At 39.3% G+C, this 72089-nt stretch overlaps 1 protein-coding gene across 1 annotated transcript; it reads right to left on the reverse strand.

Annotated features, from left to right (window-relative positions):
- Window positions 1-374: 374 nt before the first annotated feature.
- On the reverse strand, window positions 375-49582 carry RMDN2 (regulator of microtubule dynamics 2). Its single transcript, XM_075043108.1, has 11 exons — window positions 49488-49582; window positions 48482-48948; window positions 40752-40947; window positions 39689-39791; window positions 37527-37587; window positions 24439-24514; window positions 22704-22781; window positions 13613-13711; window positions 11828-11881; window positions 11659-11739; window positions 375-1291 (listed from the first exon to the last, which is right to left on the reverse strand). The coding sequence occupies exons 2-11, from the start codon at window positions 48934-48936 to the stop codon at window positions 1238-1240; spliced, it is 1257 nt and encodes a 418-aa protein (XP_074899209.1). The 5' UTR covers window positions 48937-48948; window positions 49488-49582; the 3' UTR covers window positions 375-1237.
- Between the last annotated feature and the right edge of the window lie 22507 nt (window positions 49583-72089).

Genomic DNA, 72089 nt, shown 5'->3' on the forward strand with positions numbered 1-72089 from the left:
TGCTAATGTCACTGTTCCCCATCTGTCCAAAATTAAACCCCCAATTGCTAGTTCAATATATTCATGCCATATGAGTCCTCCTTGTCTTAGCCATAAACTGGTCCATGTTATCTTACACATCAAATAGGCCAAGCGAACATGCAGTTGTCCCTATCCAATTGTATTTCCTTTAACAGAAATGCTTATTTCTTCTAGATACACTCCCTGAATCTAGATTAAGGTCCTGAATTAAAAGGCAGCGAAAACTGGCCTTTATTTTTCTACAGACTTTGGTGATTTCTGGATCAGTCTGTTGGTGAACAAAATTCTTTCCCTACCTGTTACATTTTCTTGAAAACATTGCTGTCCTACACACTCAGACAGAAGTAGTAGGTCTTTAATTAGTCTATTTTTATGTACAGGTTTTGTTATATAGATGATATAAAAGGTTAGTGATGGTCACATGCTGGACCAGGTTCTCCGAAGACATGCTGATGCCATCATGCTAGGCGACTGTTCAAAGAGAAAGAGTCAGGATTCACAAACTTGGTGGAGGTCCTATAACAAATCCATTGAACATCACAGCTGTAATAGATTAATCTAAAACACTCAATTTCATTGGTCTGATTTTTAATATAGTACTTGATGTTACAAATAAAATATAACTTTAATATTTAATTTATAAAGTTTTCACATTTCTGTGTAAAACCAACAGTAGGTTTAAAGTAAAAAGAGCTTTGTGGAGGCAACAGCTTTTTTTTTAAACTTCAACAAGAGTCTAATTTTATAAGAGTAGAGAAACGTGTAAACATAAACATTCATGATTTTCTTCTGTACACATCTGTGTAAATTAGTTGATACAAATATAATTTACTATAGAAACATTGTTTTGTTTGGTTTTGCTACACACAGTTCTATGCTGGCATCACATACTAGTCGATTAATCTTTCAAAGAGTGAGATTTATGCATTTTGCATTCTAACATCCAGTATATCCATTGCCAGCAGTGGACTTCATGTTCAGAGAATCAGACTCACAGTGTTAGCAATCTAAAATTAAACTTCAGTACAAGATTATAAATAATCAAAAATGAATGCATTGTTTTCATATCATAATTGCCACAATCCAAGCCGACCAAAGTCAATGACAGTTTTCCCACTGACTTAGCTGGAATTCATCCGCAGTTCCCAGTCACTATACATTCTCATTTTAGTTTTGCAGTTTTATCACGGCGTGAAGAGTTAAAAAGTGCGTAGTATCACAGCTTCAGTGTAAGAAGTAAAGCTTCTAAGTCTTTCTGGGCCTCTTTATCCTGAAAGAAACAGACAATCATGCATCAATTTAGATAGGATAAATCCCTTAATTTGCCTAATGTGTGCCTATCCATATTTCTTTACTAACAACAGGCATAACACACAACTGTAACAGCCACAGAATGTACAAGACTGCATAGTAAGTTAATTTATCAGTGATTGCAATAATAAAGTTTGAAGTGAAAACAAGAGCCAGATGGCAGCCCTCTCTTTACAGCTCTGTTAAAGAACTTAAAATGTTAGGCACAAATAGCCTTCTCAGCAGACCAGTAAACCTTTGAGCTTAGGCCATAACTTTTATTGGTGTACTTTGCATAAAGTACTGCCTTGCCTTATACTTTACGTAAAGCTTGCAACCCGCCTGTGTGCAGTTTCTATAAAGATATTTCCATGATGTTTACTAATTATTTATTATGCAATTAAGAAGAAAACATTGGGAAATGTAATTAATGACATAGGTTAGATTATGGTTTCAGTGCATACAGCCATACCTACCTGTAATAACCACCATGGACTGACTACACCTTCGGTGTCTTCCATACTGGTGTTGGTGGGCTCTGCCTACGCTACTGGGGTCATAGCAGAGTGGAGCCAATTGGGGAGCAAGAGGCGAATAATTTGCTATGCTCAGAGCCAATACTATATTATACCTCCTAGGACAGAAGGGAAAGGCTCCTTTTAGGCCAATGTGTAAGTGCGTAGTCTGCATGGGGCTCTAAACCAAATCCAGCCCACAGACTCTTTCACAGGTAACCAGTGACATATGTTTTGGTTATTCCATATAATCTGTTTGGAAAGGGGTACATGCATATGAACATGTAACCACACTACAAAAACTCCATTATTCTACTTATTTTTGAAATGTCTCCTGGATATAATCCACTTGCTTTACTTGCCACTGCAAAACTTCTAGCTTGCAAAATGCACCCTGGTTTAAAACCACATTTCTAAAAAGTCAGCACCTCAGAGCTGCAGGCTGGTAAGGGTCCAGACACCCAATGCATGCACCCATGCATACTTAGCAGTGCAAGTGAAAAACACTTGCACATCACAAATTTTGTGCAAGTATTTCTAATGACAGAGACCAGTATTTCTTTCCCAGATAACACCACAGGCAATTCTGAAAGAAAATACTGTAGACAGACAGCAAAGTAATCACTGAATTTCAGGATCACTTCATTATCCAATTAACCAAAGAGCTGGAACAAAATACAGAGCATTTTAAAATACATTTTATGGGTGAAGAAATTCCTGCTTCTCTTTATTTTGGTTAGTTGTCCACAATGTCATGGAGGAATAGAGAAGAATATTGAGATGATAGAAACCATATGCCAGACATGTCAAACTATATTACATTATTGGTCTGGATTAAGGCATTAATACATTAGCTGGACACTTCTCTTGGAGTCACTGCCTTGGTCCCACTGGCAACAATAGGCTAAACTATCTGCCTAATCATTTATCAGAGGCCTTAAAAGGCACACACTGCACAGCCAGTAAGCTCTTGCCAAAATACTCTAACAGAAGGAAATGTCACACTGAATTGAGCACCCCTTAAACTCCACATCACTCCAGGCTGCCTGGAGCACCAGCCCGTGGCTTTCAATAAAAATGGGAAAACTCAAAATTCGTATTAATACGTTGATTCATTCAGGGAAAATACACTTTTTTCTGTACTGACTGTAGTCAACTTGTGAAAATCATTATGAACTTCATTAAAAAAAAAAAAAAGCCAGATATTGTCCCATGGTATTATGAAAATGAAAAAGGTTTCATTGTATCTGGTCCTACTCTTTTCATGCTTTTCTAAGCCAAAAATGATAAAGAGGTGGGTCTCCTAATATCTGAACGGTGTTCAGAATTTCATGGGTTGATGGGATCCTTTACTCATTTTGCAGGATACAGCATTTTAAAAATATGTCTCCAAACAGCTTTGTATAATTGTCTCTCTCCTTAGAAGCAAAAGATTATATTGGGCAATGAGCTTTATGAGTTGCAAAGGTCCCAGAAATATCAGGCAATCTTTCCTGAATCTTCCTCTGGGCTTAGGAAAAAGAATGAAGCAAACCCATGATTGTTCTAAGAACTAGCTAGAGAAGAAGCTGTGAACATACAAAGCATCCTACCTGTGGGTTGCCAGTTCTGAACAAGACTACATCAGTAAAAGCAAGAATTATTATTGTTGCAAACTAAATGGGCTGCTTTAATTGAGCCAGTGGCTTCCTGTCAACAGTAAGAACTCAGATGGCAAAAGCATCAAAAAAAAAAATCAGTAACAATGGCATTAAAAACAAAGCTGAGAATGGTCAGTGAAGGGAACTACTATGTCACCTTTGGATAAAGTCCTTCCAGACCAAGAAGCGTGTCACGCTAAAAGGAGAGAGAAGCCACAACTCTGTTCAGTGTACCAGTCTCCAGTTTTAAGGATGAAAACTTCATTAATGCCCAAAGTTTGGCTGTTAATGGGAAGACAAAGCCATAAATCTCTCATTTGGCCAACTTTCTTCCTCATTGATTTCTGGGTCTGTGGCTTTCTAAAAATTAACAATAAGGTCGACTTTTTTGTGTTTGGGGTGGGGGGTTAAGACTGGCAGGCTTTGATCTCCCTTTAGAGTGCGGCAGGGAGAGGAAGAGGTGCAAGTCGTAGGAGGAATGCAATATATTTGCATCAGTCCCATTTGTTCACCCTGAGGCTTAGTTCAGCGCTGACTGAATACACAGCCATTTTCAACCTTGCCTTTCTACTGTCAAGGCTTACATTTATGAAACACTTCTCATATAATTTTCAGAGTTGAATATGAGTTCAAACTGTTCTGCAAACTGCTACACAAAAGGTATTCAAATTACAGGGTCAGTGACTTATTTTCCCCTCTTACTATTTAGTTGCTTTTCTTTTATGTTTCATCATCCACAGGGGACATGCACAGGAAAAAAAGACCTGGGAGGCCAGGGACTGAACAAGGGAAAAGAGGGAGTTGAAAACAAGAGCAAGACGGAAGAGAGAGCTGGTGGGATAAAGGGAGTGTTGGCTTAACTGGAGGTAGTCCACATTTTGACAGTTAATTTGTGCTGAAAAATTTTACTGATAGATATATATACACACAGACATACACATGTAAATGTGCATGTGAAAATTAAATGACAATTAAAGCAGAGACAGAAAGATAATGATTTTACCTTCCATCTCTGCTAATTATTTCCTTATGCACTCTCAACCCAGGCACTGCACATGTGTGCACTTGTTGACAAAGTCCCAACTGTCAACAGAGAATGATACACCCCCATGACCACAACCAAAATGGTTACACACCAGCCAATAATGTAATTGTGTGCAACCACTGCCAAATCCCAAGCTGACAAGCATCCTGTAGGGTTTCATTGAAGTCAGCGGCACTGCACGGTATATTAAATGAGCTGGGCTGCAAGGGTGGTCCAAAGCTGTACTCTGATATGCAGTAACAGCAATGAGGTGCTGAGAGCCACCCCTGATTTTGAGTACAGCTGTATCATTCCTTTGCAGGTCCAGGAGAAATCCTGGACTGTAACAGAATAGACTCCCAAACAGGCATAAGGATCGTTAATTAGAGAGTAATAACTCTTGTGGACAATATAAATCATATAAAGCTATACGCTATCCCTTCTCAGTTTCATGATAGACTCTTACAGAGGGTGTGACTGTAGTAGGTGTTAATTTTCATACAATTGCATAATACTGTTTTTCCCCTTAGATATTTCAATAAAACAATGCAATCATCTACTTGCAACCTTCTATGTGACTGCTGTACGTCACAAGTTAGAGCATTTTATGCTTTTTCATATTTTTAGGATCTTACTCTGGGGATGAACCATGACTTCTCAAAGCTTTTAGGATCAAGGCAAGCACAGCTTTAAAATATATAGCTGACAATAATTCCACATTTCCTGATTATACTTCAAGTAGAGGGAAAAACACCCTTTCACACCCGGAAGACTGAATAAACAGTTCAGCTAGTTCGAAGACTGCTGTTGAAAAATTACAAATGGCAGAATTCAATTTAGAATAATTAAGTCACGTAAAATTTTTATACACTAGTTCTTTTCTAACTTAAAAGACAAAGTTTCACCTGTAATCTGGTTTCCTTTTACTATTGTACACAATGCGGAGCTTTTGATGTTCAAGACATTCCCCTGTTTCTGTCCAGCTGCTGCCGCCACCACGATGGGACCTACAGCCCTTCTTTCTGTGCAGTCATCACTGAAACGGCTTAAACATGATCACACCCAGTTACAAGTCCTTCAGAAAGATGCCTGTTGAGGCTTTCCTTCACCCTGTATATTGATTCTGAGACAATACGTTTCAAACTTCTGGAAGCTTGACTTCCCCTGGCCACTCTACAAAACCAGGAAACCAATTGTGAACCTCTTCATCCTGCAGTGCACCACCACCTCCATGAACACTTCTCCCACTCTGGCTGTGCAACATCAGCACACCAGCGGAAGAGATACACTCCACGCTTTGAGGAATCATCTGTTGATCAGTCTAGCTGCACTAAGAACTATGCCAAAACCATGTTACCTTTGATAGGATGGTGAAATTAATACTTTGTGATAAACTAGTCAATCATAAATATAAGCAGCTCAGTATTTATCAGGATAGACTTTATCCTTATGTATGAAACTACTGCGCTAAAAAGATAGCTTCATTTTTTGGAATCGTTTTTGGAGAGGGAGAAAGAATAAGCAGACAATGCAAACAAACCTTTTGGCAAGAACTTCAAAAACATGCAGACAACAAATCAGTCTGATCACTAAGAGAAAAACAGACTGTATTCTCTGAAGTGCAAAATAATGTAAAATACAGGATGTCTCAAATTCTTCTAGCAGCTCTTTTAAAAATGTCTCATTTTTACCAGCATTTTACAGTTTGAAATCTGATCTTTTTATAATGAGGTTTTAAAAGGCCCATTTCCTGAGCCTGAAGCACTCATATTCAGTGTAAACAGAATCACTAATTAAGGAATAGTTTTTTAAAGTATATTCAGAAGATACTTTAATTTTGGATTGGTGGTAGCTATTAGGAAATTCTTATTCAGCTCCACAAACAGTATTAGCAGGAAAACAATAGCCTAGAATTCAAAATGAACACAAATCTGAATATTTCCATTATTTTGGAATTGAAACACCATAGACTTTTGCTTGGCATTTGGAGGACAAATGTGCACAAAATCTAAAGGAACAAATATCCTCTGAAAACAATGACATTTTGTATTGACCTGATGATGTTGAGAAAAGAAAATGTTCTGTTTGATGAGAAAACAAAAACATTTTTTATAAGGTTAACCCAAATTATTCACATAGTTTTGATGGGTAGTTTTTTTCCACAAACAAGTCATAATTTGTACCCTTCACTTGAAAAGCAGAAGTAAATTACTTTTTTCTCCTCAAAATCTGTTGTGGAAAATTCAAGATATGTAAATGGTCTGTTGTAACAGGAACAACTGATGGGTGCTGAAGTTTATACTCTATCCTCTCTTCCATCCCTCTGTAACTCCCACTTTTTTCCTTACAGACAATATTAAAAATGTAAATTAATGACCAGGGAGATCAATTATGGCGATGTAAAAAAAATGTAAGAACATCTTAAGGCCATGATTTCTCTTCAGCAGCTGTATTCTTGTGTAAACATTCAGCCATTGTTCCTGCCCATTATTACATTTACTTCCTCCTCCACATGGGCTTTTCTAGAGTTTCAAATGTCACTGGGGCCAAAGGCAGAGTCTCTAACAAGTTTCTGCTTCTTGCCATTCTACACCTGTTGGAAGTGAATGGTATAATGATCAATTCTGTAATATCTAAATCTCTTTCACTTGTTAATTTCAACACTAAATTGCCTTAATTTGTAATTGCTGGGTAGGAAGGAGTGGTTTTGAAATTAAGATTTTTTTTTTTTAAATCACCAATAATTTTGTAAAATATATGCTCAGTTTCAGGGAAGTTTTTATCTGCATTTTAAGTAAGACTTTCAGCAACTCTCAGTGCAAATATATTTGCTTTGCATTCTTCCTGTTTTGCTGTCTTCAGCTCTTCCAAGACTACATTTTTTTGTAATGTAACTGCTGCTTTTTAGATTAATTTTCAAAAAATATCATAGGCACCAGAACCTTGAAATTTTAATCTCTTCCTCTGCTAGGCTGTTATCCCTTTGTGGTGAGCTTATGGGTCCTACAAGCACAGAGTTCACTCTGATGCCCATGCTTATCTCCAGATACAAGAAAAAATAATTTCTTATTATATTTTATAATTCTACATTGAGACTTTAATTTTCTACAAGTTCCAGCCTTGAAAATACCCAACAATCTTTGTTATAAACAAGAAATTAGTGTCTTATTCCCCTTACATACAAAGCGCTATGTGTTTAATCAAGCACAGACACACACCCATTCATTTTGTCTTTCTATATGCAAGACAAATGCTCATGTTTTCAAATTTAAATTACGTTTTTCTCCTCAAATTTAAAAAAGTAATTTTTTTCCAATCACAGTAGTCCACCACATCTGGTTTTGACAGCCTTTCATGTAGTCATACTCACCAAGGCTTTGAACGCACTAGAAAGTTATGAGTCTCAGTAAGGGTAATGCAACATCTACTAGATAAACAGAGCAGCTGTTATGCACTTTACAGTAACTCACAGCAGCCGTGAGCATTAGGATCTCTTTTACTGAAGGGGTGAATGTTTCCCAGGACCCTGAGGTTATCCGCCTGGACAGCAACCAGAGAAAAGCAGGACAATTTTATGTCCTGTGCACCTCCAGCAGTGAAGCACCACTCTACAGTATGACAGTATTTATGGCCAAGGAAGGACCACATGACTCATTGGAGGTTTTTGTTTAAAGTAGAGAGGATAAAGAGAAAGGTCTCTACTGTAACATCAGCTTAGTTTTCCAGATGTAATTTGCACCAAATCTCCTGTATTTCCTTTTAAAATTAAAAAAATGCATAGACTGATTAGTTAAAAATGTGCCAAACTATTTTTAAAAACTGGTATTAGGACTTACAGGAGTCATTCAATCAGAATTTGTCCCTCCTTTTATGATTTCTTTGGTATCCTTTTTTAGGTTCATAATAGGATTGAAACTGGCCATGTGATTTTTTTTTTTCCTTAACAAGAATTACCTCTGTTTGTAAGCCCCTCTACCCGTTGAATTAGAAAGATAGTCTCTAAGTGGTAGAACAGACACACAGAAGGGATATTTGGATGTGATGCAACATTCAAGACAAAGTAATCTCACTTAACTTGAAATGTTACATAAAATGAATCCTAGCCAAAGTGTCAAAGAAGTGTCCTGAGTTAGACCAGCTGAGAATTTGACCTGAGGATTAAAATAAGCTATGGGCTATTTTACTGATGCTGAGCACCTCTGGTTCCCACTGAAGTCACTGGAAACTGTGGATGCTCAGAAGCAATAAAAAGTAAACCATTGTCTACTATTATTTTTCATACTTATGCTGCAGGATGATTTGTATCATGAAATACTATACATTTCCTCAATGTGGCACCTTTCCAGCAACTTTGCTCTCTCAGCCTGCTCCTGATTTTATGCTTTTATACATATACATGTTTCTCAGTAGAAGCCAACATTTTAAAACAATAAAGGAATTCCCCTGCCTGAAGAAAGAGAGAAAACTCACATGAGAAACTATGATTACACTTGGGAATGATGGTTTTGCATGACTGTGACAACATACCATGCTGCTGACAACCTTGAGATCCTGTGCTGTGGCAAACTGAAAGAAATCCTCAGACTGCTGCTGACCGGCATTTTCTTTTTCAGACCATGAACGCCATCTTTTCCAGGGCTGTAGTCATTTCAGGCACTTTAACAGCATCTGTTTATTACTGTCTCCCCAATGTCTCTTTAGTCTTATTACAGTCTTTTCCCTCCCTTAAACTAACCTGACTAAATGTTATTCCTCTGTACGGCTCCAAGCCCTGAACCACTTCAGTTCCAACATGTTTCCCCCTAAAATCAGTAACAGTCTTTCTCTAACACAATAACCAAAACAACATGTAATATTCTAATTCAGATGGGACTTGAGGTAACAGCATCAGCAGAGTTTGTGTTCTAGATCTCCATTTTATAGTAATTCCTTTGAGCGTGCACGTGGTTTTACCTTGTGCTAACTGCCTTTTTTTTTTTTTTAAATTGAATTACACACTATTGCCCCAATGCCATATTTTCCTGGACTTTTTTTTTCCTAAACTTAACTCAAAACACATCATAAGTAAATAAGACAAAGCAGACAAATCTGTGATATCTATAGAATTAGTCAAAACAGAAGAGGACATATCATCTTGTCCTCTTCAGATGGACAAAAGATTTTGGGGGTCCATTTGCTGCTATTTCTTCTGTTCACAATCCAGTATCATTCTTATTCTCATCACCACCCTGCTTGCCAGAATACACACACATACCCTTCAGGCTGCTCCCAAATTCTAGCTCTCACCTCAGGGTCCCCCCTCCTTCTCAGGTCTGCCAGCACTTCAGAAATGTGATGGGGCATTCCATTTACCAGGGACTAAGCCCCTCCAGGTGGCCCAGGACACACTGAACTCCAGCTCACATTTAGACTGATGACACTGGACTTTAAAGGCAGGATTCACCTCTCATTAACTGCACAGTCTAGGAGTCAAGTGTCTCAGGTACACATCTTACACATACCTTCACATCTAGTCTCTCTCTGCTGTCAGGGGACAGAGAGAGGCAGGGTGGGGCACCTGGATGCATCTATCTCTTTTCACTGAGTGTAGGGGGAGCCTCAGCAACTACCTTTGGTGACCAAAATTTTGTCCAGCTATTGTTATCAAAGATGAATCCTAATCTATGCTATCTCTACACTTTTTCAAGGAGTCTTTATGAATATGTTGAATGACTTCCAGTTTACTAAACACAGTCTTCTGCCCATCAGAAGTTTCTGTGATATATGTTTGTTTGCGATTTTACCAGGTATCTTCAGAGTTCATTGCAAGATTACCTGGCCTGCAGTAAATTGAATATTTTTTGGAAAACCAAAAAATTCACTAGCACAGTCAGTGAAGATATATACAAAACAGGCTGAGTTCAAGCAATTTCAGTTGTATGCTCTCTCCCTTACACCATTGGTCCTACTTTTTATGCAAAGATGTAAGGCACCAAATAACAGGTAATTTATAGCAGTCTTTCCTATGTTCTGTAATAGGCAAGCCAAAGGTACATTTCAACAGTAAGTAAAGAATAAAGCAGAGTTAAGAGACTATTAATGTCATATCTGTATCAATACATATTTAAAGAAACATTGAACTTAAGCAATGATTGTTTAATTTATGATTGGTACATACTATAACTTGGGCCAAAAATAAAGGCCACCCAGGAGCAGCTGCTGGTGAGGCATGCAGTTGTCTTTCTTCCCAGCAGGAATACTTGACATAAACATGTTACTGCTCCACACACAGCATTTATTGTCAATCAAGTTACAGATCTATTTAATGGTCTTTTTCCTTAACTTCAAAGAATTAAATGGGATAGGGCCAATTCGTCTCTGGAATCACCTCTCTCTCTCCCTACCACATCTGCTGTGCTCAAAGGGGGTCCCTTAGGCTGACAAAGCTCAGGTTTGAACTTGTCACGCTCTGGGATGGTAAGACGTTTCCAGCCATGGGTCGGTAATTATGGAACTTGCTTCTACATGAGATCAGACAGAATGAACCTCTTGCCATGACTTGGTTTATATTTGAGAAATTACATCACTTAAAATCTCTCAAATATCTGTAGAAATTTTGCATCCATATACTAAAAATACTCTAAAGGGCCTAAAAATGAATCTAATAATCTCTTAGAATAAACTATGTTCCAGCAGATGTAACTGGAAGAACTGTGCCTCCTTAACTGCACTGTGGTTGAAGACAAAGGCAATCTTGAATAACTCATCTACCTCTGCTAACACAAACCGGAGGCTTTCAGGAGCAGAGACAGAGACTATGGGACAAAAATCCAGAATGCTTTCAACTGAGAAAAAGTAGGTTTGGGGCAAAATTTCAGCACAGCTAAAGTGACACACTCAACTGCTTATGCTTAAGATAGTGTAATGAAATGGGTTGAATTACAAAGAGTGCAATTCAATTTCTGACAGCCTCTAACACAGACAAGTCCCTGACAGTTCCCCAGACAAAGATTTTTTTAAAGCTGTTAATACAGACAACTGTAGTGAGCCAACCTAGAGTGGAAGAAAAAGGAAGGTTCCGTGTTCAGGGGAAAAAGTGAAACATTATGTTATTACTGACAGTGCAATAATGGGTGCCAAAGACAAGACAGCAGTCACAAGAGAACAAGTTATCACTCTCAATACCCACCTCATTAGTAACTGAGAGAATTGACAGTGCAGAATCACAGTACTTCAGTGCATTGTTTTTCTGGCCAAGATCTTTATAGCACTGAGAAGAAAAAACATTTTGTTTCCAATCAGACCACTGTAAGAATAGCAGAGTCTACAAATCATTATTTTTAAAAGAACTTGGTTACCTTTGCCAAATACACATAATTGCATTTGGAATATCCTGGATGCATTTCTTCTGCCTAAATAATAAAAAACAGGAAAGAAAATAGACATAAAACTTGTGTGATGAGATTTATGTGGTCTGCATAACATTTTTAGTAATGCACTAAGCTTCCTCAAACATCAGACTGAATCATCCCTACTATGTGCACCACAATCTGTTTAGCACTTCAAAAAACCCTCAAGAAAACAGGAAAACCCAAACCTCAAACCCTAAACCAGGCACATGAGGTGCTGATACTGAATACATAAAAATGCTCTGTACTGCTTGCTCTCCTCTTTCCCTAAGTGCTTTGTAAAGATATCGGATCACTTTACAGAATATCTGTTGGATTAATTCACTTACAGAGGGGGTTGGAAGACACTGCTCTCTCTGGATTATTAATATTTATTTCCTCATCAAAGAAATAAACAAGCAACCAACCATTCACACTTTGTGTAATGGGTAATGAACTGTATTCATCAACTTTATAATTATTTTTCTTTCACAGACCCATATCTTCTAGGTCTGTGTTCACCTTTCTTTTCACATTACAATCTGAAAAGTTCAGGTTCTTAAAAAAGTTCAAGATTGTCTTCCTTTTAAAACCCATCAAGGATGTAGAAGTTTGAAAGGTGAGTAAAAACCTTACCAATTATCTACTAACCAAGAAGCAGCTTTAATCAACAAACAGCTTTTGGGAGAGAAAAATTACATGAGTGAAATTTATAGTAGCTGTAATCCTTGGACCAAAGCAATCTGCTTTCACCAAAACTGTATATTGTCAAACATTTGAAAAAAAACCCCAAACAGTTGTCTTTTAGACAGTAATTTAATTTTTGTTGCAGAAGATGCCTTAAAACCACAGTTACTCTGCAGCCCACCACAAAATGCCTTGAAGCTAAACCACTTCAGTTTATTTCTACCACCTTTGGAGTTTGACATTGAAGATAAAGTCTCTTAAACTGGGAAGATGGTAATCTTTGGACCATTGTATTTCCAAAATTCAGGAGATCATTCCATCTTTAAACAGACTAAGAACACAGAAAACAAGCACTTTTGACAGTGAAGAAAACATGCTTGTTCAATTCCTTTGAGAAACTGTCTGAAAGTAATTGTAATGATGGAAGTTTATCCTTTGCATTCAGTCAAGTGAAAAACATGTCTTTTTCAGCTCCACAAGTAGAAATTATTCATATAAAAGACACTGAAAGAGAGGTTTGTTTTGTTCATGTGGTGGTTTCTCATAACTGTGCATTCAAGTAGAATGCCCAGGAACATGGACCTGTATGACAGAGCTTTCTTTTCTACTTCACTACAAAGGTAATTTCATCTCCACAAGCAAGAAAGGCTTCTACTGAAATTCAATGAAAAGAGCTTCAGATCAGAAAGAGACATATCACAATGTCAAAGTTTTCCTTGCCTATGTTAACCCTCTTGCAGAAATGGGCAAATTGCCAGTTATCACTATGGTTAATTTGTTTCAATGGCATATATAACTAATCTATATCCATCTCACATTAAATCCAATACTATTAACCACAGCAAGTCATTGAAGAATTCCCTAAAACTAAAGAAGAAGAAAGGTGCTAGCTACTCATCTCCAAACTAATTTTAAAACAGAAAAAAAAAATTTTAGTAGAATGCTCTGTGGTATTTAGGAGAGCCCTGGATTTATAGCTACTGAACACAACCTGTTGAACAGACATCTTGACAACAGTCACAGCAGCTGGTAAACAGTCACACAGGAAAACCTTTAGCTAGGACTTACCTTAAGGAAATTCTGCAATGCTTCTTCTACTGTTGAAGTTGGTGGAGTCCCAAAGAGAGCAGCAGCTACTTTCTTTTCAATCCAAGACAACTGAGCTACCTATAATAGAAAGAAAGAAAGAAAGAAAGAAAGAAAGAAAGAAAGAAAGAAAGAAAGAAAGATTTAAAAGTCTTTAGGGTTGCTTCTCAGTTTTGGAGTAAATACTGTACTGTGCCACTGTACTATGTATACAACCTATTTTGCCAAAGAACCTGTCAAGGAATATTTTATACTGTCGATTTGCCAGCTGAAAGCATAGTCTTTTGGATTTTAGATTAGAAACAGTGCTTTAAACCTGTTAAGGCTTTCATGAGACAGACAGCTTACCATGTACTTGACTACTTTTCAACATTACAAAAAGCTGTTGCTAAAGCCAAAATGTGAGTGCTTTTGGCGCTTGTAAAACAAGTTAATTTATTACACAGAAGCTGGCGACAACCACTGTTAAGAAATAGGCTTAATTTTTTACTCTTCAATTCTGACAAGTAACCCTTGCCAAAGACCTCTTCTCATTTCAGGAAGATGGGCTGCTATAAAAGGACTTTAGGGAACTGCCATATTGCCACACAATGTACATGACTTCTTCCCTTACATATACTGACACTTGACAGAAACTGCTCTGGTTACTGCCATAAGGTATTTGGCTCCATCACCTAACCTGGCAAAACACACCTCACATCTTTTATGAAGGATGGAGCTGCTAAGAAATGCAATGTGAGACTGGAGTCTGTTTAAATCAAGAAGTGAAGCCACCCTCCTTTGGAGGCTTCTACTGCATCTGTAAAGAAAAGTCAGATCTTTTTGCCTTCACATCAGTATTTGAACCACAGCACTGATGGCTCCTATCACAGTGTACAGCTGAGTTTAAAAATGGCAAAAAACAAGGTTCTGTGGTTTTCTAGCAATTTCTGGCCTGATCTATGCGGAGGCAACACAGAGAAGGGGTACACACAGGCAAAGAAAGCAAGCATGTCATCAGAGACCTGGAGGTAAAATATGAGTCACATAGGGATATGTCTTTTTCAGAGGGATCTGCAATTCAAGTAACAGAGCTGAGCCTTGAACTCAAGTCTGTCCTACTGGTGTAAAAATTAAAATGGTTTTGGATAGCTTTAGATTATTCCCGCCTCATTCCCTGGCTTCCCAATCTCTTCAGGGCTGTTGCTGCTCCCCCGCCTTCTCCAGCTAAATCCAGCAATTATTCAGTAGATGCCAGTTAATTATGGTAAAATATAAGAATCCATCCACACATAATTATCCACAGCCATAAACCAGACTGCTTCTCTTTTGAACAGACATCAAGCTCTATGTATTTCTTGTTGCAAACTCTCCTAAAAATACCATTGCAAAGAGCACAAATACAGGCCAGCACACAACAGGAAAATGCACAGGACCATGTTTTCTCATCTGGCCCCAACGACTCTAGCTACATAGGAGCAACATTGCTTGGAGACAGAAGGCGGATGCCTTCTGTCAAGTCTTGCTAGTTGTTCAGTTGGGACCAATGCCTTATTCGTTAAATGCCATCAGTAAGTCTTTCACACAAAACCACTAGAAATTATATTCCAGAGAGAAACAATATTAAGAAAATAAAGCTTTATTTCATGCTCTCTCTCTCTCTCTCAAATATCCTACTCTTGAAGGGAATAAAGTGTTTTTTACAAAAGCTCTCCAGCGATCCCAGAGTTCTTACTCTTTGAAGCAACAAGATGTCTCCCCTCTCTGCATTGCAGTGCCTTCACACTATGTTACAAACTGCAGCATGCTGGCTGAAACTTCATATTGTTGGTATGTATATAATTCCCTCACACACTTCATTTCCCTAGTTACTCTATAGTTTCTGAGACATATTCTGTGAGAGATATTAAAAGGATTTTTGCAAAAGTATTTATTTCTTCACACCAATCTACTGCTGCAGTGTTCTCTATTCTTTTGGAATAGGAAGGGGGTTTCTATATTTCTAGGTCCATCACAACAAGACAGAGGTAGCTTACAGAGGGAGGAAGAGAGGGAAAAAAATTAAGGGAATGTATATGCTTACACTGTTTTCTGCAAGACCACAGAACACCCTAGAGATACACATACACTGCACAGATATAATTACCACACATGTGTCTGCTGTTACGCAATACTGAAGAAACAATATTGCAGTTTTTCCATGTGGAGTTATAATTACCTATTGAAAACACAAGCTCTTCCTGGCAGTTGTTTTATTTTCTTACAAGATTTAATCAGAACTGATTTACTGAGGTTTTAGTCCTTATTTTGTCTGGCTTGGGTGCTGCTTTGTACTATTCAAACTTACAAAAAAGCCCAAACATATATGCACTTGGCCATTTTTATATTACAAATCCCACCAACCTAAAACAATGTTTAAAAGTTAAATACATGCATGCACAATAGTGAGTTTTCTTTAATGTGCACTGGCTCCAGCATTACACTGTGTGACTATTACACAGATAGTCTGAGAGTTCTGTAATGTTTTGAGCAGTCAGGCTTATATGCCACTGGCCTGATGAATTCATTGCAGCCGACTCTAGCCATCCATAAATTAAGTGCCTAGTTTATGTCAGTTGTCCAGGTTCCTTGCATGGTCGATACAGAGAGAAGCATCTCCATTAGGCAATTTTTATTCACCTACATTAGCCTGGGATAAACACTCCTCTCTTTCTCTTCTTTCTTTCCTTCAACTACAAAAGGAGCATAGACAGTTATACCTTGTGGATGGCTAAAGACAGATGAGGTGAATCCCATCACAACAGCTTAACCACACCCCACCTGAGTCAGTCTGCACCCCTCTATGACTGAGCTGGGACAAATGGAAAAGACCTGTTTTATGCAAGACACAAAATTGTGTCCTGCAGCAATAATGATGAACAGGAAATTATACCCTTTCCCTAAACACACACAAGCAGTCTTTAATTTGAAATAACTTTATTAGAATAAATCTTATGCCATGTTCAGTGAAATGGAAACATCATTCCTACTATACCAACTAACTTTATTAAGCATTCTCTGTGTGTGAGCAAGCACAGACAACAGGAACTCTGGTGTAGCATACTCTAGTGTAGTGCAAATTTGACTTCTACAGTCAAGGTTATTCCAAATAGTGCAAAGCGTATCTGGAGGTCTGTACAAAATCAGGTATAAAGAGACTGTAACTGTCATCAACTTCAGCGGAACCATGATTCCATTTAATGCATGTTTTAAGAATGGTATAGGACAGCAGAAAGTAACAAGAAAAACAGCTACTGCAGCAAGTAATAGCTACAACAAAAAAATTAAAGAATGAAGATTGCCCTTGCCCTACAGATGATTTCCAAATCTTAAGTGAGTTTTGGTTTTTTAGGTCTCCCAAGCCCTGACATCAGTCCTCCCACCAGCCTTAAAATTCCTAAGAGCACTGCAAGGAACACTATGTTCCCATGAAATATCAGGTTTTACTGTATTGGGTCGCTCGAGGAACATTGCTCCCCAGCTGCTATACTTGAGGAGAGCTAGTCCCACTCACTCAAGAGCAAAAAACAAGGGCCTGAGAGACCATCAGCCAACTCTTGAACTTCCCTAGGGCTGGAGGGGAGCGGGTCACCACAACAGCCTGGCCTCTGTCAAGGAGAGCAGGCCACTCTTCAGTATGCCAAAGCTAACAGAGATGGTCATCTTGAACAATCTCTCTATAGATCTGTCAAACAGCTAGCTCCCATTGATTTATTCTACCCAAATCTCTACTAGTACCAGAAATGGAAGAAAGCCACCCAGAAAGTTCATACCTTGCACGTTCCTATCAGGCCTCTTGTTCCTCTGAGGACCAAGGCAGAAAATCTGGTTCTCCCCTAAATACTGGGAAAAGGGATTTCCTAACATACCTTTCCCTTCCTTAGTCTAGGATCAGCAAAAATCACATATGAACTAAAACACTGGCTGGAGTTTGGGGTTTTTTGGTTTTGTCTTCTGTTTGTTTTTTATGAGATGCAAACACTGCCCATTTACAGCTCTTTTCAAACTCCAGGATGTTGGTACCAAGGAAACTAACCCACTTGGATTGAAAATTCAGCCAGGATTGACTTGCAGCCCTAAAGGATTTCCTCCTCTGATGTTTCCTTGCTAATAGCTCACTGAAGACAGATCACACAATTGTCTTCCATAAAGGAAAATCATGCCATTGATCCAGCTTCAGTAAAATATTAATGGCATCTACTTAAATACCCCAGAGAGTTGCTTTTTCTTTTTTATTACAACATATTAATGTAAAATTGTATTAAATAATTTTGCAATGTTTTGATTTCTGGAAGAGATTAATAACTGGACAGCAGCTTTAAAATACTGGCTTCCAACACAAATATTCTCTTTCTTGCCAGCTGAGGAACCAGGACAGTCTGCACAGGCATTTAGGCATTTATCCAACTTGAATTCCCTGGGCTTTTCACGTTCCAGTAAGGGGAGCAGACTAACAGAGCACACAGACAAAGGAACTGGGTCAATTTGTTCCCTGATGTTACCCAAACAGATACACCAGAGATGAATCCAACACATAGCATGTAACGTGCAAAAAGGAAATCCCAAGAGATCTATTTTTTAACACCCCACTAGCATTTACCAGAGGCTCCGATCCAGTTTCACAAGTATACGCTAACTGTTCTGTGCCAGCCCTGTAATGGCAAGTAGCCATAAGTCTTAACTAGATACGTACTCCATTTTAAAAGCTATACTAAACATTAAAACACTAAAAAACCTCACCAACACAAAATTACAAAGGATTATCAGATAATTGCACCCAAAACTCTAAGGAAAGAAACCAATTCCTATATACCGTGTACCACAGATCGATTCACTTCCAATAAATACTTCTTGCTGATCTGAAGAGCAAAATAGTTTTCACTTTCCCTTAACAAAAACGAAGCTGAAACTTCAAAGTTTCTAAGCACTGTACTTATTTTAAATCATATGAACCAAGCTGAGTGTATCTTTAAAACAAAACCTTCCCTAAAAGTTACGTACTTAACAAAGCCTGGTTTTGTCACAGAAGGCTGAGAAGAAAAAGTTTTGTTCATCACCAAAGACATTTTAAATGAAAACTATTTTGCTGCAGTTGTTTTTTCTTTGGAATAGTAACATCTCTTCTACATACTAAACACTGGTTTACTTTGTTTACCAGGTATTTTAAAGTATCTTCATTACAATTATATGGTAATCATGTTTTCCTAACTTTATCAATAAGACTATCCCGGAAAAAAATTACCACTACATAGAAGTTCATATAAGCTCTGGAAAAAAGAATATTAAAATAACATTTAGTAGGGTTCTGCAGTTATCCATTATTGGTGGTGTTCAATTATGTTTGCTCAATGCGTAAATAAATAGGTTTGGGTTTTTTTCCCCTTGTCACCCCTGTAAAACAAACCAAAAAACATTAGAGCTATATGTGGCTTCTTGTATACACAGCATGTGTCTCAGGCAAAATTTTGCCCATCATGACATCTATGAAATGATTGGTGACAATCTTGCCTACCTGATTGTGAGACCAGAAGTAATTTTCTAACAAAGCTGAGATGATACACACATCAGAACAGAATCTTCCTCTTTTGTATAGCTCTACCGACTTTATAATGGTAGGAGAAATAAGAAACAGCAAAAAATTGATTTTTACACAATGTGGCACACAACTGCCACTGGCTCTGCATCAGAGACAAACCCCCATTGCTGTGAGGCAGTGAAAATCCAGCTCATCCTTTTTGCTGGAAGGTGCTATGACACTTTGCATCAGCTTTGGATCTGGCCCAGAAAGAATAAATACTGAGTAAAAAACTTGGCATTGCTGTACCATTGCTCTTTGCAAAGGACTGCGTTACACTGAGGAAGGTGAGAAATGGCTGTCAGAGCCAAATTCTGGGAAAACTCCACAAATCAAATAGCTTTTACTAGTGCAGCATGCAGTCTCTGGATATAGATTTCAGCCTTCATGAAATGTTCTCCATTTGCCTCCACTATACTTTTTACCTAAAAGTCTGTTCAGCTGATTGTCATTTGTGAAAATGAATTGGAACCCTGAGTTACAACACTTGAAGCATCCCCTTTTACAGTCTCTTATGCTATACCTATTTTTTCCAGTTTATCAGGCCAAAAACCAGTGCTAGAATATAGTAATAAGATCCCCAACATTAAATGGGGAGTTAATGGGAAATGTCTGACTATACTAGGAAGACTTAAGTACCTCAGGTTTCCCCAAAGCATTACCAAAAGTAGTGTTCGATACTTTATAGGCTATCTAACTACGCTGCTTCAGTAAAAGAATACGTGACTGAAATTAGACAATTGCAGCCCTGGAAGTAACACTTGCGAAAGAACAAATATTGTGGCCAATCCTAACTTGACTCCAAAGTCAGCTAGGCTAAATGTAAAAACTAACCTTCTTTCTTCAGACATCCCTTTTCCTTCTTTAATTTCCTCACATAGGACAACACAGCCTTCCCAGCCTCAACTGCAGCTAGACTAAACAGAAAAAACAGAGGGTCTAAGAGGAGCATTATCACTCCATCTACAGGTACCAGTATAGAGAAGGAGTGATAAATGAATTTTTCAAGGACTCTATCATAATCCCTACCCTGAAGAAGTATTTGGAACCAATGCCATAGCCAACAGTCTACTTCTGGGATAATTACCACAGCATGAAACACCACAGTCTGCAGAATAGGACCAAGGAATTTGCCACATCTTCCACAGGTTCCAGTGACTATCTATATCACGTGTATGGCCAAAGTGTTTCAGCTTACTATTTTGTCATGGCAGTCACAGAAGGCAAGAATTAAAAAAAAAAAAAAAAAAAAAAAAAAAAAAAAAAAAAAAAAAGAAGAAAAAGAGAAATAGGAAATCAATCCTTATGTATTTCAGTGGCTACATCTGTTTAGGTGGATTGTTTCACTTAATAAAATGCAGGTCAGGTCATACCCTAAAGCAAATGCTTATCTGTGGCTTCAGTGTTCAGTAGGGAGGCCCTGCATAGATGTTACAAGTGTGGAACATGAGTTTGTAATGACATAGTGCAAGAAACCGCATGTATTAGTCAGGAAGTGGTGATTGTCACTAAAACGAAACAAGAGCAAAAAAGCAGTGCAATAAGAACAAAGTGAGGTATACTGAGATGACATGTTAAGTTTCCAAAAGCGATAGCTCAAGTGAGAAATAAGCCATGAAAAAGATCTGGGAGTGTTTGACATAAATGGAAGCTGCAGTCAGCTGTTGGACACAGCATGGTATAAAACTGCTTAAGGAATCGCTGGTGAGAGTGATGCTCTTCAAAGGCAGGACAGCAAGCATCCTGTAGGACAATCTTTGGCACCTCGCTTTTGCATAGCTAATGCTGATATTCAAGAATATCAGGTGACAAAAAGCAAAATGAAAAGCTCTTTGAAAAAGTTGGTGTCATTCTTTATTCAAATCAACTGAGAAAAAATGTGGTTGCTGAAAGCTCTTTGAAAGTTAAATATATGATCTGAAAAAACTGCTGATAGATTACTTTGCATTAAGTCTTGTTGCAGATAAAGACAAAGTCTGCAGTGTATCACAGCAACTCCTTCTTTCCAGTTTGCAGTCACTTTGTAGTGACTAGCACTGGAAGTAGCTGCAGGAAAAAGACAGGGCTGGAATTCACTGTGCATTAGCAGTTATTATTCTGAGAAGCCTCCCAGTGATCTTTTACAGCATAGACTATGCAAGAACATTTTCTTCTGATGAAAGATTCCTCACAGCACTAGGGATGAAGCAATAAGTATAGCCATCTGAGCCATCAAAGATGTGGGCTTAAGACAACTCTCATATTACAAGCACAAACACCATTTAAAAAAAAAAAGAAAAAAAAAACAACAAAAAACCAGCTAACCTTTTAAAACAATTATTCTAGTTTTTCATATAAGTACTTATCACTATGTCATTAACACAATATTTAAAAGCGCCTGTTGTGTTGGCATAACACAAATTGTACCTCTTGCAAAACTTTATGTTGAATTATAGATTTTTATGCCTGCATCTTTGTTGTGACATTCTCCTGGAATTTTTACCAAGCGAGTATGGTAGCCTTGCTGCCACAGACATAATCCCACAGCATATAAATGCCTTTAACTTCAGTTATAAATGGGGAATAAAGTTACCAAAAACTATGTTACTAGCCCAAGGTCACTCAGAAAGTTTGTGGCAGAATAAAGAACTACTTCACTCTCGTAAGACCCCACCTGCAGTACTACATTCAGCTCTGGGGCCAGCAATGTAAGAAAGATGTTGACTTGTTGGAGCAGGTCCAGAGGAAGGCCACAAAGATGATCGGGGGCTGGAACACCTCCCCTATGAAGACAGGCTGATAGAGTTGGCATTGTTCAGCCTGGAGAAGAGAAGGATCCAGGGAGACCTTGTAGCTAGTACCTAAAGGGGGCCTACAAGAAAGCTGGAGAGGGACTTTTTACAAGGGCGTGTAGTGATAGGACAAGGGGTAATGGCTTTACACTGAAAGAGGGTAGATTTAGATTAGATCTAAGGAAGAGATTCTTCACTGTGAGGGTGGCGAGACACTGGAGCAGGTTGCCCAGAGAAGTTGTGGATGCCTGATCCCTGGCAGTGTTCAAGGCCAGGCTGGATGGGGCTTTGAGCAACCTGGTCTAGTGGAAGGTGTCCCTGCCCATGGCAGGGGGGTTGGAACTAGATGATCTTTAAGGTCCCTTCCAACCCAAACCATTCTATGATATCAAGGCTTACAATACCAAAGGTCACCCTTCCTCCCTTCCAAATATCAATTACTTTTCATTCATACATTCAGATAGGAAATCTGAATGCAACATGAGGGACACACAAGCACAGCTTACTGAAAGTACATGACAGGAAAGGTCAGCAGTTAACATCACACACGCAGAAGTTAATTCAGGAAATGTAAATGTACTGCTTCATTTAGCTCAAAACATCTACTTCAATAAACACCTACTTTGTCTTAAGTCCCATTATTTCATTTCAAATGCATTATCATTTTTCAGTATACTCAATTCATACGTTAGATAAAAAAACAACTTACTGAATAGCACCATCTTCCATTTAGGTAATATAAAAAAGGATCTTGAGGCTTAAGTTCAATTGCTTTGTCTAGGTGCTCCTATTAGAAAGAAAATCAGTGTCACTTTAGATGTTTGTTTGGCAAGTGTGTTTACATTCTAAGTTTGCTGTTAATCATAAACAAATTCAGAAATCCTCTTCTGCTGCAATTCTTTTCTAACATCCTAAAATATTTTAACTAGCAAACCCCTTCCCCATGGAGGGAAACCATAAACAAAATTATTTAGCAACTTTACACACAATGCAAGAAGGCATACTTTATTTAGAACTTTTGTCTTAAAAAGGCAACAACTTCAATTAAATTCATTTTATTTACAGTTAGTATTAGGAAATTGTCACACACCAAATCAGTGAGAAAGCAACCACTTTCTTTGACAGATCTTCCATGCCAGCACCCAGCACTGAAGCATAGTCTCTTCCACCCTGGAATGTGACTGCCCCAATGAAATAGTACATGACACAACAAATTGTTACTATAATGTAAAATTCAGAAAATAAAATTATTCTGTTTATAGTGAAACCATAAAACCTAGAAAGCCTCTTATGATGTGCTTCTTCCAAAACAATTTTCATTACAGCTCATAAGTATCTTTATTTCACTCTTTAATTTACTAAAGAAAGCTTTTATTGTTCAACCTGAGTTTGAAGAAAAAAAGAAATATGTTATTTCTCCCCTAACTACCATTTGCCTCTCAAAATAAATTTCAATTCTAAAATTCCACCCCCCCCAATATCTTTGGTGTTCTAATTAAGCCAGTCACTAAAATATCCGAGTTATACAGATCTAAGAGCCTATTATTATTCTATCATTTTGTCCACAGACTATTCAGATAGGAGCTATGTTTTCATATTATTATTTTCCCAAATCCTTAACATTTCCAAATGATTCACACAGATTTCAGTAATTACTTCTGAAGAGCAAAACCTCCCTGAAAAGTCTACTGCTAACACTGTGGGCTCTTTTTAAAGTCCATCCTTACACAACTGCAGCACTTCTGTTATTTGTCATTTTCCCTTTGTTCCTACCTTGTCCCAGCGCTCCAGGCTTAGCTCGCTTGGCACAACTCAGATGTAATTAATGCTCTCTCATAGGAAAGCTCCGCGACGCTCAAAGCCCTAACATGGACATGATGTGATAGAGACCCATCCCAGGCATTCCCTGGGAAGTGGAACGCATCTGCTGCCTCTCACTGACACCCAGAAAGGGGGGACGCCAGCTCGGAGGGCAAGGGATGGAAAGCACCTAAGCAATGCCAAGGACAAGGAGGGGGAGAGTAGCACATGTAACACAAACTGCTAACCCTAAAAACCACGATTACCTTTGAAAGGACAGTGTTAAAACAAATATTACTTCTTAAGGGTGGCATGAAGAATTATTGCAGAACTGTGTTAGTTCATCACTTAGTATTTCATATGTTTTTATTTTCTAAACAGAATTGTCACTCCATTTTCCTCCCCCCTTTGACTACAAAATAAAACTGAAATCTTAATGCTGTTCCCAGAATCCTACCTTAGTTCTTATATTTTGTAAGCATATCATCTATTTGCATACATAAAAATAACTTTTTCACTTTAACATTGGCACCAAAATAGACCTGTGAGGCTGAATTACTGTGTTGCAAAAAATCTTAGACACTATATAAGGAAATAATTTAAAGGAATAGCTTAAAAAAACCCCAAACCCTACAAAAACATACCTTAAAGAGATAACCATTCCTGATTTTGTTTTGTACACTTTCAAACTGAGACATATAGCCACACATAATTGCAAACCTGAGAGGGGAAAAGAAAAACATACACACATACTTTTTGTGATTTAAATAAACCTTTGAATCAAATTACAAAATATTTCAATACCTAATCCACAGATTAACACCTGTTTTTCTTCCATCTTGATGGCTGGATAGAAGTTTGGCATGAGCTGTATGCATTCAGGAGCAGACAAAAAACCCAAACCAAAACAATACAATAATGAAAACAAGTTTAAGTGACACTGTTTGGGCTGTCAGTGAAATGAAAAAACAGGGATTCCTCCTCCAAAATTTCTACCATTTAGATCAGACTGCAACACTTCCAGACTTGCTCCAACATTAACAGCAGTTTAACTGGACACATTGCACTCTGCATTGCAATGCACTGGGAACATTAACACCATCAGCTGCAGTACCTCACCTGGGAAGGCAAATCCTTGGGGTGTGCTCAGCAGGAAGCTGTGCAGACCTCAAAAATCGTTCACAGTCATCTTCTACCATTCTCAAGCATCTTGGTGCATTCCCACACCTCTAGCATTCTTCTAATATCTTTAAAATTATTTTAAAACATACACACGCATTCTGCTCTAACAGAATCATTACTGCTATTACTAGCTGCCTACTGCTAAGATTATTATTATTATTATAAATTGGGGACACTGACAGTGATAAAAGAAATGTGAGATCATTTCTATTAAAAATTTGTATTGTTAAGCAGGTATAACTGAAAATATTTTCAGAGGTTCCTACCTATAAAGGTTCAGATTTTCTAAGCAATGCTGTTATCTTACTGACACTCCACCTAAACTTCTATTGCTTTTTCTTTATTACAAGTGCTATAGAACCTACTATGCATAAGCAATCTCATGCACAGATGTCAATTGTACTTTCCTTGGATGTATTTTCATTGGTATTAAGGTAACTTTGCATTTCTGTATAAAACTTACAGAACCACCAAAGATATATTTAAGCGGCATAAACTAATACAGATAATTTATCTAAATTTTTCAGAACTTTGCTTTTGTATTAAAAATTTTACAATGCAATATCAAATTAAAATAAAAATTAGTCCTAAAAGAGGGAAATCAAGTTGAAGTCCAGAGGAAAACATGAGAGTTATGCAAGAAACTTATCAAGTTAATTATAGTAACAGACCTGCAACCTGTATGGCACATACAGTTTTTAAGCATTACTAAACCTCAGCTTTCTTGAATTTCTTTATCTAATGTAATTATTCAAGCTCCAGTGAATCCTCATTGAAATGTCACTGCTAACATAACTAAAGAAATTATTTTATTGCTTACAGTTATATCTAATGGTTTTAAGTTAGAAACACTCATGCTACAGTTTGTTGAATTTTTAGTCAGTAAGTGTTCCCAGGTAAGGCATATGCGGGTCAGCATAACAACAGTAGTTGAATTTGTAAGAGCTCCAGACAGACTGTCAAACACTGTTGAGCAGGATGTATGTTGCGACCAATGTGCACTGAACAAAATCCGGCCAATGGCACCACTACTTCTGACAGTTAAAGCTGCTGGGGGAGCACATTTCATATGGGAACCAGCTGCAATTGAGGGAAAAAGCAAGGGGTGGGGGTCAGGAAAGTTCAGGTATTTAGAAAGAGGGGGAAGGTACTGAAAACTTCATTAGGCTTAAGTAACTCAGGCAACATTTCCCCTATTCCCTTCACTCATTAAGTGCTAATCAGATAAACTCAGCATACCATAGCTAAACGGATTGCTGCTACAAAAGAAAACAATGAAAAGCGAACAAGCTAATCCAGCATCTTGCAGTATTTCCCTGTCTGTGCGTGACAAGAAAGAGGGCCTTAGTTTAAACCAGTTCAAAGACAAACTTCTACTTACAGCTAAAATCTCTGGGGAGGGAAATCCCAGTAAAATTTTCAATAAACGAAAACTAAGCTAACGTAATACATTTTATTTTTTCAAGGAAAAAATAAGAATGTTTTTCATGTATTAGCGATTTTTTTTTTCTATTTTATACTTTTGAACCAGGCTAGGCAGGCAATTGGCATAAATCAATTATTTAGTTTTTAGAGTTCTATGGCCCTTTGGATATTCATTTCATTTCTAAAAAAAGGGGTTGGTTTTGGTTTGTTTTGGTTTTTTTTCCCCCCAGAAAAGAATTTTCAGGCGTTTTAAATAATTTTTAAACACTTTAAAAAAACAAAGCAAACTTCATCTTCACAGATGCAAAGGGCAGTACTAAGAAAACGATCAGAGAAAACGAGGAAGGAACTGACTAGAAATGCTTGTCATTCGATCCCGAAACCGTCTTTCCAGGTTTAGGCCCCAGCTCTCCGCAAAGCCGGCAGCCGGAGGCCGACGCGCGGCTGCCGCGGCCCCTCAGCCTCCCCTCTCCGTTGTCACCGGCCCCATCTCGTGGTGGCACCCGGACACAGCAGGCAGCCTCGGGGCCTGCGCCTTTCACAGTTCTTTTTACTTCCTCACGCGGCGGGGAATAAATACAAAAGTTATCGCACAATAATGTGCAAATATCCTATGAAACGGGTGAAACGTACGTATCTTTTGTTAGGGCAAGTGATACTGGTTTTCCTCACAACCACTGCCTGCCATACGCCCTTTGAACATCAAAATGAAAATACTGCTTACAGTACCTTCACTGAGAAAAATAAAGAGAAAATTGTACCAACTAAGTGCTGCAAGGAAGTGACTTAGCTGCTGAGCTAATGCTACTCCTGGATAATGTGAAAAACCAGCCACAGACATGTTCATCTAAATATACGTAACAATCATAACCTCAACGAGGCAGACACAGTACTTCTGTTAACATTAAAAAAATGTTATTTCCAGGTGGAAGAAAAGTTACTGAAAACAGTGTAGAAGCATACAGATTAATCATCCACAATTAATACTCCTTTTCTAAGCACAAACACAATCAAACCAACCCAGTAATAAGTCAGCACCATGTCCCTTTGCTACAAACGATGTCACTGAAACTCAGACTTGCAAGGAACTAGTTGAGAGAAATGAATGCCAAGAGCCTACGTAGCCATCACATAAAGGGGTCCAGATCAAGGTGAATTAACATTTTCCCTTCTGGTGTTCCAGAACTTCTATATGTATTCAGACAAGGTAAAACTGCAAGGGGCATACCTTACCTGCTGCAAAAGGAAGAACAGCAGGTTGACCCAGTGAGTTTTACCAAGCATGTTTGCAAGCAACCTGTATTTTAATACCAAAAACGCAAAGAGATGCCACCAACACTTAGATTCTGGCAACCACAGCTTATCCCATATGAGATGGATTTACAGAAAAGATTTAAAGTGTCAAATCAAGATTAAGCCACGTTAGGACATTGAAATACAGCAAGTTTTACCTTTTCCCTGATAAATTTCACAGGGCCAAAATCAGAAATAGCACATGTCTTCCCAGGCTTGTTCTTCCCTCTTCTATATCTCCTTCCATGTATCCCAACTCCAAAAAAACCTCTTATTTCATGTAGACTTCAGAAATGTGTGGGTACAGGGCTTACATTTAGAAGTCTAGGTCTCCCTTTTAGCAGCCTAGTACCAACAGGAAAGTTTTTCTTAATTATAATTGTTGTGACTTCGTGAACAGGAGGAGAGTTTGTGATATTTACTAATACCAAAGAATTTATTTCATCTGTTTCATACCTATTTTTCACTCCCTCCTCTTCACCCTAGACACATTTGACATGTAAGGTAGTATGAGTAAAGGCTAATGTGTGGGTAACATGAGAGGCCCAGTGAAAAGAAAGTTCATTTCCATTCCAGCTCTAAATCCGTTCTTGTGTCTCCCCATCTCCGCATGGCTCAAGAGTCCCGTGTGTCCCATCTTATTTCTCTAGCCATCAACTCCCTCACTTACATATTCTGACAGTCCTTGCAATGCAGCCAGACCCTCAAGGCTTTCTTTTCAATCTGACTTCAGTGAGATATCAATTCCTATATAGGGAGATTTTACAAATTATATTACTGTTTATGACCCCTGTTACATTACCCTTCAAGAGATCACAGCTTTGCATACTTAAAATTTTATCATTTTCCTACCATGGTATTTCACCTATAAAATTGCATCTGATGCTAAATTTCTGCGGAAAAGTAAAAGTATCAGTTAGATATCAGCTTCCTCATAGTGGTGAGGGTATGGAAGCAGTGGCTATGAATGTGAAAGACTGGCAATATACAAAGTAAAATGCGCCAAGGTGCAAAGTGAAGTGTTTAGGTGGTTTTTTTGTTCATGGGTTTTGGATTTTTTGTTTGGTCTGTTTTCTTTTTTTTTTTTTTTTTTTTTTCCTTCTTGGAATACAACTGAGTCTACATTTGTAGAAATTGGCAGAAATATATTTTTTATATTAAAAATTCACCAGAGCACTGAAGCTGAGCTCCAGGCAAACATCAGATGTGGCACACACTCGCATAGGTGATGATTGCAAAAACACAGGAAACAAACCCATACTTTGGTAAAAAAACAAACCAAAACAAAAGTAAGGATATTTAAAAATTCTGGCTTAAAAGTTTATTGTAACACATACAATATACCAAAACAAGGAAAAATGCTGCTGTTAATGCATATTCACAGAAGTTCACCAGTAGAACACGCGGATGCCATGTTCTGCATTTCTGAGGCTGTGGAACCCGCAACTGTGTTAAATTTCTGTGTTCCAGAAATTTAACTTTTGTTTCTATAACAGACTTTTTTAGTTGTTATAGCTGCAAACACAATCTTGAAGAAATTAGAAGGATATAGTCTTCACAAATGTGGAAACAGAGTGAAACAATAGCTTTCAGAGACAGCAACACAACAATTCTCCTTGACAGAAACAGGGATCACTAGATTGCCAGTATTATTTCCTCTGTGACCATTCTGGCAAAAAGCTCATAGTAAATAGTCCTTTTCACATTTCAAACCTACCTCCTTTGCACTTGTGTGAGGATGCTGCAGTGTTTCACCAGTGCACTGCTATTTCAAGAACCCTTTCCCGGGGGATGCATCATACTCTTCCTCACAGGCCGGACTACAGATCCGAGCTCAGACCTTTGCAAAGGGCTAGTGTCATGCAAGTGCCAACATCTGCTACCTCCCTTCAGCGGGGAGGGAAATGCGCACCGAGAAGAAACATCAACAGATTGAGAACTGGAGAAGGGACCACAAATGCCCTGAGGCATTGCAACATTTCTGAACTGAAATATTCCACTGACCTGTCCTATGGAAAAGAAAAAAAAAAACCAACAACAACCTCCCACTAGATTGTGATTTCTTTTTTTTTTTTTTTGCACACAAAGTGGCTTTTATCAGATCTAATCACTAACTCCAGCAACCACAGTCCTAATGCATGACCTTCCACCATTCTCTCATTTAAATGCTCTAACCAGAAATACACAAGAACCTACACACCCCTCTGATCCACTTACTGCAGAACAAGGTACACCTTTTCAGAATAGCTTCTGAATTTGTCTTTCTGTAGTTGAAATTTTAAATTATTTTTACCAACATAATTAAGTAATTTAAAGATTGTTGACTAAGATTAAGCATAATTAACAACAAAGATTGCTGTAAAACTTTTTTGGTCTCCCCATGAATCAAATATGGGGCAAATAACTACTAACCTGAAACTTTGTTATACCAAGTTTTGACTGAAATTATTTCTGCACAAGGTATCAACTCCTGAAAAATAAGACTATGATAGAAAGAGATGCTTGTAGCTTTTAAATTACCTGTCTCTTCTAAGCCTAAATAAGGGATAATTAAAGGCAGAAGGTTACAAGAATTTAGTTAGAAACATAGTATGAATTTAATTTTAAAAGTTGTTAATAGTATGATAATATCCTACAACATATTCTATAATTTTGAAGAGTTTTGTTTCACCAGAGAAATATTTTTTTTTGCCACTGCACCCTACAAATCTGACAAATTATCTGTTATAATTCTACTACTGAGAGTACGACATTCACTTTTTTGTGGGAAGTTTGTGTAAAATCCCTTTGTGTCTACATGCCACCTAACATAAAAGTTCTTCTTCCATAAGAACTACATTTTTCCTGCTTCTGCACAGCTTCCCATATTTCTGCAAAATAACCAAGTTATATGGGTTTAAGAACTTGACTTTATTATGCTGGGTAGTAATATCACTTAGTCTTAAAAGTTAATCCAGGAGAAACTTAATCCTGGTTGGGTCAAAATAGTAGTTTACTTTCTTAGAAACCATCTTCTGAGCAGTTTTTTATCCTGTTATGAGTGATTTTATCATTTTTTGTTCACGAGACACAAAAGTTTCTACATTTCTGAATACTTTGTACCTCTCAAGTAATACAAAACACCTTCTGGCTAGATACTATATACTTGTTACATATAAGCCTCTCAGTATCTTTGCAATCTCTAGACTTCCTCACTGAAATATGTTCTACCTGGGACTATCACTTCTTTCACTTTTTGTATACCAAGTACAGCAAGTCCACTCAGAAGTACAAGTCATACTAGCACATCAAAGATTCCCTAAGCATCAGTTCTAGCCCAGGCCCAAGCTTAGCACAAAATTATATGTGAACATAAGGGTCAACATTTCGACTTAGTCCTGGAATTGAATAACAAACTCTACAACAAACAAAAGCTAACACAATTTCTATGATTATATTCTTTTCCATTTTCTGGCTTACTAATACAAGTCAGGCAAAACACCAAGTAAGTGGTAATTATTCATGTCCTCAATGAAGCCAATCCATTCTCTTCCATAGTGTTGCCTCTCAGTGAGAGTCTGTCAGCTCTGGAACCTGCTGCCATGGACAACCCTGGTCTTGTGAAACTTGTTTCTGCGCTTCCCAGTAACTCACATAGAGAAGAAAAGTCTTGGGGGCAGCTGTGGTTCAGGGGGATTCTTCACTTAAAATGACTAGGTTTTCACTTGATAACTTCACTCCAATCCAAATGAGACACGTGCTATATGACTCCTATCAGCGGGTAAGTTCTATAGAGAGAGTAACCCAAACTTAACCGCAGCACTAAGTTTGTTTGTGGCAAACAAACCAAAGTTCAATGCAAAGAATGATCTTTCTAAGTAAATGTCAAGTACACTGGCCACATCTAATAACCTTTCTGCTCTTTGCAAAGCCTGTAACAAATCCTCCTCAGCAAAAAAGGAGGTGCAGGGTTCTGGGCAACAGCAGAGAAGCCTTCTGGACGTCTTCCAAATTCTTGAAGAAAAAGCAGCAATAAACCCCTCCCCCCCAACATAAAAACTCACTTGTTTTGCTAAAGAACTTAAAAGTGATTGTGTAGTTTTAAATAAAAGCACTGTTAACATTCCTCTACATTTTGTGTTTTCTGTAACTGCAAAGCTGTAAAGCGATGCCATCCGAAGCAACTACAGCACTGAATTATTCGCATAGCGCTTCCAATTAAAATCTGGACGATAAAGATGTTCCATGATCCAAGATGAGCTATGAGGATTCACAGCTATCATTTTGGAATCACTGACCCACAACAGGGTTTTGTTTGAGGCTTGGGAAGAACAAAAAGACCTGCAACTGGCTGATGCCAACTTTTGCATGCGAGTTCCTTCACAGCTTGAATAATTGACACCAGCTGAACAAAGCAACAAGTCACTTAGAATATTTACTCTGCCTCTCTTTAGGGTGGTCACACAAATAATAAAAGGTTACAGCTATGCTTTTCCTTTCCAGTGTTTCCATTTACTTCAGTATTTTAGAGGTCACCATTCAAAAAATCTGAAAGTTTTTTGATCTCACTGGCAACTACAATATTAAGTATGATCACATGTTTTAAAAAAATCTGGATTCAGATACAAAAATTATTCGCAGCTGCAAAAGTTCACTACCAAAACCAACTTATTTCAAGATACTTTGCTCAGTTCTTTCTGCATATATTTTACCAAATTTAATTTGAGGATGAATATTGGTTACTTGTCAGTATTCTGATCAGTAAGTTGACCAGTTTTTTTGATGATGTATTTTATGATAAAGTTTTATAAAAAAATATAGGTGACCTACTGAGAAGATATATGGCTTTTTTTTTGTTCTTAACTGAAGTAAATGTGAAAAGTAAGGCAAGACAGCTGAACTCTAGGCCTACATTAGCAAGAGTTTGCTCATGAGACCATTCCACTAAACTCTCCTGGTGAAGGCAAAAGATACATTCTATTTCCCAGACAACTTATGGCAATTTCACAAAATAGGAAAAACCCTGCTCTGAAAAAGGGATGTTTCTTCCAGTGTAATTCTGTCTACACTAGGGCTTTACTGGAACAGGTGTCAGTCAGGGTGTGACAGAAACATATTTATGCAGTAAACAAGAGCTTTCAAGCAGTGGGGATAAGCTTCCAAAATAAACTTTCAAATAGGTCTATAGCCCTAATCCTTGCTTGACAGGCATGGTGTACATTTCTAATGAAAAAAACTAAACCATAAAAAAGTGCCATGTTATAAAAAGTTCTAGAGAAGAATGATTAAGAGACAATATTCAAAAGCACAGCAGCAAATGACTACTTTTGATGCAGAGGAAAGGCAGGTTTTAAAGACTAATTCAGCTCCAGTGAGGTGTTCTCTATTGACCTAAAAATCCAAAAGTAATTGACCCTAAAGGTGAAAATAAGAGCACATGGCTAAGCTAGGGATATTGGATGGATACTAATGACATATATACATATATATATCAGAACTGGATGGCGTATTTAAAGAGGGATATATATCAGAAATACTAAATACAAACTGAAGGCAGTAAGGAGAGGTTCTATAAATACAGCAGAAGGAAAAGAAACATAAATGAAAGTATCAAACAATTAGCAATGAGGAAAAAAATGACAAAAGATGAAACCAACAAGGCTGAATTCAATTTCGTCTTTGCTTATATTTCCCCTACCCCCAAGGGTTAACTGTAAGTAGACACCAAGAAACAGGACCAGGAAAAGAATAGGCCTATCATTTAATCCTTACTCATTTAGTAAGCCATAATATATTAAACAGTTGAAGAGAACATTAGAAATAATGCATGAGTTAACAATATAGATAGCAGCTATACCAAACATGAGTTAAAAACTCAGTTGTGCTGATAGGAAATATCAAAACCCCTCAGAAATAAGAAAGTACAGATTAGTAAGAAATCAACCAAAACTTTCCTTAGGCAAGGTCAGAAAGCCAGCTTCCTCATCATCAGCTAGTACAGAATGAGACAACCTTACATGAAAAATGAGAAAACTGTCTAATGAGCAGATGGGCTTATCTTACCCAGGCTAAGATCATTTACCTTATGCAGCTTAAGAAAATTTTATGTTGGTGGTGAGGTGAAAAGGAAGGATTTTGGTCTGAGACAGCACTGTTTTCACACTGAGCTTGCATTCATGCTCATCTGTCTACCTAATCTCCTATTACAGTCAATGGAGACCCTATTCAATTCACAGTAGATCCCTGCTTGGACACAGGTGCCTGCTGCCACTGGAGCTGCCCTAGGGTTTCCCACCACTTCCAGCTGTCGGCCTGGAAGAGTACCAACCCTCAAAGGTCCTGCGTGATACCTCCCATGCCATGCAAATATGCTGGCATGTCAAATGGCACATGTTGCCTATTAAACATTAACTCTCCATCCCCTATAAGTGGAGGACAAGTCCCTCATTCACATGTAGACAGATAATGGAGACAGTACATCAGATGTCAATCTAGAGTTGGGTACTGCCCTTCATCTCTGACCTTAGGTAAAACTGGTATGCCATTCTTCTTTAAGTGACCACCTGCTAGTGATCCTAGTATTTTTGTATAAATATTTGTTCTATTTTTTCTTTTAAGTTTTGTTTTCTCTCTTATTATCCTTTTAAACTATGGATTACACATTACTTTCACATATTATTTCTTCATGCCTTAATTGTATTGCACTGTTTTCTGTTCACACACAGTCTTACCTATCTAAGATTTTAGGCAAAATTCTGTTTTCATATGACTTTGAGAGAACAGCTTCTGCAGGGAAGATTCCCCAAAGTCTTATTTCCTGTTCATGGGGATTAACATGTAGAATAACGTTTAGATGAACTGGATAAATTTGCATCAGCCAGACTCAGACAATCCAGATCTGACATACAGCTGACTACCACAATCTCCTGGGTAATGCAGAACATCCCAGCAGAAGGGAAAAAGGCAAACATAGCTGCTATCTACAGAAAAAAAAAAAAAAAAGGAAAGGGGAAACCAGCCTAACCTGAAAGCATCCCAGGATAAATTATTCTGTAAATGCAGAAGCATACAAAACAGTTAACGCAAGCTTGTAATGAACAAACAGTATCAAACAAAAATATTTTTCTTTTTTGACAAGATAAACAAGACTGGAATATTAGAGGAATGCAACAAATGGGATATAGCTTGACCTTAATGTGGCCTTTGACTTTGTCCTACCTGATGTTCCTCAAAATCTAACCATGGAAATATCATTTACATTAAATCACCTGTAGGTGGTTGGAGAAACAGGTTCAAGTGAACCTGAGCATCATTATAGGTGTTCCACAAAGTTTTGTGCTGGGTCCATTATCTTCCAGTAATTTCATTAATGAAGTCAATGATTTTAAAAAACCCACAAAAACTCAAAACACTTTTAAAATAAAGTTGTAATCTGGGAGGGGATGTAAGCATTTACAAACCTAAATAGCCTCAATAAACCTGAGAAATGGCTGATATCAACATGAAATCAATGAAACATGTGTAAAGTACTCTACCAAGGAAGAAAAAAGAAATGTGCAGTTACAAAACAAGTCCATCTGGTTAAGCAGCAGCATAACAGAAAAGGATCTGCTGGGACCACAGACTGAACAACAGTTGGCAGGCTAGACAAAAACATACAAATGTCTGTCTGGAGCATGGAAGTCCATTCTGCCCAGTACTCAGAGCGTCAGTTAGAGCAGCATAACCAGTGTGGGGCATCACAGTTTAAAAATTACACATCAGGTCAGAAAGACTTCAGAAAGGAAAGACAAGCAGATAAAATATTCATTAAAAAAATATTATACCAAACTATTCTGTAGCGTCCGTCTACATCACTAGAAAGCTACAGTTCAACAGTAAAACTCTCACATTCACTTGCAACCCAAATACAAAAAGGATGAAAACTGTAAACCATACAGAAATCCATTGCCTGTTACAAGAAGCAGTAGTTTACAAAACATAAGATTTTCTTCTTAAACATCTCAAATAGGCTTTCTGAGCTAACCTCTGGAACATGTCTCCTTGCACTCATAATTCTTCCCTTGCTAGATGTGCCTGCCAGTACAGGATCTCATATCTGAAGTCCAGCAGACCACCTACATCTCTCTGAACCACATGTAAGCATTTATCAGTGTAGTTTCTGCCAGTGAAGTTGTATTTATACCAGGAGATTTTGTCAATCTTGTGAGCTGGGGAGGAAGGGAAGGAGGGAGGGGCAGGACTTCCACTTGCATGTGATTTTGTGGTTGTTTATACACATAGCTGTAGCTGAGAGGGGTACACCAGCATTACCATGAAGAAGTGACCATGGCTACGGTCAGGCAAACAGCAGAAATGGCTGTGAATTGCTTTCAGAAGGTGTTCAAGCTATATGGGCTTCAAATCACCTTGCACTGAGGAGTGATGCTCAGATCATCCTCTTCTGCTAGTTTTGCTGCCACAGCAGCAACCTCCAGCTGATAGGAATTAACAAGCAGTTGGGTAAAGCCAAAAGCAAAAGCTCCAATCTTAAACTGCCATATTATAGCCACCTGGGGCCTAGGCTTCACCTTCAAGCAGGCATCATCATTACTTCCAAGGCATCATCTCTACTTCCAAGACATCAGAAAGAGCAAATACAAATCTGTGGTGGTAAAGCTTAGTCACAATTCCCACAGCACACCAGTTCTAGCACCCCATTGTTACAAAGCGGGTGTTTGGATCACTAGTTGCTATAAACAGAAGGAAAAAAAGAATCATAGAAACATGGCAACGCTCACAGGAACATGGTGTGGAACAATAACATAGCCATCTTTGAAGTTTAGAAGAGACAGAGACCAAGCCAGTGAGTGACCTAATTAAATGAAAACATCTGTGTCTAATCAAGTATCTAAACCTGATCTAGCTAACATGTACTCCCTTTATTGGGAATGGAGATATCAACTGAACCTCAGGAGAAATTCACCTCACCCTAATGCAGATGGGCAAAATGGACTCACATGAACTGCACTCCAGAAGTGGCTACTTCTTTTCAGATTGTGAAGGGAGCCTGAGATAAAAGGACTTGGTTTAGATATGTGAAAGTTACGTGAAATCCCACCCTACATGTGTGATGACAAAATTAATGAAGAACATAGAAACTAAAATGGAAAAAAATAACAATATTAGAAAAGAAATTAGAAGCTCAGTAAAATTGATTAATAAAACAGTAAGGTGAAGAAGTATCAGCTAGAACTCAGCAGAATTATCTATACCTGATAATGTTGATTTGATAAAAAATATTTACATTTGCAAAGAGTTTGTTAGTCCTGGCAAAGTCTACAAAATTAATCCAGGTGCCAAGCTTAGAGGAAAAATATATGATAAAACAAAAATTGAGAAGTTAATTGAAACTTCCATAGTCCTCTCATTGTCTATCTTAATTATTTGAATTTAGAATATTACAAGTACAAGGACAAAATACAAGGTCAAATGACATTGTTTTGTGAAGTGTTAAAAGAGAAAGTAAATGAAAAACTATGGCTTCTCTGAACAATATTATACTAGTTTAAGCATATACTCCCTTCTACATTTCATGGTACATACTGAAGTATGGTTATTGAGTTGTTTCACGTGCTATAGAAAATGCTTCACAATACTTGAAGGTAATTTTTAGCTGCGACTGATGATAATTGAGTTCCATAAAACTATAAAAAGATATTAATGAGCAATTTATGAAATTGATGTCACACTGCAGCACGACAAATGTAACTTGCTGTGGGCACTATTTAGAGCCAAAGACGCTAAAGGTTTTTTTTTTTTGTTGGATGTGATAAATACATAAAAGTTTGCAAAAATGCACTTTCTCACTTACCACTGGTGACTCTCAGCACTCTTGCCATCCAGCAGAACAGCCTTTTCAGCTTTAATCTTTCCTGTAAACAGAATACAATATATTAAAGGATTTATTGTACTCTTCCACATTTTAGGCAATTCCCAAGAAAGAACGAAGCAACCTGTTATACTCTAGCTGCAAAGAAGAGATTGCTTCCCGTTCTTGTAAACATTTAGATGGACAATGTAACATCCTGGCTGTACATTATTTACATACCCATACATACATAAATATGTGTGCATATATATATGGGTGCAATTTTAGCATTTTCTCTTAAACTACAATTCAGATGCAGCTAAATCAGGGAATGATTGGACTGGACTGGCAAAGGAGGCAGAGTTGTCTGTAAGACTGAAGACCCTTAAAAGCAGGTTAGAGAAGCACCTGTCAGAAGAACCAGCAAAGCTGTTTCCTGCCTTGGGTACAGTAATGAACTAGTTGAAGTTCCCTTCCAGCACAAAGACTTCCATTAAGTTCCACTTTTAATTGAATAAAGATGACAGTAGGTGATTTGATCAAACCCATGCTCCCAGTAAGAAGTTCAGATGAGATGTTTGCTGTTTGCAAAGTCTCAGCTGCAACCAATTAAGCCACACTGACATTTCTGTATTGGAAGTTAACTTCAAAAAAACCCAAAGAACACCATACACAGTCCTCCAACCCAGTGGAATGAAAAAACCCACAAAACTACTGCCAGCTCCCCCACAGTCTAAATCCCTCTGCACCACTTGCAAAAACTGAGATGAAAAAGGCTGCTGTCACCCACCACTTCATGAGAATGAGCCAAACTAGGCTGGTTACTCAGCATCTAAGACCCAATTTCCTTCCATCATTCTTTATCTCTCCCTGTCTTTTGCTATGCCATTATCTTTCATCAACTGAGGCTACATGTAGTCACTGGTAAAAGCAAAGAATCCAACAACTGAGTTCACTGTTGTAATTTCGTTTGTGTCACAATCCTCACTGCACCATGTGATTTCCATACAAAGAAGTCAAGTAGCTACTAAAGCAAAACCAGTATCAATTAAGTAGCTAAGACAGTGCAAGTCTTCATGAGCATGACAAAAAGATAGGGACAAAGACCTTGGACAAGCTGAGATTGGCTATGGAATATGTAATAACAGCACAAAGGTATGACATTGCCTTTAAGGATGACAAAGGGCAGCAAAAGCTGCTTTGTCAGTGATGTGGTCACTGCTGACAGAACAAAAAGTAGAAAACAGGAAAAGAGTCACAAAAGACAAAATAACCTGAACTTGGAATACACATATAAAACCTGAATTTGATGCAGGAAAAAAGGGAGAGGCAATGGAGAAACAAAGGAGAGAGAGAAGTACTCCCAGATACAGGCAAAAAGGATTATTTTAAGAACAGTGTGTTGACTGGAGGAGGGTGACACATGTAGAAAAGATGTAGGTTTCATCGTAATAAAGAGAAGAAGGCCCAAAACAAAAAGGGAAATGTAAACTGTACCTTTAGCCAATATGCATCCAGACAGTGAAAGAAAGGGCAATGCTTTTAAAAGCAACAAAGAAAAAGTGCTGTGAAGAAGAAAATCAGAAACTTGTTGAGGTGAAGCTGTCAAACAGGACACATGGGGAGAGATGCCTGGAAGCAATATCAATTGTCACACATGACTTCTGTTTCTGTTCAACAGTTTTTCCAGATTCACAAAGTTTCATCCCCACCATCACCACAAAAGAGGCTGCTGATATGCAGGAGTGCTCCTTTGCCACAGGAAAGCAGAAAAACAAACCTTGACTTTGGCTTGACATTTGTTTATTTATTCCTTTTGCTCTCCCAAAGATGTAATTAAGAAACTCTGCTTACACCATCTGTCTTTCTTCACATTCTGTATCCATCAACAAAATAAAGGATTTTAAGGCACCATCCAGACTCAACAGCCTTCAATTATGACCCACAGTACTTCTCCTTCACTGATTCTGGATCGCTCCAGTAAGGAAAGAATGGACTGAAGTTGTATACTGTGGCAGTTTATTGCACAAAACATTATTATTACAGCACAAATGCTCCCATTTATTGGATTGGAAATTCCTTGGAGTGGAAAACTTCACCAAAGTTCAAAGCATGTTTCACTACATTCAGATGGCATTCTACATAAACCTTTTTTCTCTGCTTACCGTCAGTAACGTATTTCCTCTTCTCCTCAGCATCAGTAGTCATCTCAAACAGATCTCCATAAGCACGTGCAAGCCTCCAAAGGAAGTCCACACAGTTTTCATACTGAAAGTAGAGGATAGCTGGGTAATTAAACTGATCAGAATGTGATTTAAACAGTTTCCTTTCATAATGCTTAAAGCATGTTATCAGAACATGGCATAAATCTTTGGTTGTTTTGCATCCTTCTGTACTACTTTTAGTTTATGTGAGAACCAGATGACCAATTTTTCATGACCAAAGGAGAATACAGCTTTTGGAAATACCATGGTCTGTTTAAAGAGGTTTTATTTCATAGATCAATTTTAAAGTTCTTTTACTATAAAAAATAAAAATCCAGTAAAGCACAACAGATCCCTGAATGATGTGACGTGTATTTTCTTTAGGGATGCCATAATAAGCACCATACTCACTCATAATCAGTATCCCATCTACCTTCCTGGGTATTTCAATATGTAAATGAAAATATAATCAGAACTAATGTTTGCCAAATCAGAAGAAACTGATAAACTGAATTAAGCACTGCACATCAAACCACTTTGAAATTTTATCTGGAGTTACATATGTGCACAGTAAAGTCAAAGGAAAAATTCACATGAAGTATACCAGAAAGATATAAGCAGACTACAGGCTCATAGTTTGATTTCTTGAGAACACTTGGCCTGGTTACTACTTAATTCCACAGGACTTTCTCACATAGACCATTCCAAAATCGGCAAAAGTAAGTATCATTTATGTAGAAAAAAACCCATGATCTTTCTTTGTCACATGCAAGAATGCATACATGAAACAAAGCCTCAAAGTTATTGAGACTGGATGGGATATAAAATAATAAAACTTCTATGACCACCCAACATGAATATTGACACATCTTGAAATATTTCTTTTTCACTGTATTTTAAAAATACACATGAAATTTCATCTTCCATTCCTGCATGGATTTTAACGCTTGTACTAAGGAAGTTCTCAAAAGCAGCGCAAAGCATAAGTTAATAGCAGCATAATATTAAATTTACCCATTAATACCTTGTCATCTTTCCCAAGCAGCAGTCTGAAGCCCTCCTTTTTATCATCCTCTGAACCCTTGTGCAAATTGTCCACCTGCTGTAAAAGATTAAATAACTCTTCTTCTTCTTCTGATTTCACAATGGCATTGAGTGATTTCATACATCCCTTTTCTTCCTCAGAGTCTCCTTCTGAATCAGTATGAGCTGTAAGATAACTAAAATCACAGAAAACAATAACCATATTTTCTAAAAATATTGGGAAAGCATTGCTAAATTCAAATGCAAAAATTTCAGAGCACAATTTCTTCCAGTTGTCCAACTTAAAGGAGTTTTTATTCATGGTATCAAACTTATTATTACAAAACCTTTATCTTCAAAGGGACAGCACAATCATATTCCAAACATAACATGCAAGTAATTACACTGTCCTGCTGCTTAATACTGCATTAAAAAAATGCAGATACATATTAGAAACACATGTATCCTTGTGTTTCAAATGCAGAACACTTTAAATCATTAATGTGTATGAAAGACATGCTCTGTAAACCTGAATAGGCCTCTTCAACTCTTTACTTCAATTCCCCTATTTTTTGAAATAGGAATGAGCTTACTAACTAAAACATAAGTGTTATAAGAATCACTTACACAATGTTTTGTTAAACACTGTAAGATCTAAACATAAGCAATAACAACACTGTTATTAATTCCTTTACTTATTTCTTTTGAACATTTTGAAGGTCAGAATATCTGAAACTGGCAAAGAGCTTATATTAATTCATTATGCTTAGGGCACAAGTACTAAGCACAAGGCACTCAAGGACAAAGAAATATTTACAAAAGCCATATAAATACCATGCAGAGATAAGCAGGTGGACTTACTGTCAAAGTGCTGAGCATACATTAGGGTACTCCAATTTCATATAGGAGCAGCTGAATGGCATTATTTTTAAAAAGTAGCTTTTTGCTTATATACTAAAAATGGACAGAAAAGCCTAATCTTCTGCATTTCCACTTTTGAAAATACTCTTCTGATGAGAAATAATAATGTAAAAGTATTAGCTGCTAGGTTCAGAGATTTTTTTAAACGGTAACTATAAGCAGAAAAAGCACAAAATGTACTATACACGTTAAGCAACTGAATAATCAAGGTAGGCCATGACAGTCAAAATACATAAAATCTATTTTTTTCCAGAAATATACCCAGTACAGAGCATTAGCAATATAAATGGAGGATAATAATAATGGCTTTTAACTATTCTGTTTTCAATACGTTGGTTTCGGAAGTGACCAGAACTAAAACATGAGCAGATACACTTAGAGCCTGTAAATGTACAAGTACAACTACTTATCAAGGGTACAAAAGTGCTAGATATGACGTGACAGTTTCGCTGCAAAGTTAACCCAGTAATATGGGAAAGAGGAGTCAAAAATGCATTTGGATAAAACGATACATAAATAAACCATGTGTACATGTTCAAACTGAAAAACAACATGGAGCAAAGCAGAGATGGGAAACATCATAGATTCCTACAGATTTGTTTTACATAATCTTGATGATGCAGAAGTTGGTGACACATCCTATGCTGTATCCTGCAGAGTCTTTATTTGTAAGCCACTGAACATTTATTTTGATTTTCTAAAGCATCTTTAAAAACACAGCATCTTGTTCTTCCATAGTTATTTTGAAGCGGGTACAGAGCTACACCACATATAGGCTGCGTTTGTAAGAGCACTAACTTGACCAAAAGTGCAGGGGATTTGGTGGGAGGGGGGCAATCTTTTAGCACCAATACATAATCCTATGATTTGAAGTATGGTTGGAAAGTACCTTTTCTCACATGGTTTGGATGCCCCAGCCCCCCAATTAAAAGATAAATGCACCGAGGGTTTGTGCAATTACCAGCCTAAAATAGATAATGTAAAATAGCAACAACTAGGCAGTAGGCAATTTCAAATTCCAATACAGTACTGCAACTGTAACACTCCTTAGTTACAGGAATTTGGGCACTGCATCGAATGCTACCTAAGCAGGTAGATATAAAGTAAGGAATCAGTGTTTGGAAGTCAATGTTGATGTTGCCCTCTTTATCTTTGCTGCATAAACATCTGCTAAAATTTCTATGATCACTACTGTTCCAATGTTAGAAAACAGACAAAAGTGATTATTAGAAAATGTTACTCTCCCAGCAAAAATATAAAGGCCAAGGTTGGGCTGACAGCCAAGCACTGTCACTCCAAACAAGCCCAGCAGAGATTTCCAGCAGCGCTGTATCAAACTGTCATGGCCAAACAACAAATTGAGGCCAAACATCAAATTCATATGACATCACATAAGTCATATGAGAATATTCATTGAGAGACTCAAATGGAAAAAGTGTCAAGTAGGTCACTATCTACCAGATGATGTGAACCCAGAAGGAGCTAATTATAAAATATCATGGAAGAATAATCTTTTAAGATCAGACCATACTGCGTCAAGCCTTTTCTCATCCCACCTCTCCTACAGAAACATGATCTCCAGGCCACATTTGTGCTGAGAAATAGCAGAGAGGACAGGTCATTTCTTCCCCACTCTCTCTCACCTCCACTGTCCTGGGAAATTCTCAACTACTTCCTCTATTTATCTGCTCTAAGAATCCTCAAAGAATTTAAATGTGGAGCATACCATCTTAAACCTTGATGAGAATGCCATAAAATTTCAATTTAATCATTGATTGTGTGCTTTAAAGAAGGAAAAACAATACCTATAAAACAACCTGTGGGAAATGAAAAACACAACAGTGAGTAACTTTTTTCAGTGTAAGGCAATGCCAGTAATTCCTAGGGACTGCAACAAATCATACAACCCCATACCTGCTGACATAAATGAGAAGACACTGAGCTACACTAAGGGGCAGGAGTTTCTACACAACCAACAGAGAAGAAGTGCATTCTCAAATGAAAGAAACAAAATGTTTAAAATCTTCTCCAAGTTTTGTTTGAAGTGCTTTTCATAAGAACTCCACAAGTTAAATGTCCTGATACCAAAATTTTCAAGGGAGCACAAGCAATTGCTAGTGCTTAAGATTCATCATGCTAGTTACCCCCAAGATGCACCAGCACTCTTCTAAATGTTTCCTTTCTTTCCTCAGAATAAATTCATAGTGCCTTCAGAGGGTTCTCTCTTCCTTGTCTCTTCTTTGGCTCCAGAGCTGACATTGCTGCCCCCCAGCATTTCCCACGGGAAAAGCACTAAGGTGACAGCCAAGGGCTTCATGACATTTGTGATGAGTTCTCACCTCACTAGTCATGCACCCCAGGCAGACTCCTACCTTGCCTAGAAGTCAAAAGGGTAAAATGACAGCAAGGTATATAATCATGTATAAAACATTAAATATAACTTCAACCATTTTGGCAAACTAGGCATAAAGAATGTTCTTCTGTTTTGTTTCTGATGATGTTCATTTTCTTACTAGCTCTCTGTTCAATCCTTATCATAGCTGAAATGTTTTAAGCATGAAAACATAACATGTTAAGAAGGCAATACAGACTTTTAAAAAATAAACAGCTAGGATTTTTCGTAACAACTTGGGTAAGCTGTACTTTACCAATTTGAACTGAAGCCAGTTTTATTACAAGAGAGGAAGTCCTTCCAGCTACTTAAGGACAAAATAAGGGTGTAACAGATATTATTGATATAAAACTATGATAAGAAGAGCTTGATAACCGACTTCAACAAAGCAGCTAGCAGGCTTATACATCTACTCATTCTAGAAAAGCATGTTATGAAAAGCAATACTATAAAAAAAATAATCAGTACTAACACAAACAGAAGTGGAGATTCTTTTTAACACACTTTAAAAACTCCAAGGGTCTAAGGGCTGATGACAGTAATCCAAAAGGGAAATTAACAAAAAACTGAGAAAGTCGTTATGTTCATATAACAACACTGACATCTGCAATCTTACCTGGTATATTCCTGCAAGAGGTTTTATCAGGTGATAAACAGAAAAGCAAGTATTTACATGTGATTAACACATTGACCAATATTTGAGAAAATGGAAAAACTTTAAAAATGTCTACAGTCAGTGCCGGCTTGTTTTCACCTTTATTACAAATAGATTTTTTTTAAAAGAGACAAACAGTTGTAAGAATATGAGGAGCAATGATCAACAAACAGGACCCAGTTGGATCACAAAGGACTGTTCAAAGTTCAAAGAACAAATGGAAACTGTGCTGGAGACTCACCACTCTGTGGTTAAGCTGTTCAGTAAATCCACGCACTGAGTACTGGATTAAAAAAAACCCTGAGCTGCATGGTATAAAACACCACTGTGGTATAAACTCACTTTGCTTGTTCAAAAACTGTGTTGGATTGCCTGCAAACTGTCAGACACTGGGCCTAACCAGGTATCATCTGTTCCCAACATTTCAGCTTTTAGACAGATCAAATATCATCTGTTGTCTCCCTGCCAACTTACAATCACAAGCCGACACAAACACCATCTCATCCATTCCAGCAAATTCAGTAGAAAGGTGATTGTATGTCACAGACTGATCTGGATCAAATTTGCACTGCATCACCCAGCAGAGTGCATATCCATCAGTAATGATAAGCGGCCTTCGAGGAAAAGTTTGGCAAATCAGATTCTTGGGTCGACTGAGGGTTGCACTGAAAACAAATGGGCAGCAAAAATAAATGAAGAAATGAAGAAATGATAAGTGAACTGATACTCAGAAGCAGGCAAGGGAAATGATTCTTCCTGCTGAATATTTAAACTATTTCAAGGAAAAATTATAAACAAAACATCTGTAGGAAAAAGATTTACTGCAGTGAATCTTTCTGGTGACTGATGCCAAATGTAACTTGAAAAGCTTGCATGCCAGGCCAGCTGAAGACCAGTGTCAAACATGACACTGATGTCAGTGGTTCATCACTGCTGTATCAGAGAGGAAACAGCTTTAAAATCACGAAGAGGAGGATTAGGTGACACTCTCCATCTCAGGTGATCATCTATACACAATTTATTGTATCTGTAAATGAATGAGTGCTTGTTACACATTCTCAAATGTTAAAGATTGAGGTTTTTGCTAGTAAATGATGGGAACTGAAACAAACTTAAGAACAGAATGCAGAAAAGCACAGAATAGAAACTGTAGTCTCTTCAGCGTTCAGTCATGTCCCATCCATTCAGTGTATCTTCCATTAAAGCTAGCTGTTATTATGTAAAAATAGATCTCATTTATTAAAAAGCATGTGGTATTCCTCCACTTACAGAAATATATAATTTTTGAAAGGCAAAATAGAAAGCTTTTCTTCCCAAGGTGCTGAATACCAACAGTGACATTGAGAATATGACCAGAGCAGACCAAAGCAGTGAGGACCATATCAGACTGCCAGCTTAAAATGTTTTGTGGAAAAAACAGGTAGTATTAAAAGCTTTTCTGGAAGAAGTTTACAAATCTGAAACCAATGTAGTCATCCAGCACAAGTCCATAAAACTCTTAAGATTACTTCATGTGTCAATTCCCAGCATCTACCCATTTGTCAGTTAAAACCAGAAGTGCTTAACACAAGCAAAATCCTATCTTCTAGATCATGAAAATACTACTGAGGCAGTGAAACCTGCTGCATGTACTTTAGATAGAATACAGAAAGTGAAAAAATGTTTAACCTATTACCAAGAGAAAAATTATTTCTCAAATGCACAAGCTAGCAACTGAATGCATTATTGTGTGCGGAATTCACCACAGAACAGTATAAAACAGTGTACATGGTGTTATACCTACAGCACATGAAATGGTGATGCACATTAACTGGAAAAAAAAAAAGCGTGTTATTATTGTCCCTCACGGCAATCTCCCACAGAACATGCACCACTATCATTAAAGTTACAGAAGACCTCAGAAAAAGCTATATACATTGCAACTGTATACATATTAGGATTAACAACCTATTTTCATTTGCAAAAGGAAGAAAAAAAACCCAAAAGAAAATTACTTAAATAAAATGATCTTAAATTTAAAGAAGATATGCAAAACAAGCACCAGTACAAGGTGTTAGTAGGAAAAAATCACCTCTTTTCAAAAGGGATTAAAAAATAGCATTGGAAAAGCACATACCCAAATGACTAACACTATAACCTTGAATTATCTTCCTTCCTTCTGACTGTACACAAATACTTGTCAGAGAAGGCCTCTCTTAAGGACACATTCAAAGCTTTTGCACACTATAATCACTTGTATTGGATCACATCATCAGCTTCTTCATCACACAGAACCTTAACAGACAAGTTTCCTTGGCTAGTTCTCAAACAGCAACGCATCTCTGCTGACCAGAAAATGGGATCTTCTCAAATGCTAGGTGTGGAATAACCCCTATACTGTGTTTGGAACCTGATTATTCATAAACCGGTCCTTTGGCCTTACCTACATCTCCAAATATTTTATGCATAACATAAAGGCCTCTGCAAACAAACTAATGGATAAAGCAATCTGAGAAACTAATAGAACTGAAATGCTTCTACACCATATGAAGGAGGAATGTCTTTGAATACCCCTGCCAATACTGAATACTTAAAATAAAGAACTGGTTCATAATAGAACTGACAGGTCTCAAAACATGGTATCAAAATATAAGACTTGTGAAGCATGTGGGCTGGGATGTAACACAACAAGAAATTCTGCCCACAGGAACTGAAAATAAATCTGGAGAAACTCTTAAAAAATAGAATTCCATTAATTATTGTATGCAGCATGTTGCTGTCTTCAGAATATTACAGTTAATTAATATATCTTTAAAGAAAAAAAGTGACTTTAGGCAATTTACAGACATAACGCTGCCTACACAGGTCTGTATAAGACACTGAGGAGATGGTTCAAAAAACTCAGTTGCTATAAACATGCCCTTATTAAATTGCATATGAGTACCTAATCTGATTATATCAAAACAAAGTTGCAATTACAGGACAGTAGTGTCATCACCATTTTTACATTAGTACTAGAGGGCATATTAGGTAACATATGAAAAGACAAAAATATAGTCCCTCTCCTGGACTCCAGGTACATCTGATCCTTCAGCTTGTTCCTCAACTCACACAAATAAAAGATCCCATTAACCACAATGGGACTACAAGATGAGATCAAAACTAGGAACTTTCTAGAGTCAGTACCCTAAAATCCCTCATGATTACTTTTTAAGCCACCAGAAAGTGTATACAACAGCAAACATACATAAACATGCTGCCATTTGGACATGTGTTGCATTCAGACATAGCTTTCATAGCATGTAACACCTTTAGGCAGAACGCTGTAATAAGTCATCTTTAAGGCCCATAGAAGACAATTACCATGAAAAGCACAGGAGCATTCGTGCAGCTTGAACAAACTGTCAGAGGCACAAGACTACTTTCTCACTAGAAGCACTTTTAAACTTACACCATTACTCTGAACTTTGGCTCTCATTGCATAGCTATGTAGCAATACTGCATCAGATTGTTACCAAATGCACCCTTAAAAATCTGTATTATGCTTGGCACTAAGCCAGCTTCAGCCATAGTGCAGATTCAGAGATAGTCACCCAGAGTTTCCTCTGACATAAAAATTACTAATCTGAATTTTGGGGTGTTTTTTTCCCCTGAACGTAGAGAAATATAAAATATACATAAAACATTAAAGGGCCTCCTGATTACAATACAAAGTTTCACATAGGTAATGATGTAACTTGCACTGCATGTGTACTGTAGTATATACAAAATATTATTGACTCACCCTCCTTCACTTTCCGCCTCCTCAGAGCTGGTAGTTTCTGTTGCACCAGAAGCTGTCTCAGCTTTTCTCCGCTTTGTTGCTCTGTGTGATGGGCTAACTCTCTGAACATCTCCCTTCCCTTGAAGCTCATTTCGAACAAGCTCTTCAAGCTTGGGAATAGCTTCTTTCAGAAATTTCACCTCTCTCTTCAGTTCGTCCACACTTACTAGTAAGCCATTCAATTTTTCTAGTATCTGCAGTTGCCTTCCGTGTAAAACCATTACTGCTTCTTGCTCGTTAGGAACTTCATTTTCCAAGCCCACAGAATTAAGCCTGGTACCTACATCTAGGAATGCAGGTATATGCACAGCTACACCGGGTTTTCGGATCTTACGGTACCAAAGCAGCATCAGGCTTATTCCAGCAGTCCCTGCCATTATGCCCAGTATTAGCCCTTTATTTTCAGAGGGAGACATTTCTGCACTCTCCTAAAATCGAGAGACAACAATAACAGTCGGAGTTAAAGATGTTTTTCCTACTCTACTCAAACGACTTTGCTTTTAAGTCACAAAAGTGTAAGGCTAGAATAACTGGCGCGTGCTGCAGATACAAAGTTACAATACAACTCTAGCAGATTCTGCAATAAAAGGCTTTGTGCTATGACAGCAAAACCAGGACGGTTGTGGGTTGGGGGCGGGTGGGGTGTGAGGCACGTGCGCAGGACCGCAGCCTTCCCTTTTAACCTTCTCCGCATCGCGGGATTTGTTTTAATGCCAGAAACTCATATAATCGGATTTCCCGCAACAGCAGAGCGGCGGAAACCCAGCTCTCAGGCCGTGGCACAGCCCGCGCCGCCCGGAGGGGTGTCTCGCCACCGCCTCGGCCCCACCGCGCCGAAGGGGCGCCGAAGGGCTGCCGGAGCCCCGCCGTCACCTCCCCGCGGGGGACCGCCCGTCTCGCAGCCCGCCCCTGCCCCGGCCGCCCCGGCAAGGGTCGCCGCGGGCCCGGCGCCGCCCCCGTTACGTACCGGCGGGCCGGTTCAGGAGCGGGAGCGGGAGCGAGTCCGGCCCAGGCGCGACGCCGCGCGGCCCCGCAGCTCTCCCGCCGCGGCACAGGGGGCGGGGGCGGCGGCGGGGCCGCCCCGGGGCGGCGATACCCGGATCGAGGGGGACGGGCCTCCGCCGCAACCGCCGGCCGGGCCGCCCTGGCGGCGGGCGCGGCCCTGGCCCCGGGGCGGAGGGCGCCGTGTGGCGCCATGTCGTGTCGTGTCGCCCTAGCAGCCCCGGAGCGGGCGGACCCCCGGCCTGGCCGGGACCGGGGCCTCCAGCTGTGCGTCCGGGTGGGCCGCAGCTGCGGGAATCCCGCCGCGCGGTGCCTGCTGCACCTGCTTCAGACATTGCTCGAATACGAGTATTTGCACTGCTTTAGTGGAGACCTGAAGCTGCAAAATCACGAAGAACCCCCGCCCAGTTGCCAGGAAGAGGAGCGGTCTGGCACAAAAGCCTCGTTGCAATTTTAGCTATCTAAGGGCCCAAAGCTGATTTCACCAAAGTCCATTATAGATTGCCCAAAGTCATGGAGGAACTTGGGTTTAACAGGGTGCGGGAGGTATTGCTCCTGCAGACCATCTGAGACATCACTTTTACCGGTGACGCTCACAAGACCCTTCTTTTTCCTTTATGACGCTATTTCTGGATCTGCCTCCTGTTTCTGGCCTTGAATGGAAGAAGTTCATCACAGACAACCTGCTGTGCCCATTCGTCTTCCCAAAGGCTTCTGGAGGGTGCCCGTACACAACATCCTGCCAGAACTTAAAAGCATAAAACTCATGTTCTTCTGTGTGGGGGCTCAAGGAAACCATTACAGAAACCACTGTGTCTGTGCAATGACAGAAACTGCTCTTCAAGAGTTGGAATTTTCCTCAGCCATATCACTCAGAAACAAAGGAACACAATGTAGTCCTTAAAAAACATACTAATTACCTCTAAAAAGTGAAAAAAGTGCTGTTAAAAAAAAAAAGTACCTTAAACAGGTACCAAGAACTGAAGAATTTTCAGTTTTACTGCAAATTAGCAAATGTAAATCAGTCTAATGTCTATTTATCTTCAAACAAAGACTTCCTTTAAAGTAACTACAGCTGCTAACTAATTCTCCATTAAGAACCTGAGGATGAAACTAGCCTTACGTGAGACCAAATTACAACCTGAAAGACAGAAATTTGTTAAGATGGAAAAATGAATACTACTTCAGTATTCTACAGTTTTCATGGTTACAAAAAAAGTATAATGTCTTCAAATGTTCGTAATTTGAGATACTTAAACCAAGGATGGAAATCTCTTCAATTTTATGGATAATGTCAACTTCACTAAAATAAAATTATTTTAAAGAAAAAATTTCACTATAGGTAATTGGTTTTAAGTTACATAATCCGTCAGTGTTTTAAAATGGAACAGGACTACATGAATCTCCATGCTGATGGTGTTTCAAATATTCAAGAATGGTAATAAAAATTTGTTGGAGAACCTTTATTTTTATCTTCTCTCTTCAATACCATCTGCCAAAAATCTTTCTATAAGCCAATTAAAACAGGAAAGGATTTTTAAAAGATAATTAATCGGAGGCAAACACAGCACAAAGCTCAAACAAAAGATTATGGATGCAAAAACCTAACTGAGTTTTTTCAAAGATTTTCCAAAGTGGCTGTCTCAGGCTGCAGGCCTTAGATGAGTGGGCCTGTTTTCAAAAATAATGGCCCAAAAGAACTGCCGTCTACAGCTGCCTGGGTGCATAGCAACTGTGAAAATCAGGTCACCTGTCTGGTCCCAAACTCATTATTTGCTTTTCACCTGCTTTTCACCTGGCCATTTTACCCAGGCAGAGCAGCATGGAAGCACAGAAGTTACTGCATGCATGTAGAAACCTGCCAGAACACAACAGCTTTCCAAGCTGGGGAACTAAACATGAATTAACCTACATTTGACACAAATATATATGGCCTAAATCTGACATATGTTCTAAAAAACTGAAAGGAAATAATTTTAGAAAAGTGCTGTTCTTCTGCATGGGGATTTTTTCCTAGTTCAAAAGAAACCTTGTACCTGAAGTCCTAAAAACCATGCAAGTCCAGACCACCATCTGTTATGAAATGGTTAGCCCTGTGTATTTTTAGTAATTTTAGTGTATTTTTAGCTTTACTTCCTAAGAAGACAAAGCATATGTCCCCAGGTTGTCCGTGTGCTGTCCTTCTGCCAGGCAATACCATGATACTTTCTCCACCCAGTAGCTCCTAAAACTGTAGCTTAATTTCAGCCAATTTTTCTGCCAATTTTGACAGAAGAAAGATGTCAAGGTAATGAAGTTCCAACAAGTTTCACTAAGGTCAGCCAGCTCTGGGCTGGTAAGACCCTGTGAACATCCTGTCTCCCTCCACCCCTGGCCCCAGGCAGATGTTTGGGGATGAGCTCAGCACATCAGAGCTACAACACTGACACACTTGCATAGGGCACCAGCCTTCTTACAGCACCATTTGTGTAAAACCAGGCCATGTAGTTTAACTGGTCTTTTGGGAAATCTGAACTTGGACACTATTTTTATGTCATATTAGAAAATCTAGTTTATTACTGAGCAATTGTGTTCAATGGACGAGACAACCATTATATTGTAAGTAACTGATGCATGCTGTTTTCAGCCAAGGTGTAGCTTAATTTACTGGTGGTTTTGTTTCTGTATGGAAGGCATTCGTATTTTACAATTGACATAAAATTCTTTACCTGTAATTCTTCTGTAAATTTTCTTTTGTGCTATGCTGTTCTTTCTGAAAGCCCCCCCCAACTACAGATTAATCTGCTGCTTGTAATGAATACAGAAACTTCAAATGTGTTAGTAACACTTCATACTTATTAATTCAGCAGTTGTCTTGTAAACGTAAAAGCAAACCTTGTTAATAAATCACCAGATATTGTGAAAGCTTAAATACCTTTGACCAGACTTGCAACCAGCCTGCCAGAAATCCTACTGTTCTGTCAAGTTGTATTGAATTCTCCTGAATCTTTTGCTATAAAAATAAACAAAATGATATATTACCTCAAAGCGAAGGGAAGCATTCACTGTCAGACTTATCAATATTCTCTGCTGCTCTTGCCCTGAACAATTGTCCAGTGCCCTTAATGAAAAATTAATAAATTGGAGTTAAAAGGGGATGGGTAATACCACACTGATCTTTTTTCTTCAAATAAAGATATACTGCTTAGCATAATTCCCAAAGCAGATGAGTTACTGTAACTGCTGCTGTCTTTATGTCTCTGTGTGTGCAAGTATAACTGTACCTCTGCATCTTCTCCAGTATTTTTGAATCTTTGGCCAATCTCAGTTAAATTCACCAGAGAAGTTTCTGACAAGTTTCTTTGAATTAGATGATCTTTTAGAGGAGAAAGCCCTGAATTAGTGCTCCCACTATGGGGAAGATTTTTCACCCCTTGTTGCACAACTGAGAATCCACACAGGAGAAAATCATTTTGCAAGGACAGGAAAAGCTAAAGCAGAGCTTAAGGTTTATTAGATGTGAGGGAATTGAACTACAAGATATGACCTGATAGGAAACCTGGCTTCATTAGTTCAACTGCACACACAACCATCTGTTTGTTTATTTATTGTGTTGATAGGATCTAGTGCTGGAATTTTAGCTAAGTACAAATGGGCACTGATGCCATGGCATTTAAAAAATTAAAAAAAAAAAAAAGAGATGTACAGGCTGTTCCTGCTTTTGTGTTTGTCTCGCCAGGAAGCTCAAGGACATTATAAAAGTATATTTATGCAAGCTATGTTAATTTTTTTTGTGCCACGGTACACAATTCAATTTCCTTGATGTAAGACATGAGAGTTGGCAGCCCAAAAGACTTTATGTATGTTGTGTTGACAACAATAGGAATAAATACTCAAGGCTACATTAGATGTAATTCCACAGCGCTGCCTGATTTCTCCAGAAAGAGAAATGGTCCTGGGAGTGCCTGGGTATACTTCAAAGAGGAAAAATATATGAATAGTCATAAAAAACATAGGAGCATTTTTTTATAAATGTATATTTTACATATATATGTATATATCCCTTGGGAGTCAAAACTCAGAAAGAGTTAAACTCTTTATAAATATATGTGTGTGTGTGTGTGTGTGTGTGTGTACACATGCATTCCACATGACCCAGTGTATTTTATTTAATGAGAATTGACTTTTTTTTTCAGCTTCCCTATCAATATGCTATTTCAGAGCATATTAAAGTATTTTAAAGAGTTTTAACATTTCCACCTGCAAATGGCAGAGTGCCCCTTCCTGAACTCCACAGATCAGTCCCTCCAGTAAATATTGCCTAATGCATGTCCTTAGGATGTCTGCAATTTCACATTAAAAAAACCCCTTCATTCAGGTGATGTGGTGTGTTCTTCCATCATTTCTGCCCCTGTTCCGTACTAGCACTTGTGAGCTTATCAACAATTTCCTTTCTGATTTTAACTTTCCATCTAGGCCAATAAGGCTATGTGTATATTAGCAAGCAGTGGGGACCAACAGGCGTGCATCTGTAGGCAAAACGGTGCTGAGGCCATGACATCCATGCTGTGCCCCGCATTAACTTTTGACTAGCTCCAGTCTGATTGCAGGGGCTGCATGCCCATTTGTGGCTGCAGTGCCTTGGGTGTGCTTCTGCAATGGATCTTCCCAAAGTGCAACTCGTGTCCCAAGCCTGGTCCACAGGGTGAAGCAAAGCTTGCCAAGCTGGGACAATTGGGAGATTTGCCTCAGAAGTGCACACCTAACCCAACCCAAATAATTACTCTATACATACATATTTACACTAGGAGGTTTTGATGTAGGTTACACAATTATTCAGGTAGGACAGAGTGAATACAGCACGGGAGGTCATCTCGCCCCAGCAGTTACTGTATGCTGGCAAAGGGGTTCCTCCTTCATTGTAGAAGAATTTTTCAACAATGACAACTGATAAATGCAGCAAAAAGCATGAGGAAAAGTGGTGAAACCAGGAGAGTTAAGGGGAATCAGAAAGAAACTCCTGATCAGTTACAAGATTTTTGCTACATACAATAACAAGATAGGATTTCTACTGTATTCAATGCACACACACAAATATATTCACACAAATATATTTATATACCCAGCATTTTAATTTTGCAGATTGTTTCAAGTCTCCTGATGTGCTTTTTCAGCAGGAGACAGGTCTGTGAAAATGAAATGTAAATGTAGATTTTATTATTTTAATTGTTGCTTGCACCCAGTCCTGGTGTTTAAGAAGCTTTTCCTCTGATTCTGAGCTGCAGATTCCTGAAGACTAAAAGGAAATAAACTAGGCAGCCTTTCTGAATTTTGGGGAGATGGGCTCACAAGCTTCTTGCTCATTCATAGTTCTAGTGCTGCTACCTTGTGGGAAAAAAGACTGCAGCAACTTCAACACCAAGTTAGCCCTCTTGTAAAAGAGGGTATTAAGATCAATTGTCAAGAATGGTAATGATGGCATTTTAAATGTTTCCGTGTTTTCATTGTGGTTTTGGGTTTTGGGTGTTGCCGGTATTTTTTTAAATTCAGAAATACTTCACCCAACCTGTGTTAGTGTGATTAAACCAGTAGGTTATATGGGGAATCACTATTCAGTGTAGTCCAGATTGACATTTGGGTTCTTTGACTGCCTAGAGTTTTGTACTGTGTTCTAGCAGAAGTAACAAAATCCCTCCCAGTACATTCTGGAGTATGAGCAGTACTGCGGTCTGTGAAAGCAGTGAAAATGTTTCTTCTATTGCCACTTCTTATAGACGCTATTTAAAATTACTGCACAGTTACTCAATACGTAGTTTTGAAAATCCAAATCTAAGGAACAGCTAGTAAAGCATCTCAAGCAACACTACACCATTCTCTTAAACTGGCAGATTTTTGGTCAGAGTAGTTGTTTTAGAAGCATTTTCATTGGCATGTGCTTTTATATTCGAACTGAAATACTGAGAACAGAGTAAGATTCCAGCCTTAAGAAGAAATTGTACCAACAATTGAAATATGTTTTTCTGCTTTCTTGTTTTCCAATTTTCAAATGCACATGCAAATAGAGATTTGTATGTCAACAGACACATAAAATACTTGATACACTTCTACTGAATACTGATATAATCCACTTTAGCAAGTTACTAAGCAGTTTTTCAAGATCATCCGTGTTCATAAAGGAGGTATTTTGTGTTTTACTCAATAGCCTTGGATTGGGAAAGCGGGACTTAAGCAAGCGAAACACCTAGAAAAGTCAAAGACAGAAATGACAGAGGTGGCCCCAGAGCTGGCAGAATTAAAAATAATGTCAAAGCAATTTGATTAAGTTGTTTTCATTTCAGTGGGATTGTGTCTGTCACTTTTTAAATAGAATGGGGCTGTAAAAGTTGGTTTGGTCTTACAGTTATTTCAAAGGCAAGAAAGCAATTTCCAGAAGTACTGTAATGGCAAAATACAGTATATCTTCCAGATGCAAAACAATCCTTTTTGACACTTGTATTTTTTTAAGTTAAAAATGCTTTTAAAGGACTCTATAGATCTGCATTCCTCACACAACTGAAAGTCCTACTGAGCAAGAAGTTTGAGGTAAGCATAAAATCTAGCATGACACTCTGAACAAGTCTGATACACATCAGGAGTTACTCTGAAGAGCTAACAGTGTGTGAGGCAGCAAATTATGTAGATGAGGTATCAATTTCACTACTTTGCATCAGATCCTGATTCAAAAATGCAGAAAGTATGCTAAAAATGTGCTTATTTTTTAACTTACTGCAGTGTTCTCCCAAATGAGGGTGCAAATGGAAATTGTTAACGGGCAGAATAGGAAATCTGATGTCAGGCTACTCTCTATTCATTTGTATTAGGCTGCACACTAATGTTGGGCAATAACATTTAAATCTTCCTTCATATTTTTATCAAAAACAGCATCATGCCAGTATTAAGTGTTATGATGCACTTATGCCTTTGGGCCATGGTGTTTGGAACTGCTGATGCAGGTTTGCGAGTGGGAGTTTGGAGGGCAGGGCGGGGCTGTGCAGCAATGAGCAGCACCAAGCTAGGAAGGCCAGAGCACAAGTCAGATAGCGGTTGGCTCCAAGGCGACACATGAATCAAGTGCTTCCCCATAACCAGCCTTGGTTCTCTCCATCCCTGACATCAAACTTTTTGCAGGCTAGTCTGAGGCACGCGTGGTCCACGTGATTTCCCCGAGGCCACACGCCATCCTGGGGACGACATCTGTCTCGCAACCACACCGCACCCTGCCATTTGCCACTGTCTCTTCACCCCAAACTCTGCCACCACCAAAATGTGCAACAGCCACCTCCTGCCAAGGGGTGCTGGTGCCAGAGATACAGCACAGGTATCAAGGGCAAGGCTGCTGTACGAGCACAGGCGGCAAGGCTGCTACCCACGGGCTGTGGGAGAGAGGCAGGGAGAAGGGGTACCCGTGCTAAAGCACACACTTGGCACAAAAGCAAATGGGTGCACGCTAGCCGTGGGCAGGCACAGTCTGGAAACCAGAACCATCAGAAGAGCTGGGTTAGCAAACAGCCTTGCAATGAAGTGTGAAATGCAGCAGCACTGCCTGGTTTTCAGAAGGGGTGTGACCCATGTGAGACCTCCCTGACACAGCAGGGGACAGGAGCCGGTGGCCCTCGGGTCCCTTTCTAGTTCTACGCCATATATTGTGCCATACATACCGTATGTGCTTCCAGGGCCGGAGGAGCACGGGGGCCTCCATGGTTCCCCGGGTGCCCGAGCCTCTCCCCCCGCACAGCAGGCTCTCGGAAACGCTCTGGGCCCGAGCAGGGACTCACCCTCCTCGCACTGACACGGCCGCGAGGCCGCCCAGAAGCGACACGGTGTACCGTCACCTGTGAGAAACCCCCCTCACGCCTCGCCTCGCGGGGGGCGGGGGGCGAGGACGTGGCCGCGCCGCGACGGCCCCACCGGGTGGCGCGCGAGCGCCGCCGCGCAACGGCTGTCGGGACTGGGAAAGGGGAGAGCGGCGGCAGCGGTCGCCCTCCCTCACGGAGCCCGGCGGGGCCGCCCGCGGCGAGGGGGCAGGCGGTGTCCCGCGGCCCGGGCCCTTTCCTGGAGGTTCCCCGCGGCTCCCGCCGAGGCCGGCCCGAGCAGCCCCGCTGCGCGGTGCCGTCTTGATAGAACTGCTTCGGTGCGCGGGGGGCGCCGCGGGGGCGGGGGGCTCCGTTCTTCTGAGGGCAAGAAGGGCCGGTGATGTCCCTGGAAACGAGCCTGTTTATGCTGAAGGAAAAGTTGACACACACACCTGCTTCTCGGTGTTCCTCGCTTGTCCGGGTGCATTTTGGGGGGTGAATCTAGGAGCCTGGCTTTTAAAATTTTGGCCTCAGGAGGCTGAGATATGAACAAACAGCCATGTTAGTCTTTGGTTTTCACAAGTTTTATCTAAGAAGAGGTAAGGAAGGAGAGAAGATAGATGGTCTGAGGTCCAGAAAAAGGAAAACAATGAGGGAGGAAAGAATGGTCAGTGCGAAACAAAGCTTCGTGGACAACGGCTTGCTGCCATCCAAAGCGGGTGCTTTTACACCCTCCCTTGCATTGAATCCAGTGTTCACGAGGTCGCTCAACTCACTGACTTGGCAAAAACCACTTTTTTGTTGAGTTGGTTTTCTGCCAGATTGGTGGGTTGAATCAGCTCAAGGCAAAGCCTAGTGTGAGAAAAAAGGCAGGAGCACATGGCCAAGAGCTGAAGGAAAATGGTGACTGAATTGACTCACCTCATGGAAGTGTGCCTTGAGGGTGCACCACAAATTGGGACTTTTGTAGTAGAAAGGGTGCAAGATACAAATGGAGAAAGGAAAGATAACACTTAACTGCTGGTATCTTGGACCTCTGCTGGGGGACAGTAGCAGATATCTCAGGACTAGATGACAGCAGCAGAGATCTTTGTGGTGTTTATTCTTGTTTCCAGTGTAGATCTGAATGAGAGTAAGTCTCATGGTGTGGCTCTGTGTAAGCTGACCCTTAATGAGAAAGATTCAGCTCAGAGCATTATGTCCTTCGAGTCTTAGGGAAAAAACAAAAACCAAAACCAAAAAAACAACAAACAAAAGACCAGCAAACCAACCAAAGAGAAATGGAAGCAGCAGATGCTCAGAAGTGGCATAATCACAAGTAAAAACTGGAGGTAAAAGCAAAGAAGCAAGAAATAAAGGAAGGTGCAGAAAGTCTGTAAAATTTTAAATGCCAAGAGAGCTTGTCTCTGCAACAAAGGTGACTATGACCTGGATTCCTTCCTCCTGAATTTACATGTGTAACTGGGGTACATAGGTATAGACTTCCTGCAACTTCTGTGGAGAGAAAGGCCCCTTCAAAGGGGAACAGATCTTCAAGTTGGATAGCAGTACCTGTCTGTCTGTTTCAGCAGGCTGTAGACTGCTGAGTCTTGCTCTTATGTGCCTAGGGTATAACGACCTCTGCCTATTCAAGACATCCTTGTCAGAGAAATTATTGAAGAAAAATATTGAATTACATTACATAGGAGGCCAGCCTGTGTGATCATCATTGTCTCTTTGGTCTTAAAAAGGGTGACCTGAGTTTCAACCTTTGGCAAGATATCCTGCAATCTATTTTGAACTGAAACAGGAGGATGAGCAGAAAATCACAAAGCTGTGATAGTTTCCCTGCTTATCTTGGCTGCCTTCTCCCAGAGAGTTGTACTGAACAGCAGTTTGGTGCAGCAAAGAAGCTTGACCAGTATTTCTAAATAAACATGAGTTTCTCAGTGCATTTTTTCTTATTTGCATTTTTTATATATATACTTTAATCTCTTTGAGGCAATGGCAGTCTTTGTTTGTGATGGCTCTAAGACCATAATCAGTGTTTAACGGTAAAGCATAATAAAAATTAGCTCAAACTGAGCTAGAAAACAGCATCATTATAGGCACTTTAGTTTAAAAAGTCAAGTTACTACTTAGATTCTAGTTAATTTTCTTTGTAATATCTACATCTAAATACCATTAGAAGGTGAAAAACATGCACTAACCACAAGCTTCATATTTTCATTGTTTCATGTTCTAATATATGGAAAAGAGTAGTACATGGAGACTTGCAATGTAAAGAAATAACGTGATAATCGATTTGTTGCTTAAGTTGACCCACCAAAGTTACAGTAACACTTTAACAACATCACTCATCAGAAGCAATGTCCCAATTCATTTTAAGAGCCCAGCTTCAGTGGTAGTGGGTTTGGACCCAGTAATTTTGGTAGTTCTGTGTACTTTAGACAGACACCGTTGTCCATCTTGGCTATAAATGCATTTCAGTCAGCTAAGGTAACAAGTGCAAGTTATTAAACAACTGGGTGTTTAATAAAAAAAGCGTATACTTTGTGGAAAAAAATAGCAGGAGAATTCACTTTCCTCTTAAATTCAAATAATATTGACCAGGACTAGGACTCTAATAAGAAACAGAACTTTTTATCAGAGGATCAGTGTTGCATAAAACCCTTTATTTAAAGTCCCTGGCAAGGCACGTGCACTGTTTTGGCGGTCACACTAGAGTCAATACGCATACTTAATTCTGGAGGGAATATCTGACATTTTGGAAGTGTATTTGTGGTTGGGTTGTGGCAGCCAGGACTGCAGACCTGCCATAATGCCAGGTCTCCCAGGGCCCTGCACCTTCCCTGTGTGAGGCTCTCTTGGCTTTTGGCTTCTTCATTTGGAGCAGCAGTAGCAACATAGAGCAGAGCTGGCCGGAAATTTCTGACAGAAAATTTCTCCATTGGGAAGAAAAAAACCCCTGTAATTGACAGGTTTCTGAGCAGCACATTGGCTGTGACAGAAGCCAGGTGGGATCCCAAGCTGCCTGCTTCCCCTGCAGGCTTACTTGGCTTTCTCTATCAGCAGTTTGCATGCTTTCTGGGCTTCTTGACAGCTCAACAGGGAAGCTACCATGGGTCAGGGAGCCTGTGAACCTGAGAGGTGGGGCCAGGATCAAGCCTACATTTCCACTGTAATCCCACTTTGGATGAATAGGCTTTTCCAGAAATGTGGGAGAGAAATTCTGGTTCTCTAGGGCTCCAATGAAGGAAAGAGCAGTTGGTCTCCTATTCCAGAGCACCTCAGGCAATGCCAACAGCAGAAAGAGCATCCATCCTTATCCAACCCAGCAGCAGCAGCAGCAGGGATAAGGTGCTCTAAAGAAAAAGAGGCATCCTCTCTTCCCTTTTTGAGATGCCACAGCAGAAGTGACCCATCGACTTCTAATCACTCCATCAGCTACATGGGACTATTGCAGCTGTGCTTTTCCATTCTTGGCATATAACATTTTCCATGGGGATACAGTTAATGGACATTTAACCTAGACCAGTGAGTGAGGGGAGGAAACACAGAGGGCGATTCATAGTTCTCAATTACTGTTCTTGGCCAGCACTAGCACACCCTGGCTGCTAGCTCAGCGATGCTTAGGTCCTGTTTGAAACTCTCCTTTATAACTGCTAGGCATCAATGGTTTTTAAGCAAGCAGTGAAATGCTCAACAACCATTTGGCATGAATATTTTTAGGCTCTCTACCTGTTAGTAGCCATTCTTCAATATAGATCTGAGCATGTGTATTTCCTTTACAATAAATGCAACATAATAAATTAGCCAGGCAACGCACAGTGATTCTGCTTCTCTTCAGTGTAGGTTAGAAACTGTTCTACAGTTAATTTAACTTAAGCTCAGAACACCTTATGTCACACAGACTTCAGAACAGCTCAAATCCTGAAGTCTTTATTCAGGCCCTGATTAAACAAATGGAACAAGCATAAATGTAACTAATATCATGGCCTGCTGAATTTAAGTCCCAAGTCTTGCTCAAGGAAACTATCCACGGAAGTTAAAACTGGGCTGCAGCTTTTAATCTGTTGTTTCAAGTCAGAATCCTTACACCAGTGAATAAAGCCTATTATAGCTTTCTTTTTTCATACCTTTTAGTTCTCTTCACTTTTTCACTGTAAATAAATCTGTAATTTATTTTCCCAGTTAGAGGTATTTGTAGAAGAAAATAAGGCAGGACAGCCTTGTAAGACATCTGGTCAAGAGGCAGAATTAAACTTGTCACAACTAAGTGATTTGCCACAAAATAGTGAAAAACAATTAATCTTTCACTGGTTCCATTTTAGGTTGTGAGAAGAGAGTTGAATATTTTTTTAAAATATGTCTTCTGTACACAATACCAGAAGGTTAAACATATCTTTTCTTCTTTGTAAGCAAGCGCAGTCTTCTGGCAACAGTCCAGCAGATGTTTTTCTTTGTCCATTAAGGCAATCTCCTACACAGTTTACCAGGGGAGGATGAAATTCCTCAAGCTGTGTTATAAACATTCATCACTGAAGTCACACTCCTAATAACAAGAACAGCAGACAAAATTTAAGACGGCTCTACCTTGGGTGTGCTTTACAGATGCATCTATAGAATCAGGAGTGAACCAGTAAAACGAAAGACCAAATAAGCCACTGTGAAAAGATTAAACAAGACAATTTTCCATCACTAAGGGTTTTGAGCTTCAGTCAAAGTAGGAAAAACCTGATTCTGTCATTCCAAACATAAGACAAGTAATACTTAGATGTCAAAGGAAAGAGTCTGAGAAAGGATCTTTTTTTTCCTCTTTTGAAAAGTCTTGGTTCTCCCCTGTAGCAGTACATGACAAAGACAATCTGCAAGCCACGTAGTCTATGTTTTCTTCCCTGGACCACCTTTTTAAGAGCTCTAAGGAATCTCCCTGTTGTTCCTCTGTCTTTCTCTTGCTCAAGTTTATTCCTCTTGAATAAAGTCTCTAGAGGTGACAGCTGAAATCAGGGTCCTGTTGAGACCATGGCACTCAATGGGCAGCACTGATTTCAACTTGGCCTGCAGATCACCATGGGACTGAAAACGGGTTCTGTTGACACCAGCACCCGCAGGCTTCTGGTCAGAGAGACTCTCTTTATCGGCTCACCTTCCTTTTCAGCTGCACTTTACTCCCCTCTCTGCCAGTCTCCTTAATTAGTGCAGAGGATTTGTTTGTGTATAGCCCTAATAAATCATAATCACCTTAGATATAGCGCTTCCCCAGGCTCTGACCTTTTGCTCTCCAACCATGTCCCATGCCAAGTACTGGGTGGGAGGATTGGGCAAGGATTTCCTATGTATTGCCATCATCAGCAATGGGGAACTCAGACTTCCCTTCCTCATCCAGACCTGTGCTAAGGGCTACCACCATTAATTAATTATTTCCTTTATGAAAGCGTTTCACAAAATTCAATAGGGATCAAGCCAGAAAGCAATCAAAAACCTGATCAAATTACTACAGAACTTCTAAAGCTTTTTAAAAGAAAAGGAAAACTTCTTAGGGTCTGTGTTTTTGTGACAAAACCTATGCAACTCCATGATAGATGTATTTTTTTTAGAAAAATAATAATTTAGAGAAGACTCCAGAAAGGTTTCTTAAAATGCTGATGGCAAGAGGCCGATGGGGTGGGATTTTCTGGACGTACTGTGAGCATATGAATACCAGCCTCTCTACCATTGCAGGCTGCATCTGGTTTTCAAAGAATTACATTTTCTGCAGCATTGCTGGCTGGTTTCTGATGTGTGAATCTGGGAGCCACATCGGGCTGTAACTTATGCCGAAGGCTGCACTAAGTCCTGGCAAGCCCAGGCCTCTGGAATTTAACGGTGCAATAGAAAGAAACATGCCAAACCATCTACCCGAACTACTATTCCCTCAACACATTCTTCTGTGGTGTTTCTTGGCTGGCTGCTTGATCTGTCGGCTCTAGAACTGAAAAAAGCATGGTGCTTGAAGTTATATTTCTCACAATCCTTTACATAGCATATGTAGCAAAAATACCCCAGAATACTATAAAAGTTCTATTTTCCAAAACCAAGCAAAACCTGAGAAATAATTGTCTTTTCCTAATACCCTTAAATTGGTGTAATTTTAGTTAATACTCGAGTAGCAGATGGGTGCTCATGAATTTAGATACAAATACATGAAAATCAGAAGTGCATCTTTAGACATTTAGGTTTTCAATTTTTGTTTTGAGTAAGATATTGCAAAATTAAGACTTTGAATAAGTTGCCTTTTTAAGCAGTCTTAATTAGAAAAAGTTTTTTAGACTAGTACTACAAATCTAAAACCACAAATTTATCCTGTCTCATCATAACCACTCACAATTGTTTCTTCACTGTGGATGATTTGGTCAAAATCCCATCAACTGCAACAGTCCCCTCTTCTTCTCCCCAGTGTATCTCTGTTTATGTGGCCCTTTAAAGCAGATACACAATTAGCGTGAAATTGTGGTCCTACAGAAACAGAGGAGCTTAGCACAGGAAAAGATCCAACATACAACTAGTAAAGTATAATGGAGGTCATTTAATTTGTGTTTTCATAGTTTACATATGTAGATGATTACAGTCTCTGCTACAGAAAGCAGAGAGGTTTCTTTGTTTGCCTGCTTGCTCTGTCACAAGAAAATGGTCTGGGCTGGTTGGTACATGAAAGTCAGTCATGTCAGTCAATGGGAAAATGCAGGGCAGATTTCCTGGAAATGAAGGAAGTAATATTTTTGTAAATTGTGGAGTGTTTCAGATTCAAAGTGCCTGGAATTGTTGTGTATTTGTAATTCTTTTAGTGACTATCAGAAGCATTGAAGGTTGTTTCCAACAGAAATAATGTTTAGCATGAATGATTCTTAGCTATATGCTAGATATATACTGAGCAGCAACTTTTAACAGGGTAGCAGTCACAGCACAATGGTTGGTATGCACAACATGCGGCTGTACCTACTGCTCATACCACATAAGCATCAGCTCAGCAAGGAAAGACAGGAATTCAAAAGTAATTTTGCCCTATATAATTGTGGGCTCTTTCAGTTTGTCTTGACCAGACAAACTAAAGTAAGGAATCTTATTACTATCCAACTAATGATTGCCACTGGTAACTTCTACTATCCCACAGATTTGTGTCAAGATGGTCTCACATATATAAAATTCCAGCTCTCTGTTGTTGTTGTCCATAAAGTAAATATTCCTTCCAAATGTCCTGTGTCCAAATGACTGCAATATGTCATAAAATTAGAGTCACAATTCCCTATATTTTATGGTGCTATTGGATGTAGAAGAGTCCTTAGACTCCTGTTGGAGTGAAAGGAGTCCTTTCACTGCCTTCAACAAGCCTTAGATCAGACTCTGGCTTGCTTAGCACATTATTTTGGGAAGTCAGTGACTCTCCTAGACTTCACCCTCTCTTCCTTTTGGAAAGCTAATTAATTTATAGGCCTTTAGAATCTCAACTATTGTCTTAGGAGAGATTGGGGGGGGGGGGGGTGTTTGTTTTAAATCCTGGCATTGGAATATGGGATGTGCATAGACTAAGAAGACCCTCATGTTTATAGGCCTCTTGAGAAAATGGAATCACAAGTCTTCAATAAAATCTAATCAGCATTTTAAATTACTCACAGATATAAGAGTTTAACTAAACACAGAAAATACCCTGGTGTTCCACCCCACAGGGTCTTATCGCAGTCAGCTTGGCTTCTATACTACAAAAACATCCTCAGCTCTTCAAATATGCCAATAAACCTCCCCTGAGAGGCAGACTTCAGCAAATAAAGCCCTCCACTCATGCTACATCACCAATGTTTGCTTGTTAGACTTTGGATGAAAGAGTAAAAAATTTCTCCACTGAACCAACAAGCTGCTGGAGGAGCTTAAACTGCTGTAAGCATGGGAAAGCAGAGCAGTTGAAACCATAAAGACAGGATTTGGGACAAAGTGATGTCACAGCCTAGTGTCCAACATTTTTTAGTATGCAAACAGGAAAACATTCAAACTCCAGAATCCTTCTAGCAGCCAAGTAGTTCTGCTATAACATGGATATCACTGGGGAGTTTTTTAATAGACTTGCTATCCTGAGCCAAACTGAGGTCTTTAGACTTCTCCACAGGAGAAGTGGAACAAACACTTCTGGGGAACTAAACCAAACCAATACTGATACTTTAATTGCATAAGGCTTTCACTTCCTATCACATATAAAGGAGGATGTACATTGTTTTAATTCTTTTTAAAAGTTCACATTGATTCTCCAGGAAATTGTATTATACATGGATATCTACAGAATAAAAAGCTTCATTGATGGATATCAGATGATAGCATCAATAACCAGAATAAAAGAAAGTTGGTTCCTAAAGTAATATATTATTTTTCTTTGAATAAGAGTAAGCTAGAGAAAGTAGTATGTTACTAGCCACTCCTTCTGAGGTGATAAAGAGGTGATTGAATACATCCACAGTGTAATGATGTTCAGGTGAGGTACTGGGAAACAGAACTGGTCAGGAATGAGCAATTAGTTCAAAGAAAAGAAACATAAAAATGAGGTTAGAAACATAGAGAACATTTTAAAAACTGTATTTGTTTTCTATAAAAAAAATTATCTTGAGAAAAAAATATTTTCTTTTGAAAAGCAATTTATGTGGAATTGACTAATAAAGCAATAGTTCAGTCTAAGGACAGCAGCTATTAAGTTTCCAAGAAAGGTGTAATAGCAAATGCATATCTGCTATCAGATGCTAAGAAAAATAAATATATGACAATAACAACAAACTAATTAATGTTGTCGGGGAAGGAGAGCTCTGGGGGCCCCCTCGAGACTTGGAGAACTTCTGAGGAAGAGATGCACTGTGCCCAGCGCTCTCTCCTTTCCACTTGCACCCCGTGCTGGCCATGACACAAGTGACATTCTGCCATTATTCCTTGTTTATAAATCATCAAAAAATTATTTGAAAATTACATTGATTTCACCTTTGGTTTAGAACTGCAGATATGTTTGCTACTTATCTCCAGAGAAGATGATTTGAGGGATTAGTGAGCATATGGCTTATGGCATTTGGCTTCCAAATGTGAATCCTTTTACTCGTGGTCTTTGAAGGTCCGAACCAACCTAAGTCTTTCTACAATTCTATGAAAATTCTAATTATAAATAAAAATTGAGGAATATCTCTACAACTTATCACTCGTCATTACGTTTACAAAGCTGTTGAATTATGGAAGACCTCAGAATTTGTGCTATTCTGCATTTGTTAGTAGGGTATGTACCATGTGTCCCTGGACATGCTGAATTTGTTTGTACCCAAAACCAAACTTCGTGTAGTGTCCCAACCACTTCAGCCTAGGGGGCTGACTTAATACTCTGGAGTGGGCCATGGCCCAGGCAGCCAACACTTGCCTGGAAACCCGGACTGTCTGGGCCAGTTCCAGCCACCAAGCAAATCTAAGTCCCTCATACTTCGTGCAAAAATGCTCGGTCAGCAGAATGTAGTGGTAACTCATTTTAGGTGGAAGCGGGTTTAGACAGGCATTTAACAGAAGTCTTTCTAACTTGCCACTTTGCAGGGGGGCTGGTGTTGGCAGAAGGAAAAAAATCCAACAAATTCAGAACAAAAAACCTAATGCGTGGTTTCTTCTGGTGCTAGTTTTTACAAACCAGAGACAAGCACTGCCACAGTGATTAGAAAACTGGAGCAGTAAAATACATCTAGAGTTGGGCATTTTGGGGGCCAGCTGAAGTCTGAATGTGCTCCACGCTACTGCGTAAGCACTCGGGGAGCTCATGCACACCTGAGTGCAGTGGCAGAGCTGAATAAAGCTGCCTCTAAAGGTTGCACTGGGATACTGCTGCCTGGGCTTGTGACAATGTCTGCCTTGCAGAAATCACAAAGACTTGTAACGATGTTATTTTCACTAACAGCACAATTTCTCTTTCACTCATGCAGAAAAAAATTCAGTTCCCTACTGCGTATTTAGCAAACCCATGAGAGAGTCAGTCCCTAAAGGGACTGAGGCCCCCATCTGCCACCTCAGCTATCTGAATTCATCCCTCAAATCCCCAAGTGGCTTTTCCAATGCACCTGCCTGGGGAGGCACCAGAGTTGTCTGCCTGCCTAAAGTACTGCCTCTCAGCATGTCATAACTACTGAGGTGTGGATCTGTCCGTGCTGTTACACGTTTAAGCCCTTCTTAAACAAGCAATTAGTCAATCTACATTGCCTGCTGGTCTGCTTCTCCAGGCATTTTCTGTCTGTGCTGTCAGAGGGTCTGACACACAGTTTTCCTGGCAAAGGTGTTTCCTCCTGATTCATCTAACTAGTGCAACCTCTGGAAGGTAGGAGAGTTCGTCCGTCCCCGTCCCTCCCTCTACATTCAGGATATGTAGAATAACCAGCACCCTCCTCATAAAGGGAAAAAGAAACACAGTACCCTCTTCTCATGAAAAGGGTCTGACTTGCTTTTGGTACCTGTGCTGAGGAAAAGGCACATGGTGATGAATATTGAGAGGTAAATGCATCCAGCCAGCTCAGAGTTAGGTCCCCACCTGCCCCAGAGCCTTGCCCTGCCCCTCAGCACCTTCCACTGGCTTCACAATTTGTGTTTCAGCTTCCAGGAGACTCCTAGGGCTCCTTACACAGTGTCTGACAAAGTATCCAGGTACTAACTGGGAGCAGTGGTTCCCCTCTGGCTGTGAGCTGTTAGTGCGGTACAGGAGAGGAAATGTGGGCAGGGAGAGCTGGGGGACCACAGAGCACCCCTCCCAGTCCATCTGACAGTCTGGCTGACAGCCTGAGTTAGAAATCTGAAATGCATGCTTTGCAACAGACAGGTTTCTTTCCTGAAATATTGAAATAAAGACCTCCTTAACAAAGGATTGCATTTAATGCATGTACTTTTCTAAGGCTGTGGTGCGTTCAGCATAATGAGTAAATGCAGTCTTTTGTATGTACATGTGTGTGATTCTTATTTAAGTGCATAGTGGCTGAGCCTCAATAAAGGTCCATTGCAATTCCCTTAACCCAGGTGAAGTTATAACAGCCAGTGTCGATAGAGAATTTCCCTACACTTGTTTTCCCAGGCAGCAACAGTCAGAGGCAGCATATCACAACTCTTCTTTCATGCAAGAAAATACTCCTTTTTTTTCAAGTCAAAATCAGGACATTCTTTCCTCCTCCTTTATCTTCTTTAGGAACAGGCTCAGGAGAAGAAGTTCTTGAGATGTTTGGATCCTGGAGGCTGGTTCAGGCCCATTGTGGGACCTCCTAAGAGGAGTTTCTCTTCAGCTTCTCATAAAAACCTTGTCAAGCTGAGAGGGTATGTAGGTAAGTTTCCTGTCTCAGCTGAATTCCCCTCTTTCCTCTTCTCCATTCTGGGGTTATAGCATATTTCCTAAAAAGATGCTGTTTGCTTTACTTTGCAAATGGTCTGCATCACACATGACATGAGTGTGCACAGTGCTCAGGACTAACCTGCAAGTCAGGTGCCCCCAGGTATTTGTGCAAATAATGATCCCATTCACACCTGGAGAATATTCTTCATGCTCAAGACAAACACATGTATGTTTCTGGAAAACCTGGCCTTTCATCTTTTCCAAACTATTGATAATAAGCATCAAAAGATTTTAAGCTACGTTTACCAAGCCAATATCCCAAAAATGATTTGTAGGTCAGTTTATGTACTGTCCATACAGTCTTAGGGCTTTCCAGATGTAAGTGACCCTGGCTTTGCCTGTGAGTGTTATATGACATGATGGGTTTGTGATGTTGGGTTAACCTTCAAAGAAACTGGACTGAAATCATGTAACTATTTTCATTACAGCCTCCACCTGTGCTGACATCACAGTCTCACATAATAAACAAGAGTCCTGTCCACTAAACCCTTTCAAGCTTTATGTTTTAATGAAGTTTTCAGCTTGTGTACAGATTCTGGTGAAAATCCACTTTGAAAAAATTACACTGTGAGTAAGGCACTATGAGTGCATTTATGTTTGTGGGTTTCCCCTTCTCTTGATCGTACTTTATTTTGTTCTGTTTTCTTTACTAATTTTGCCAAAATTAACTTATGCAGACTTTGGTTTGCTTTACTCCCAGGTTTCTACTTCTAACATTTGATTTTTAAAGGTTTTAAAATTTGGACTCAAGAATAAATGTCTCAGGTGTTCAAAGCTGGAGTAATTTGCTTTAGTGAGCTGGTGTATTGCACCTGTATCAGCTTAGTGGCACAAAACTTCTTTAGGGAATTTTTCATTAGAGATTTTTCATTTTATTTTCATTTGGACATCAAAATGAGAGCCTAGCCAAGAACTGAAAAGACTGATTAAACTTTAAATAGTTTTACTAATAATACTGAGGAGAAATGGGCTGCATAAAGGATTTGCTTGCTGTGCGTTTGGCCAGTGTGAATGCTCAATCATTATTATCAAAAGTCTTCATACTTGTGTTCAGTACTTAGTATGTGCAAAAAAAAAAAAAGTATCAGAAGTTTTAGCAGATAAGGCATGGGTTCAAACTATGGCCTGAGGGAAAATGTGCCACTTTGTTAAAGCTGTAGAACTGGCTCATATGTCTAAGAATCATAATTACCAACATTTTAAACCACAGCCATATTTGGCGATACATGCTGATACCCTTATGTGCTGTGATGATGAACCACATGCAGTATTTTGTGTGCCCAGAGTCAGAGATCTGTTTTGCTCACCACACTTTGTATTTCTGTTCATGACCTCAGCATGGTTTCATATAGGCGAAACTTGAGATTTGTCCTGTTGCTGCCATTTTATCAGGGATCTGTCAAAATACAATTTTGAGTCCTTTTATTTTTTAGTATACAAACTAAGCTAGATCAGCTTAATTACATTGTATTTGCCCAGTCTGACTGGGCCCTTTGCCTAATGGAATGATCTGTCCTGTAGGAAGGTCTGTCCACTCTGAACCTCTTATTTCTCCACACACACTGCTCTGCCAACAACTTTTACTTGTACTGGGAACACAAAACAGGACAGCAGAGTGTGCAACGGTGAGATAAACTAATGAACAAGGTCCATATCTGACAGCTTAAATGTGCTGAAGCCAGTCAACACCTGAAGTCAACTTCTAGTGCCAGTTACAGGCATGTCTGTTGACTGAAGCTGGGGCATTTGCAGGGAAGATGCAGGTCTAGAAAATGTGCTCACAGCCTGTCCGAGTCAGGCTCCTAGTAGACCAGCAAAGTAATTCCTCCATCCTGACCATGAGCAAAGCAAGCACACATGTGCCTGCCTGATGGAGTAATATAGCTCTTAGCTACAGGCACAGTCCACTGATAATTAGGTTGGAAGCTGCAGATACCCTGCTCTCTGGTGGAGCTGTATCTCACACCTTTCTTTAAGCTACTGTGTGGGAAGGTCATGCAGGTGGTGTGTATTAACCCTGTCTAGTGTCTTTTCTCTAGACCTCTGCAGCACTGTTTTCTGGCACAAGGACCCAAAACAGACAAGGGAGATAGATTTTCTTCAGCCAATCCTTCTGCTATCCTTATGTTGGGTAGTACTTTCCAAAGCTATCCTTGCTGTACTGCTTGAGGAGTATCTAAGTCATTTTGTCATGATTGGTAGGAATTAGATGATCAGCTAAAATCAGTTGGGAGGAAAGGTGAAGGAAGCAGGTGATGACCAGAGCTGAATGAGAAAGCACTCATGCCAGACTGATGCCTGTTCTCAAGCTGAAGCTCAGCATCTATCTGGGCTGGACATAACCCTGTACTCATTCAGGAGCACTAAGAGGACTGAGGCACACAGTGGTAGCCAGCCACATCCCTGCCAGCTACTGTGCCAGCATGGAACCCCTCCAAACAGCCTGCTGAGACTCCACCTGCACTTCTCTTCTCTCATTCCAGAACCCATGATTTTCCTCACCAACTGCCTCCTGGTTCAGACATCTGTAGTGTCTGGTGGAGGAAACCTCAGAGTGCTCCTTCAACTGCTTGGTCCCTGCTAATGTCAGCTCTCCAGTCACCTCCAGAGCACTGTTCAGCAGCATATTCTTGCTTTTTGGGTACCTTCAGAAATGAGGTAGTCAGGGGTGCTCTGCAGAATATTTCCCTTCTTATCCTTTACTGTGAACTGCCGATCATCTAATCTTCAGCCTGTCATTATTGTTTTTTTAATTTTACACAATCACAGAATAGTTGATGTTGGAAGAGACTTCTCATGATCATCAAGTCCAAACCCACCTTGCTCAAAGCAGGGTCAGCTAAAGTAGGTTGCTCAGGACATTGTTCAGTCCACTTTTGAATATTGCCAAGGGTGGAGACTCCACAACCTCTCTGGGAAACCTGTGCTAGTGTTTGATCACCCTTACAGTAAATTTTTTTTCTTATGTTTAAATGGAATTTCTTGTATTTCTGTGTGTGCCCATTGCCTCTTGTCCTTTCAGTGGGTACCACCACATTGCTGGCTTATGGCCAACTTCTAGTCCACCAGGATCCCCAGGGCCTGCTTTCCAGCTGGTCAGCGTTCAGCATGTACTGGTGCCTGGGGTTATTCCTTCTCAGGGACAGGACATTGCATTTCTCTGTTTTGAACTTCATAATTTTCTTGTTGGCTCATTTCTCCAGCCTGTCAACGTCCCCCGGAATGGCACCAAAACTATCTGGTGTATCAAACACTCCTCCTGGTATTGTACCATCTGCAAACTTGCTGATGGTGCAGACTGCCTCATTATCTAGGTCATTAATGAAGAGCAATTAGGTATTTCACATGCTGCTAGCTGTTACCCACT

Source organism: Buteo buteo, chromosome 12 (genome assembly GCF_964188355.1).
Source record: "Buteo buteo chromosome 12, bButBut1.hap1.1, whole genome shotgun sequence".
Taxonomy (NCBI): Eukaryota; Metazoa; Chordata; class Aves; order Accipitriformes; family Accipitridae; genus Buteo; species Buteo buteo.

What these genes read in the sequence shown, in the direction of transcription:
- RMDN2 (XM_075043108.1), bottom strand. Translation starts at nt 48,936, where the DNA reads ATGTCTCCCTCTGAAAATAAAGGGCTAATACTGGGCATAATGGCAGGG. An exon ending in CATTGCAGAATTTCCTTAAG is followed by an intron (nt 11,882 to 13,612) that starts GTAAGTCCTAGC and finishes TTTATTATTTAG; the next exon opens with GCAGAAGAAATGCATCCAGG. An exon ending in ATTATGTGTATTTGGCAAAG is followed by an intron (nt 11,740 to 11,827) that starts GTAACCAAGTTC and finishes TTTTCTTCTCAG; the next exon opens with TGCTATAAAGATCTTGGCCA.